Raw genomic sequence first — 72,089 nt, 5'->3', positions numbered from 1 at the left:
ATAGTGAGATTATTCTGTTGGAAGAACAAAACACGATTTGGCATAAAAAAGCGAGTGCTAATGGAAGTTATTCAAGCATGTCATAGCAGAAATTCTCATCACCAACTCTGTAATATAAATAGTGAAATACATATATATGTTTACACAGATTATACAAGGTGTTCTACATTCACATAATGGAAATTGTGACAGCAAGATTGATCTTGACTGCATTGTCAAAAACTCTTCCAATGTGAGCTCAGAAGGCAACTGAATAGAAGAAAAATATAAATTGTTTTTTGGATGTCCTTGTGGTTTTCTAAAGAAAAGACAGATGGCAAAAAATGCAAGAGGTGAACTAATGTATGTTGTGTGTGTTTAGGGGTACTGTGTTTTTGCAAGAAAAAAAAACTGAGCGAGCAGACCATCCTATTTTTGTAGAACAATGATATTCTCGAAGAGTAGTATGCAAGAACATCCTAGAGAGTGCTAAATAAGCAAGACCTATATAAAAGCAAGCTCCCAAAGCTGTGAAGAAAGGTGGTTTTTCATTTACTATCAAAGCTAAATTTTGAAAATGTAAATAAGCAGAAATTATTGGTGGTGACAAACATTTTATACAGTTGGCATTATAAAAAAATAATGACTGTGAGGATCCACATGAACACCATATTATAAACAGCTTTACCTTATTAAGGAATTTACAATATGTAAGCTTCTGTGCATGAAAAGGAGATCTTCTAAATAAAATAAAACATTATCTGACTTAAAGCCGCAAAAAACTCAGAAGCACTTGATCTGCAATGCATGCAGATCAATGAGCTCAACAAGAAATGTACAAAGTGGTGTGCTACATAGCAGTCAAATCAAGCTACAGAACACAATAAGGAACCTTTTAAAATGACTATTTATTGTACACAGGAATTATTTATAGATTACTTATTACGATTAGAGATTTTTCTTTATAGATCTATAATGGAGAACATCTGTAACAGATATTAAAAAGGGCCAAGTTTCTGGAATAGTGATATTTCTAAACTTAAAAAAGTCAGAAAAATTGGGAGAAAAGACATAATTATATATGTATATATAAAAATATTTATATATATATAAATGAAAACTGGTCATGTTTGGAAGGTCATGTCTCCACAGCATAGGATGAATGACTGATAAACTAGTGTAAGAATGCTTCATTCTTGCAGCACACTTGGCTGTAGCAGATGTCCAATTTCTTCATATGAAGGTAAACTTTGAAGTATGTAGGTCACTCCAAAAGTAATGCCTTTTCCTTATTCTGATGGAAACTACAAGAGATACAAAGAGTAAAATAAAATTATTTGATAGAGTACAGTAACAGGTCATGACTTGAACCAGTGATTGAGTAGGTCTGGGAAGCATAGGTGGAAGCAGTTCACCTTTGTACTTCCCTAACCTCATTTAAGAGCTGCGAGCCACAAGAAAAGCACCTCTACTTGGAGACTGCCTCCTTTGGAATGTTTAGTGAGGCCTGATCCTTGGAAAAGGGTAAAAGTTTTCTTTTTTGTTACTGGAGTGTGATGGCTACCTTTGTTAGGTTATCTGAAACTGATTTAAAGCAACTGTCTCTGCTCTCTCCTATCTGTACAGATGGAGAAATTTCTCAGATGCAAAACATTATTTTTTAATATAGTCACCACTGTTAGCCATGTATTTTTGCCAGTGGTGAACAAGAGCCTGCATGACACACTTGTAAAATTCCACATGACCATCCAGAATGTTACTTGTCTTTCACATCACTGTTGCTGCTGCTGAAACCACCTTACTGTGTTCACATCCTCTCTTTGGTCTCCATAAATATTCAGCAAGCATTTATGAATGTCAGTGGGTGGCGTTTTTTCCACATTCACAGAAACACCTTTGCTCCATACACACTTCTATGTCAGATACCATAGTGTAAGACTGCTCCTCTGCTGCCATCTGTCACAAAGTAACAAAATGTAATGGAATGCTGACAGAAGATTCAACTTCTACTGCCATTCAACCAACATCTGCCTCTGACACTGTAGGCCACTTTAATAAAACAGGAGACATTGTTTTCAGAGCATACCTTATATTCAGATTCAAGTCCTGTGTTCATGTCTAATTTAAACGAGTAATCCTCTTTTTTGTAACCTTGGCTAAACCTGCCTTTTTCTCCTCTATACAGTTAATTACAGTAAACTACATAAGTGATGAAATAAAGCTACTAAGTATGATGCAATCAAAGTAAAGAAAATCTTGGAAAAAAAAAATCAGTAAAAATTAGAACTTTGAACACACAGAAAATTGGCAAAAGCAAGAAGGATCTGTCAGGAAAGAATAGTTCAGTAAGAAAGGAGCAAAATGATATCATATGTAACTGCCTGACCACTTCAGATCCCTCTGCAAGGCTTCACATTGCTCTAAAGATTCAGTGGCATCTCCCAGTTTAGTATCATCAGCAAACTGGCTGAGAATGCACTCAATTCCTGCATCTAGATCATTAACAAAAATGTTGAACAGAACTTGCCCTACAATTTAGCCCTGGGGAGCACCACTAGTGATTGGCTGCCAACCAGATGTAGCCTTATTCAATGTAACCTTCTGAGCTCTACCATTAAGCCAGTATATCACCCACCGTACAGTGAACTTGTTCAGTTCACAATTGGACTATTTGTCCAGAAGGAAGCAGTGAGGCATGATATTAAAGGCCTTAGTAAAACCCAGAAAGATTACATACACTGCTCTACCTTCATCCACCAAGTGGGTGACCTTATCATAGAAGAAGATAAAATTATTAAGATGGGAATTTTCTTCCATGAATCCATATTGACCATGCCTGATAATAGCTTTGTTCTTTAAATATCTTTCAGTAGAATCCAGGATAATCTTCTCTATAACTTTTCCAGACACTGAGGTTAGACTAAAAGGTCTGTAGTTTCCTGAGTCTTCTGTCATGCCCCTTTTGTAGATGGATATAATGTTGGCTAGCTTCCAGTCATTAGGGACTTCCCCAGGCCCCCAGAACCTTTGGTAAATTGTTGAAAGGGGTCCAGCTATAACATCCTTCAGTACTTTGAATCCAGAAAGACCCTGTGGACTTATGAGTGTTCAGCAGATGTAACTATTCTTTTACAATTTCAATGACCACAGATAAAAACTCACTGCTCTAATCAAGGTCGTCCAATGCTGAGGATTAGGCAGCTCAAGATCTATTATTCTGTTATTACTATTAAAGACTGAGGCATAAAAAGGCTTTAAGTATCTCAGGCCTCACTTACAGAGATTATTTATTTTATTTTTCTGCCCTAATTCCAGGGGGAGTTCCTTGTTCAGCCAGAGTGGTCTTCTGCACTTCTTGCTTGACTTCTGACACAAGAGAATTGCCTATTCCTATGCTTCTTAAAAGGTGGTTCTCAAAAAATGATAAACTCTCATGGACAAATAAAGCCTCAGGAAGAGATTCCCAGGGGACACTGCTAACTAGATCCCTGAGTAGCTTAAAATTTTCTCTCTTAATGTCTAGAAAAGGAATTCTGCTGATCTTTTTTCTCCTTACACCAAAAATGTTGAACTCAACTGTTTTATGATCACTGTGGCTGGAACAGCCACCTACCATCACCTCTCCTGCAAGATCTTCTCTATTCTCAATCAGCAAATCTAGTTCCTAGTTGTCTCACCCAGTGCTTGTGATAGGAAGTTATCTTTAACATGCTTTAGAAATTTCTCAGGGTTGTTTATTGTGTAAGTATTATATTTGCATTTTATGTCTGGGAAGTTGACATATCATATAAGGATAAGGGCAACTGATCCAGATACTACATCTATTTTCCTACTGAACAGCTCATCTGTATCATTTTACTGGGTGAACAGCTGATAGTAGATACCCATAATGATGTCTGCTTTGCTATCTGTACCCTTAATCCTTACCTGGGGGCTCTGTGCTGCAATATCCCTAATAGCAAAGGCTGTGCAGTTTTTTGTTTGTGGTTGTTGTTGTTGTTGTTGTTGTTTGTTTGTTTGTTTGTTTGTTTAGTATTTGAAAGATATTGGAAGCATAACAAGTAATACTGGGACATAAACCAGATTCCAGACAGATGATGATGGAACTTTGAATAACAATATAGAAAAGGCATAAGTATGCACTAGTCAGAAATCCTGTTTTGTATGTGGAAAGCAGTGAAACTTTGTTAGTGTGTCTGATAATGCCATTGATAAAAATGAAGCACTTTCCAATCCATTAGAGATGGCAAGTAGTAGTAGAGAGCATTTGCTGGAGACTCATTTTTTGTAAATAGGTAGGTTTAGATAACTGTGCTGTCTTCTGATTTTTAAACAGGAGTGGAGCTCCCAGTTTCTTTCCCTGTTTGGAGAAGGACAGAAATTAAACGAGATCTCTTAAAGTTATCCTAAATAGAATGAACTCTGAACACTACTTACTTTCCCAAAGTAAATTAGCTAAAAATATATTTGTATGTGAAGTATCCCCACAATTCCATCATATCCCAAACTTACTATAAGCAAAATCTGTCTTATGATGTAAACTTATTTTCAGTGTTTCTGATCACAAGTATGATAGATAAAGGTAACTGTATGCATAAGATAGTTCCCTTCAACACCATTTTAGCAAAATAGCACTATTCATATCCATAAAGCCCATGTGAAATGAATTAAGAGCTAACTTATTGACAGATCTGAAAAGCAGTTCTCACTGAAGGAGTTTTCGTCTGAATCCTGATAAGAGAAATAATAGGTAGAACAGTATTCAGCATTCATTCTGTTGTTCAAAGTAAATTTACAGTCATTTAAAATTCAGTTAGGAAGCTTGGTGGAGAGCTAGACTAAGATCAAGGAACTATATTTGTACCAAAAGGTAAACTGAGCCTTTCAAAGAAGAATAATAATAATGCAGAATTATATGCAAGGGCAATTCTGAAAGAAATGCTTCTCATTTTATTATGTTGGCTCACGACGTCAGAGGTGGATGTTGGTGGGATGTCAGCAGAGGTTGAACCTTCCCACTAATATTCTGTTGCACATTGTTGCTGTGGGACAGATGACAGTAGAGGAATAGTCTGACACTATGGTGTTTGACATGGCAGTGCATATGGAGCAAAGAGGTGGAACTGTATTCCTCCATGTGGAAAAAATGGCGCCCACTGTCATTCATAAATACTTGCTGAATATTTATGGAAACCAAACAGTGGGTGTGAGCACAGTGAGGTGCTTTCAGCAGTGGCAAGCAATGTGAAATACAAGCCACGTTCCAGATGGTCATGTGGAATTTACAAGTGTGGCATGCAGGCTCTAGTTAATCACATGCACAGCTAATGGTAGTGACTATGTTGAAAAACAGTGTTTTGTAGCTGAGACATTTTTCTATCAAGTAGTGTTACTGTACTCTTTGTATCTGTTGCCATTTCCATGGAAATAAATAAGAGAGATACATACATAGTAACAACTCAGGTAACAAGGTTAGATTCTAGTACTGCAGAATTGATCAAATGGAGAGAAAACAAAAGAAGAGTCTCCCTTTTCTATCCTTCTGTAGAATCTGTTTTTGAGGTCCAGCTTTTAAACCCTATGGTAGTTCATAAGATTTCAGGAAGGCAAGATCTATAATTACCTTTCAAGAACCACTCAAGGAAAATCACAGCATGACATACATTTAAAGAAATAGATTTAAAATTCATTATTGCATTGTGTTACTACTTTCATAAGTAGAATATTCATAATTTCTCACATGACTTCCTTTTGTCCAAATTGAAGAGATATGGATATGACAGAGGAACTCCTTGGTGGATGAGGAATTATTCGGGTGGTCTCACTCAAAGTGTTGTGGTTAACAACTCCATATCCAAATTAGGAATCAGTGAAATGTGGTATTCTTCAGGGGTCTACATTGGGACCAATATTATTTAGCATTTTTGTTGGCAATTTGGACAGTGGGATTGAGTATACCCTCAGGATGTTTGTGTATGACACCAAACAGTGCGGAGCAGTCATGCTGGAGGAAAGGGATGCCATCTAGAGGGATCTTGACAGGCTCTAGATGTAGGCTCAGGTGAGCAACATGTGTTTCAGGAAGGCCAAATGCATGAGGATTGGAGCAATCCCAAACATAAATATAGGCTGCGTGACAAGGGAATAGAGAGCAGCCATGCAGAGAAGGACTTAGGAGGTACCAGTGAACAAAAAGCTTGACATGAGCTGGTAATGTGCACTTGCAGCCTAGAAAGTCAACCATATCCTGACCTGCAGAAAAAGAAGTGTTATTAGCAAGTTGAGAGAGGTGTTTCTTTTCTGTTCCAATTTCGTGAGACCTCACCTGAAGTAATGTGTTCAGTTCTGGGACTCCCAGTGTAAGAAAGGCTTGGAATGAACATTTTTTTCATTTCTTGGTGTCTTTATGCCCAAATTTCTTTCTTCTTCAGGGATGTAAAGGTTTGGTTTGTTTTTCCTCCTTTTCCTGAAGGTTTAGTTTCTCTGCTATGTGCTGCAGTATATTGTGTCTGATTGCATCAATCACACTGTGTTTCCTGAAGTAAATATTACATTGTCAAGTTATGTATTATTTATTTCTGAATGGGGCCTTCACATGTGAACACACAGATATGAATTTACAATTTGCTGCATTGCTGGAAGCTTCATTTGCCACAAGGTGTGAAGGGAGAGATGAGTGAATTCATTTTGTTTGATGCTGAACTTATTTGGATATTGATTGAAAAGTTCAAGTTGAACTCCATCATCCACTTTGGTGAGATTATAAAATGTTTACAAAGGCAATATATTTTCCACTGTCTAAATACCCATGAAATGCTCAAAAATAAATTTAAAAAAAAAAAAAAAAAAAAAAAAGCAAATGATGAAGATTATACTTAGGCCTTCAGCTCTCTGCAGTTTGTCTGATACTAATGAGGGATGGGGGAAAGGCTGTGCATTATTCCTTTGATTTTTAAAGTGACTAATTGTAGCATGCTGAAGGCTTAATCAGTTTTTCACACTCCACTGAATCATATCACTGTAGTGATATAAACGATATTTTTGTTCCACAAGTTTGTACACAATTAAATTACGGTATAGATCTTGTTACGTGATTTCAGGTTTGCTTCTAATGACTTCCATGTGTTACTTCTAGTGCCACTGACCTGATAGAAACTAGACCCCAGAAAGTTACTTATCTATGATAGTCAAAGGCTTCCTGGGTTTTGACATAAAGTCTGAGTGCCACATGTGTATGAGTAAAAATCCTGTTTTTGTAAAGAATCATACAAATTTAAGGTTTCATACTTGTTTTTTTTTTTTTTTTTTTTTTTTTTTTTTGGAGGTGGTGGTGGTGGTTTTATTTATTTATTTATTTATTTATTCATTTGATTTAGATGAAGATCTATGTTCTCATCTTCTTGGTGATAAGTTAACACCTGACTGCTAATTTCATTTGTTATTCTTTACAACTAAAAGTAACTAAATGTCAAGATAAGAAGCTTGTCTACTAACTAGATCAGAAATTTCAACGATGTAACCATGGCAGTAGTGACTAATGAATAAGAAGCCACATTTGCAGGTGATAAAAATTTATACTAGCCATAAAATTGCCCACAACAAAGTTGAAATTAATGTCCTTATCATGGTGTTTTTTTTACTCTAGCAGTACTGAAAAAAGAAGGGGTTTTGATGTCTCATTTGACAGTTTTTCTTCTTTCAGTCATCCCCAGAAGTGAGCTGCGACAGTGGATACTTGTGACCTCTGCTCATTGACGCAGACAACTTGTGATAAGCCTGTGATAAGCGAGGGGACTTAGCTGTAGTGATTTATGTGAAATGTACCCTCACTACTGACAGAATCAATGTTACCACAGTGACAGAAGGACTAAAGAATTTTTTTTTTTCAGATCAGTTACTTTCTTTTCTTCATTTTGGTTTCAATACCAACATTTTGAAGTTCAGTTAAAAAAATCAAGTTACAAATATATTGCATAATTCCACCAACAAACTTTGCATGAGTTCTCCTCCCCCCCGCTTTGAATTCTGAAGGTATATTTAATATTTACTGTCATTTGTGATATATTATTTTTTTGTAGAATATGTTTAGAGTTGCCTATGAACCATTCAGTGAGTTCTTTTTATTTGCTGTACTTGTGTCTACGATCAGTTAATTAACGTTGGCATTGATTTAGCAAGCAGGCAACAGATATGTTAAAGAAGATTACTGCTAATGACTTATAAATAATTCCTGTCAGAGTTATAGCCACTGCTATGAATGACCAGTGACTATCAAATTATATACAAATTGTGAATCTGATTACTGAGAGCATAAGTATTCAGAACAAATTAAGCATAGTCCTTTAAGTCCTTTAAGTTACACAAATACTGCTTTTGCTTAACCACACAACTTCCTAGAAGTGAAAAGTTAGTCGATCCGGTTTCAAATAACTTAATAACATATTTACTTGAGCATAAATCTAGAAAAGTGATGTATTATATTATCTTGAGATTAGGGACAATGGATTATGTTCTCGTGATATGTTTTATGTGACAGACACAGATATTTGTCTGCGTTTACTCTAGACTTATTTTATGTCTGGAGTCTCCATTATTTCCTTTGTGTACTAGTCTGACAATCATAAAAAGGGATTTCAGATTTTACTTGCAGATCTTTTATTAGAAACCTTTCCTATATGCTTGACTTAGTAGCTATCAAGTTCAACAGCAACACTCTCACAGGTTTTAGGTTAACCTAAAAGATTTTTATAGGTTTGAAAGTCACAGATGAGCTGTAATATGAATGAGCTATAAAAACCTCAGAAACTTACTATTAAAAATTCTGACTTGGTAATTTGACAATTTTAGTTGTGCAAGCAATTCACTGCTGATGATTAGAAGTTGACTGGGTGGAGTATGTTCGTATTTCCAGAAAACTATATTTGGTATGTCTGCTAAAACATTTAGGATTTTTTTTTTCTCTTTTTAAGTTTTCATTATTTGTTAAATTCAATATAATACATGTTAAATTGTTTAATTACATAAAGTAGATATTCAGCATGATATGAACTTGGAATTACAGGCTAACAATCCGGTATGTAAGTACTGTAGCTCCATTAAAAAAACAAATGTGTACTTGAGGAAAGAAGAGTCAGCAGGAGTCCCTGCTGAAGAACTGTAAACTGGAAAAGTATTCCTCAAGGGAGAATTTCAAACATTATTTCGAACCGTTGAAGAAAACATTATTCAGTTTCAACCTTCACAGTAAAAAATTAAGCATTTGACATCTACATATTAGTGAGATACTTGATTTTCTGTTCTTCATGAGCAAAATAATAATAAAAAAACCTAAACTTCAATAGTGACAAACTTGATGTTGCTATTCGAAAATAGGTAAGCACCAAATTCCTCTAACTTGAGCTACTTTACATAGTTGTATTTAAGTCCCATAGCATTGGTATACTGCTTATTTTAGTGATTATTGTACCATTACCTGATCTGATCTTAAAAATATTTACCATACTAAAGGTGCTAATATTTAAAATGATATTTTACAAATACAAAGAAATGGAAAACTGTACAGCTAAGAGTTTATTTATTAGAATGGAGTTTTCCCTGACTCAATCAACTTTCTGCTAATGATTCTTTTTTTAGTGGTATTATTAGAATGCCATGGTGAGCTCAGCTGAATGTATGGCTAGTGCTGGTTAAGAGGTTATTTTTTAAAAACCATCATTAAATAAACATATGTGCACATAAAAATTAAATGGTTTAGTATTATCAACTGATTTTATTATCCCATTCAGAAGATATGAAATTATTTATCAGGACTATAAAGCAGACAGGTAGACAGTAGATATTACTACCATCCTTTAAAACAGTACCTTGGAACTATTACAGTGGTGCCCATTTTACTGAATGCGAAGGGCCAGCTGAGGTCCTTCTGAAAGTATTACATGAAACATCTCATTCAAAACAGTGAATTTCATTCATCAGTAAATCCACTAAAATATTTTAAAAATTACAAAAACTATGGCAGACCTAACAAGTTCAATCACAGCAATGTCACTGCTTTATAATGATATCTGAAACTCATGGTGCATAATTCTAATGAGCTATTAAGAAGAAATGAATCTGTGACAATTTCAACTCTTGTGTCACCCCATAACATTTTTTCTTAATTATCCTTACATGGCATCCCATATGAAATATTATTTATAAGGCAGCTAGCAATAATTACTTTCACAATTGTGATTCCAGTACAATCTAGCAGAAAAGTGGCTAGGAAGCAACTTATTATTACAGGTTATAATTTGAAACGATGTTTAATGAACAAAGAACTTTATTTCAGCTGTATTTTGACATCACTATTAGAAAAAGTGTGCCACCATAATAAACATTGCTTTTATCCTGAATTTGCTACCCTTACACTGGATAGCACTCAATGAAGCAAGATAAACAAGAATAAAACTTAAATTATTGACAAATGTCTGACTGGTGGCAGATCATGACAGTAAAACCACTCGCATTTTTTATTCTGGTATCATGAGAAAAAGCTATTTCCCATCAGTTACATTTTGATCAACATAGTAGACTTCTACTATGAAATAACTGTTTCAGTAGATGAAGAAGAGCAGTAAATACTAATTGGACTATAGCAAGGTTTTTAATGCTGTTTTACAAACCATTCAGACTAATGAAATAGGCTTTAGATAAGTGAAGTGAATTGAGTTAGGTGGATTGAAACTGATGGGCAGAAAGGCCTCTGATCTGTGGCTTATATTGCACCTAGAGGCTAGTTACTAGTAGTACTTAGTTCTTTACATGGTTATAGTATAAAGATTACATTAGTGTAGTGGAAATGCTAAATCATGGCCTGAAGCAGTGATTGAACACCTGGTGGAATGGCAGGGCCAACCTAGGGGGGATCAGGTGCAACTAGCCCAAGGGAGACACTGGGGCTGCTGCAGTTTAATATCTTCATTAACAGCCTGAATGATGAGGAACAGTACATTCTCACAAGTTTACAGAGAATATAAAACTGGGAGGAGTGATGTTTGTGCTGCTATTCAAAGATTCCTTGAAAGGCTGGAGAAATGGGCCGAGGGGAAACTCATTAAGTTAACAAAGGAAAGTGTTAAATCTTTCTCCTGGGAGGAATAATCACTTGCAGCTGGAGAAGCTAGGAGATTATCAACTGGAAATAATTTGGCAGAGAAGGATTATAGGTTCTGGTGGTCAATTTGCTGACCATGAGCAGGCAGCAAGCCTTTAGAGCAAAGAAATCTAACAGCCTGCTGGAGTTTGTTGGGCAAAATGCTGGCACCAGCTTGACTGACTCTCCTCAGCACTAGTGAGGCTTCTCTGGAGTGCTGAGCTCCCCAGCACAAGAGAGATGTGTGTGGGGTAAATTTTATGAGATGCTACAAAGATTGATTAATATGCTGATTCTCTTGTTGTATTAGTTGAGAGTGAGAGAGCTGGGACTACTCAATGTGTATAAATACCTAAGGGTAGAGAGCATGGAATACTGAGCTAGACTCCTCAACCCTTCCCAGTAATGTCTAGTGAAAGGGTAAGAGACAATGGTCACAAAATGAAATGCAATTGAAATATCATTCTAGCCTAAAGCAAAAAAAAAATAAATACTGCAACAGTCCAACTAGAAAAGCTTGTCCAGAAGGGTTGTAGATTCTCTATGTGTGAAGATATTAAAAACTTAACTGCACACAGTCCTGAGCAGCCTATTGTATCTGACCGTGATCTGCATGGGGATTTTGGGACAATCTCCAGAAGTGCCTCCTAGGCTATAGAGCCAAGCCATTCCGTGATTCTGTGAATTTCTAAATCTGAATTTAATACATCCCTTTACACTGAAAAAATACTGAAGACCAAAGATTTCTAGGTGATTAGAACACCTTTAAGCTTGTTATCATCTGAAACAGTCATTAAAACAATCTCTGTGGTTACGCAAGTAGCTGATATCTGGAATACCTTGGATATCTGGAAATTATTAATAGCCCAATATAATGTCTGTCTTAATGAAAAAAGGGACCACTGGCCAAGGACAAGATTTTTAGGCTACATCTTTGAAAGTTCTTTACAAATGATTATAGTATGAAGATTACATTAATGTAGTAGAAATGCTAAGTCATGGCCTTGAAGCAGTGATTGAACACCTGGTGGAAAGGAGGGCCAAGCCAGAGGAGATCAGGTGCAAGCAATTCTCTTGAGTGAAAGGAATAGGTGGAACCATTCCTTCCCAGACCTCATTTAAGAGTTGGCAGTGGAAGTGAGAGTATCTCTTGCCAGAGATCCCTGTCTACCTTCCAGTGGCCTTCCAAAGGTAAGCAGCTTTTTTTCTTCATTTCTGTATCTATGGCTGGCTGTGTTTGGGTTAGTTCTCATTTGCTGTGTTAAGGGCTTTGCCACCCTGCTATTATCCTATTATAACATTAAAATTAGCAAAGAATGGCTTGGAAATCTGTTTTTGGATGGGAATGGGGATCTTGTCCTTTCTGATGGTGTGAATACAAATGTGTAGAAACCATTGAATCATGCAATCACAGAATTGACTTGGTCTGGAGGAGACCTCAAATATCATCTAGTTCCAACTCCCCTGCTTGAACAAGAGATGGGGCAACTAAACCTTCTCTAGTCAAACTTGTTTCTATCCCTCACTACCCTCTGAGTAAAAGATTTCCTCCTAATATCTAATCTACATCTTTTCTCTTTTAATTTAAAATCATTTTCTCTTGTCCTGTACCTATCTGCCTGTGGAAGAAGTCATTCTTCCTCCTGTTTATAATCTCCATTTAAGTACTGAAAAGCTGCAATGAAGTCTCTCCGGAACCTTCTCTTTTCCAAGCTGAAGAAGCCTGTTTTTCTCAACTTTTCTTCACAGGTGCTCTAGCCCTTTAATCATCTTTGTGGCCTTCTCTGTATTTGCTTTGTCAGCTCCACCTCTTTCTTGTGCTGGGTGCCTATTGGGAGTTATTGTTACCCAGTGATTGAGCACCTGATGCTAGTCCTGGCAGCACAGGTGAAAGCAATTCCCTGGGACTACACCACCCTAACCTCGTTTAGTGGCTGGCAACTGCAAGGGAAGCAGCTCTACTGGGAGGTCACCTCCTTTGGGCTGTTTGGTGAGCCCTGATCCTTGGAAAGGAATAACTAAGTCTTCCTGTATTACTAGATTGTGACTGTTACCTTTTTTGGGTAATCTAAAACTGTTCAAAGCAACTATGTCTGTTACTTCCTCTCCTTACAGGGCCCCAAGCCTGAAAGTAATATGCCACATGAGGCCCCACAAGGACAGAGTAAATGGTCCCTGACTATTTGCTCTCTGCTGGCTGCCTTACTTCTTATGCAGCCTAGGATGTAGTTAGCTTTCTGGGCTTCAAGAGCATACCACAAGTTGCATCAAGCTTTTAATCCACTGGGATCCTCAAGTACTTCTCCACAGGGTTACTTTCAAGAGTTCTTTCAGTCTGTATACAAATCTGGAATTGCTTTTCTGCAAATTGGTCTTTTTCTGAATCCAATTAGCAAACCTTTCCCCATAGGTTCTTTGATTTTGGGGATCCTTCCCCTTCTCACCTTTACTGTTTCTGCAATGTATTCAGTCAGTGTGGGAAAGTTTATTTAGATATTTGCCCTAAGCCATGTTCAGAGGAGAATAATTTTCCAAGAAAATCCTCATTGTGGCCAGGTGATCACAAGCAAGATCAATGTTGGGAACACTGAGGTAACCTGGACATCTCTTATAATACTGATTTTATTCAATGTAGTATTTGCCTGGTATTTTTCAGAAAGCTGGTGGTGTTTTTTTTTTTTTTTTTTTTTTTTTTTTTTTTTTTTTTTTTTTTTTTTTTTTTTTTTTTTTTAGAAAGCTGCAGGCTCTCCCTTGCAAATTCTCTGGACACCAGGTAGATGCAGTTTAGCACTGAGCTTGCTCTAGGCTAATAAGTCCTGGAGAGAGGCAGAACACAACAGCCCAGGGAGTTCTTGTCTGGGTTTGATAACATGGAAAATGTAGTTGTGTATCTCCTTGTTTGCTTTGTGCCATGGCCTATACTCTCAAAAAGAGCCTAACTGTGCTAAATTCTAAAGGTTGCTAATGCTAATAGAGCTGAACTGCACTTGCATATTGGTGTAAAATATCCTCAGGGTTAGCAAATATTTGGTCTTTGACTGCATGGGGAAGAATTGTTAAGTCGATTGGCATAAACTATTTTGACAGTATGCTCAAGTCATCCGAAAGAAGCTAGACAGAAAAAGATGTCTGAAATGCAAAAGCTGTTTCACTCTGATGCTTCCAGTAGCCACTGGTATGCCCAAAAACCTGCTAAAGGGTACAGAAGCTAACAAAGGCAAAAGCATGTTCCTGGGAGATGTTGCAGTGCTGCTCTGGAGTGAAGTTGTGGCATAAAGAAAACCCAGAAAAAGGGAGAAATCCCTCTAGAGCTTGTCATCAGAAAGGAACACAAAAGCTGGTGGGCTGGGTTTTCTTAAAGAGACTAACAATAAGGAGTATTTAACTGGGCTGAAGAGAGAGACAAGATCTGTCTCATTGTCATAAAAGTTACGAATAATTCATGTCTATAGTACTTCCCACAACTATAGCATTCCAGTAAATGGAAAATGAGATTTCTCCTTATTCATCCTGCATGAGTTCTGCTATTGTCTATTTTGTTGTTTGTTATCTGGTAACTGTCATCTGGGAAGTTTTATATATACATACTGCGTTTAGATTTTTCCACTGTTCTCAGTTCTGCATTTTCTTTCTTGCTTGCTGTCAATGGTTTACGGGCTGGTTTGGCCCAGCATCTGCAATGCTTCCCCACAATACAACACAATCCATCTGTGAACAGGGCATATTTCTTTTCATTTTCTGGTAGTTCATTGTATGGTGGGGCCTCTTTAGCACATGATACTACTTTTACTGGTGATGTTCCAAATTTTTTTACCTTCAGGCCAGTCCATGATCACCTCTAGGATTCCTGGACGGCTGAGGTTCCCTTGCTGAGTAATCAACGCAATCCACTTACTCTAAGTGGCATCAGTAGCATGATGGGTGGAGGGACCTTTTCCCTTGAACATCCAGTTCAATACTGGCAGTCGAAACACAGCTCCTCGACTGGAGCTGTGTTTCAGTACTGACTACTTCGGAAGCAGCCTGAACCCCTTCATAAGTAGCCAAGGTCCCCTTTTCAGTCAGAGTGTAGTGCTCTTCAGACCCTCTTATGCCCAACTCCAAAATCCCAGGGGTCAGCCTTGGGTCTCTCCTGAGGCTCCTTGCTACAAACTCCAAGTGGGACCTTTCTCTCCAGCAGCAGTTAATACCTTCCAAATGTGGAAGTACAGCTTGATTGTTGCACTGAGCTGTTTAGAATTTTATGTATGTAAAATAGTGTAGTTTTTTTTGTTTCATGTTCCAGTTCCTAGGAAATACAGAGAGTGTTTTACTTGTATTAATGATGATTTAGTGTATTATATTGGTATCTATCCTTCATAAATCCTGTATCCTGTATTCTTCATCAAAAAACAAGATGCTGTAAAGATCTTCTAATTATTTAAGGAAGTTGATTATGTTTCTTATGCAAAGAGATGTTGGCGTGCTATTTTTCCTTTGTGCATATATGAGTAAAAATTTTCCACAGCATATTTCCCCTGAATTGTGTTTTAAAAAAAAGTTTTAGTAACAGTTTTTCTAGATCTAAAAGTCATTCAGGATCTTGGATATCTTATATCTTTTCCAGCTTTCTTCTTTTCTTTTATTCTCAGTAATTTATTGCTTTTAAACTGAATCATTAAGTGCCTCTGGAATCCTTTTCATGCTCTTGTCTTCTGGCAGTAATTTCTTATCAAGTCTTCAGACATGTAATTCCATGAAATACATTCTTTTTCATAGTATGCTAATTCATGTTTAAGAATGGTACCCTGCAACCTATTTCATAGTTCCTCAGAAGCATTTTCTACTGACACAATCAACTTATTTTTCATCACCTAGCAACTTCCAAATCCATAAAACTGAAGTGAATCTCTGCAACAGATATTTTATTAATTTTCAGCTCATTGCTGTAGAAATTTTATATTGTCCTCAGCTGAAATTAGGGAGCTATGTTTTGACTTCAAATAATATATTTATTGGTGAAGATTTCATTCCACTAAGGTTATGATGCATCAAATGAATTTGTTTGCTGTTCATCAAGCAGCTAAGGTATTCACTGAAAGTTCAGAATATCTGTGTCTCTCATCAGATTTCGCTGATAGCATATTTGGATTCATTCAGAACCAACAAAAAAAATGAGACTGTATTTATTCTTAATCGTGCTACACATTAAAAGGAAATGAATTCATAATGTAAGAATTCAGGTTGTATATAAATGAAAGATGAAGAATAAGAACTCAAACTGAATGAAAATTCCTTTGTAACACAGCACCTGCCTTATGAAGAGTGTTTCATGGAATTCTATTTAAAAGCAGTATTTATAAACTAGACGCAAAAGGTTATGAAACAGGTTACAGAATTAAGTCTTTCAGATACATATATTGAATCCCAATTATATTTATCACAGGGAAATGACTTTTTAATCGAGGTTGCGATTCCATTTTCATTCAGAAGTACTCTGATTTGTAGATAATTTACACTTTGATAATTACATGGTTGTCAGATAATCTATGTAAGGGCTATTTTGATATTGCCATACTGATCTTTTGCAGTAGAATTTGGAAAAAAAAAAAATTACAGCATTCAATTTCCATTAATACATGCATGTGGAAGGAGCAGGCACTTGTGAACTGGGGGGAGTCACTAGAACGATACTCCAGAAGGAAGAATTCTTAAGACATAGAAGTCACTCCAGGAGACACTAGTTTTATACCCTCATTAGTCTGAAGTAGTTCAAAGCCACATCTCTTATTTAGCCCAGCCTAAAGTCTAATGGGCAAATTAAGAATTTCTTTTATCGGCCTGTTGAGAAAATGGTGCTGGGATGCAAAAATACTTCTTACTGTGCCGTATCTAAGGGACAGTGAAGCTTTTTTCATTTTCTGTTATTGAATCCCTCCATAAAAACCAAAACAAACAAACAAGAAAAAACAACAAAGGGAGAAAGAAAGTTGGAGAGGGTCAGAGTCTTGAAGAAAGATAGGAATCAGTAGAAAATGACAAGGCTGTGTATGTGTATTTGTTGGTAATTTAAGGGTTTTGTTACTTTTTCTTAAATATTGTTTTGAAGCTCCTGTTCTTTAATCAGCTTACCTGTGGGGGCTTTTTTAAGAGCAAGATTTTTGGGGCTGAAATATTCTGACTTGAAAGATGTGGTTAACATATGATCATAGCTCCCTCAGGCTGTCCATCCTCTCCTCATCCCACATCCCTGGTCTGCTGGCACACTTCTTGTGGTTCCTCTGTAGCTCAGCTGTACAAAAAAAAAAGTCTCAGCTTTAACAAAAACCAACCAAAAGGTTGCTGTTGACAGTGTTTATGCTAACCTGGAGCATTCTGACAGGAGCAGATATGGCAGTGACTACATTACAGGCACTGACCAAATGAGGTGCTTTCATTGAGAGCATGGGGGTGGTGGGAGGGGTGATATAGAGCACTGCTGCAGCTGACCCAGAAGATTCCAGAAGGGCATGCCTAGTTGCCAGCAATTACTTCATTTTTTCAGTTTCAAAGGTGCTTCTAATAATTTTTCTCAGGCAGCCTTAATAGTGACTTCTGTCATCAATCAAAATACTTGCCAATTTTTGTGCTATCTGAAATACTGAGAAAGAGACAGCATTTTTGAAAGGTCATTTCCACAGTAGGGATAGAATGAAGATTACAAGTTCAAAGAGGCTGGCTTGGTCTGTTTCCATACAGTGTTAATCAATGCTTCAGAATGCATTACTTTTTATGTTAAAGATAAAAAGCGCTGGTTTGTTTAGTGCTTGGATGTAGTAGGATTTCTACACAATCCATCATCTTCTTCTTTTTTCATTCATTCAACAGAATTAAGAAGTTTTAGTCACTAACAACAGTTTTATTATAGCCAAGGAATGCATTTTGTGAAGGCAACGAAAGCACCCATCTCCAATCATAAAATTGAAGATGACTTGATTCTTCATCTATTTGTTTTTGTTTGCTTGTTTTTTCATATTCCCAGCCTGACAGTTAGCGGTGATAGGATTACACAAAGACAAGCAAGGAGAGTAAATTAGCTGTGAAGCTGTGTCTGTGTACTTCATGTTTTTTTTTCTATCAGATTAATATATGCGCTGTCATGCGTCTGTGGTTTCTCAGTTCAGCCATTTTGCCCTACTGAGATTGTTGCATCATTCAAAAAAGGAGAAATGGACAGGTTGCATAGGTGAACCAATATATGCAGTTCATAAGTAGCTTATACTATATAAAGCTCAAACTGCAGAACCAGTAAGCTGCCTGAGGAATTTTGAGACGGTGTCATAGCGTGGTGACAACAGATGTGGGTTTTCTGAAATTTGTAAGCTTCTGAACAAGGTAGAAATCTTCTTCCTGGTGACTTGTAATTTTTACTTATATTTGATACATTTCAAAAATCTTGGCTCCATCCAGGAAGCTTGTGGAATGAACTGCCCTTGTAAATTAGCCTGGCAGCTACAATAGGTAAGTTCATCAAAAGCTATTTTCTCTAGTAAATTCTGACCTGGTAGTGTGAGATACTATTAAAAAGAAATACAGCTATTTGATGGCTAAAACAATTCAAATAGTACTCAGCATAGAGTAAATCAGATTGACCAGTTTTATGAAATCACTGAGTCGCCTGAATAGCTACTATTCTCTGAAATTGAATATTCAGTTTCAAGAAAAGGTTTATCAATTTTATGACATACTTAGTGCAATTTTTTTATATTCAGGCTTATGCAGGCATTACACAGAGGGCAGGATACAGAAGAAAATAAGGCAAGGACAGACAGACTTTAAGACTCCAAGTTTTGTTTCAAATGTGCAGAAGTAATTATGTGGCAGAGATTGTGAGTCTGTGGAATAGGCATTTCCTATTATTTACATGCTGATTGTGCTGTTTTCTCTTGAAGTAAATTTGAAAAAGACCCTCTAAAATGGAACTTTAAAAAAGGAGATCTTCATAATGGGAAAAGTGTATGCCTATTCAAGCATCTTCATAGGAATACAACACAAAAAGCATCTTGAATGCTTTCATGGTAAGAAAGCTTTGAAAAGAAGGCAGAATCAGGATGTTACCCAAATACTTTTGTTGTCAGTGATGCCTTGATTTGATTCTACCAACATGTAAATTAATTTCGTTAATAACTTTCCACTTAAAATAATTCCTTCTTTAAGTATTTTTAGCTTGTCTGACCTTCACAGTCTGTATTAATCTAAAACATGAAACTTTCTATCCAACAATTTTTTTATTTGAGATACAAGACAGACATGGATATACTGGAGGTATTCCAGTGAAAGTTCCTAAAGATATTTAAGGGACAAGACTCTACTGTCACATGAGAATAAGCTGGAAAGCTGACATGCCTGGAAACAGCTATGGGCAGCCTGCTCTACTGAGCCTCCTCTGAAAGGAAGTTTGGGCTAGTCCCTCATAAGGGACTTCCAACCTCAGCCATCACATTGTTTTTATGATAACTTATCCAAGAATATATATTTCTAGATTCTCAGTGGAGCAGAAAACACAGTTATATATGCTTTATTATCATTTTGCATTTGGTTAGAGAATAGAGAATTAGCTTTGAACAAAGCAATTGGGCTGTCTAAAAACCACAGGGTTGTGACAGTAATCCAGCCAGAACTGTTGAAGTAAATATAAAAGTAACAAAGAATGTTACATCCTGTGGCCTCTGTTTTGCTTTCAGATTCAGAACTCTAAACTAAATTTAATTCTTTGCAAATTGTTATGTCCCTTGGTTTCTGTATATCTATTTCTTGCTAGGACGTAAATGTAGAACCCAAAAGACTGCAAAAATTTTCTCTGCTGCTCTCCATGTTCAAAATAAAATTCATAAAACCTTGCTGAATGTTCATAAAAATAAATCTTTTTCTAATTTAGTGAAAATATCTCTTCAGTTTGAGTAGTAGAACATAGGGTAGCAACATTCTGTTTGGTAATAAGTAGTTACTTGCATCTCCCAAAATTAAAAAGATGATTAAAGTTTAGGTAAACTAAACTTTAATCTCTTCAATGGCTTTGGAATGCAGATGTTTAAAACAGAATTTAATTGAAAAACTTGAAAAATTGAAATGCAATTGTGTAAAAACCATGAAGAGACACTTTATTATGTGAAAGTCATTCTTTTCAGAAAAAATGAAATGATGACTACAATTATAATTGGATTTTTTAGCAGTCATCTTGCTGATTGTGGCCAGGACCATTTTGTAGCTATGCAAACCATGGCAGATGGTCCTTTCTGATTTCATACCATCTCACAAAGTGCAATATAACCTTTTTAATCAATACCTTGTTAATCCTCATTTGTTATGAATCTGCACAAAAATCTGGCAGTGTTTTTGCTTCCACTGAGCAAAGTTTTTAGATGGAGAAAAAGTGCAGAGATTCATTTATTGTTAAAACAGAATTATTTTTAGAACGTACATAGTACATATGTACATAGTAGGACAAAGTACAATATTAGATAGCTGACATGTGATATATATTTCTATTTTCTTTTCTGCTTTCTTGCATGATAAACTTCTGAGGCTGATACGGTGTATGGAAAATTCATTAGTTATTGAAAGTATGCAGCTTTACTGCATACAATTCTTTATTCCTTATTGCAGAACCAATGTGTAAACCGGTCGAACTTCGGGGAGCTTAGAGCATATTTTAATACAATTATTGATAGATATGTGTAGTTGTGGCATGTGAGCTAAGTACTGGATCTGCTTAATTATAAATATTTAAATGTTAGAAGTATTCAAGAGATTCTTCCATTTATTTCTAATTTTCTCAGTAAAAGTTATCTCCAGGCTGTTGTGAGAGACAACTGTGCTTTCTGTAGTGCTTCTTTCTCTTTTCCCAACACGTGTTTTAAATATTTGAACGGATGGTGCATAAGACTCTCAAAATTCATTTCAGGATGGGATTTAATGTGGAATTTTAGGTCTTCATTATTAGGAGGTACAGTCAAGTCTTGCTTAGACTCAGTTGAGATTAGCAGTCCATTTCAATTTAGACAACAGTTCCTTTTTGTAGTGATCAATATGTGATATGGTGACATCAGGTCGAAACTTTCATAGCTCTCCTCTGGTCTGCCTGTCTTCATAAACACTTTGGTGCCTGCTTCATGTATTCTTTACTGCACAAATGCACTCAGGAATCTTGTCCTGGATTTCAAATATTAGACAGGTTTAAACATAAAACCATGCTGTTGAGAGGGACTTACAGGGGAGCAGGGGATAAGAAAGCTTCTATGAACAAGTTGATATATAAACGTAATAATGAGCATTACTATTTGTTTTAGTAAAAAGCAATCGGTGCCATTTTGTATAACCTGTTACTGACTAAAAACATATATTACCTAAGTATTTACAACCTAAATATTTACAAGAGGGAAAAAAAGTGAGGAGGAGTTCTTTGCTGAAGGTAGTGCAAAATTATGACGGTTCTAACTGCTTGCCTGTTATTATGGCTATGTCCAAGAAAGTACTATACATTCCAGTGTTAACGAATCAGAAGAAATGAACAAGCAAGCTCTTCAGTCAGCCATAATATGGTCATGATATTATTAGTATAACTACAGACTAGCCAATATCAGAAGTGCACGATGGTTTAACACCAGCAAGCAGATAAGCTCCATCCTGCTGCTCTCTCACTGCTCATCCTCAAAGGATCAGGAGAAATAAATATGATGAAAAGGGGCTCAAAGTTTCAGATAAGGTTGAGATTGTGAGCAAAACAGACTGAGCATAGGGAGATTAGTATAATTTGTTCCCTATCGCTAACAGACTTGAACAATCAAAACTGTGCAAGGGGACACTCTTCTTGGAGCTGCTCCTGCCAGGGTATCCAAGGGCTGCAGCCTTCAGGTGTCATCCACTGCTGCACCATAGGCTCCTCTGCAGCTGCATGTGGAGACCTGCTCTGCTGGTGCCAGTGGGCTGCAGGGGGGCAGCCTGATCCTCTTTGGGCCTCCTCTTGGCTGCAGGGTGCTGCTGTCCCCCGTCTGCGCTGACCTTAGGGGCTGCAGGGCTGCTTCTCTCTCATTTCTCACTCCTCTCTCACAGTTGCTGTAGGACAGCAGTTCTCCCTCCCTTCAGTCTGCTTTCCCAGAGCACACTCAGTGCAGCTCGTGGCTCAGCTCTGGCAGCAGTAGGTCCCTATTGGAGCAGCTTGAGCTGCCCTGTTCTGCTCACAGAAGCCAACCCAGTACCTTCCTCCAAAGAAATCTTGCCTTGTGAGATCAATACAACTTGCCACTTTCTAAAAATGTTGCTGTATAAAGCAGGGATTTCATACTGAATATGTGTGTGTGCTCCTGCAATGCCTGAAGTGGCAATGGGGAGCCACAGACAGAAGTGTGGAAGAGTGTCTACTTCTCCCAAGGACTTCCTGGGTTTCTAATGCATGCTGAATCCCAGTCAACCACAAAACCCACAACCCAATGCCTGAGGGGTTCCGGGAATGGGGATTAAGAATATAGAGACTTTACTACTACAGAGGGGTCTTAGTGGTTATCCTCCAAATCTTTGAGCAGGTAATGAAGAGCACGTGGTCTTCAGTCAGAAGTGGGACTGTAGAATCTGATTAGGCCGTATTGTTCCTCCAACCTTATCTTGATATTTAACTATGCCTTTTTAGCTATCTAACACTGTCAGACTGCATATCTCCCGTTTTCTTTTCAGGAAATTATTTTGATTGCCTGAAACAGTAATTAGAAGTATGTAAACCTCTGGAATTTGTTAAGGTACTTTATGGAAAAACACAGATGTTTAAAATATCACCGTGAAACATCAAGAGAAACATCATTAATGGCTTATGAAGTATTGGGCTGAATTGGGCTTTGAAAATCCTAGATAGAAATTTTTGGACTTCAAATAATGACTTAGAGTGGAGAACTGAAAGAAGGCAGTAAGGTAATCGCATTTTTGAATTATTTAAAGGCTGGGAAATGAAGCATTAAGTATATTTCAGGAAAGGAATAATGATATCAGTTTGATAAATTGAAAAAAGTAGACTTGTGTCAATTATGAAGTTGAATTAAGATATGTAACAGGTATTTAAATAGAAATAAATAATGAGAAATGGAGAAACAGTAGAAAACAGGATAACTATCTAGCATCTTGAATAACAAATCATTCTTCAAAAAAGGTAGCAAGGAAGCACAAGCAGACTTTAATGGTATTATTAGGAGTATTATGTGTAAAATGAGCAATTAGTATACTTCCCTTTATTTCATACTGTTAATGGCCTGGCTCCAGCATTTTTGTCACACATCAAAAAGAGACCAAAGAAAGTAGGAAGGCTACAACCTTGTAAACAGAGAACGATAAAATGTTAAAGTGAAGCTGATGATAAAAGGTGTGCTTAGATTGGAGAAAAGACAACTAAGGAAAGACAAAATTGCTAGAAAATGACAATAAGGATTTTAGAAGAGAAACAAATTATTTTGACTTTTCAAAGAGGACAAGAACAAAATATGCTTAAAGTGCAACACAAAATATTCTGTTTAAATATTAAGAAAAACAATTGCCAGATGCTTAAAAAAAAAAAAAGAAGTTAGGATAGTCCTGTATATTGCTGTAAAATCCAAATGAGTCTATAGATTCTTAGAAAGAAATGTAAACTAATGTCTGTGAGTATTCTTACCAGAGATAGTGGCTAGGTGTGCCTTAATATAAGATTGCATATTGAATGGGATGGTATATCTTCTTGCTGTAAGAAGAGTAATAATTTAATAAACTAACTTTATAATAAAGTAGGAAGAGAGACACTCTTTCAACAAACAGTTAAGATTACTTAAGAAAATATTTCAGAATGAGACTGGATGAATACTATGAATCTTGATTTGATAAATCTTATATAAGTTCTGCATGGTCTACTCTAGTTACCTTGGTAAAGCAAATATTGTAAAGTTTGTTAACTTCACATAAAAGGTTTAAATTTCCTAGTATGTGAGACAAGTTTGAGCTTAAGTGCAACTTGTAAAAATTTTTTTCAAGTTATTTTAAAAATGGAATCTTATTAACTCGATCATGTGGTCAACCTTAACATAAATTATTTCTAACTTCACATTTAATTTAACAGCTGCTGCTGTTGAAGTGAAATCCCCAGAACAGTTCTCATTGCTCTAGTCTGTTAGCAGAGTCCCTATGCTCAGTCTGTTTTGCCCATGATGGTAAATTGGTGAGTGATCTTCCTGTCTTTATCTCAACTGTTGGGCCCTTTTTCATCATATTCTCTTCTCCTGCTTCTTTGAGGGGAAGCAGTGAGAGAGCAGCATCGTGAGGTCAGACCTTTGTTGGTGAAACCACTGCACAGCTGTATGCATTCAGTAGTAGCACTAGCCTATCTTTTCTGTGGTGGGGGGAAATTAAAAACAAAACAATTCTCTATGTACTGTTCTTGGCCTCTTTCAGGCAGCCCAAAAGCAAAGTAACTGTGGAGTGATTGGAACATTGCGTGTTCCTTCCTGACCGCTGCTGGAAATGTGTAGCCAGTGAAAGAAGCAGCAGCTGGCTCAAGGAAAGGCAGTAATGTTGATGGGGTTACCTGGTGAATCACAGTGCGAGTACCTTCCTTTGTCTAGAGACTACGAACAAGGCCAGGTCAGACCAGCATGTCTTATGGCAAAGATGGCTTTCTTCTCTTCTGGCAGGAGTCTGTGCTATTTTGACATCTTCAGTGCAGTTTTCCCCTCTATCTGAGTGACTGGGAGATTCTCCTGATTCCTCAGTGAAGCCTCTGTATCTTCCCTCCTTTATGACAGTGCTTAACAGTAAAGATTCTTAAGGGAGGTACCTTAGCAATTGTTAAGCAAAGCACACTTTGCATTGTCGTAAGTTTTTTCTTCCACAAATAATTTATTTTGACTTTTTAAAAAATTTTACTGTTAAGACTATGCTAAAAACAGGAAAGCCTCTACCATGCAGTATGAAACTAGAAAAACACTGGCTATTGTGCTGGCAGCTAATTTTTCTGTTCTATGTCTGAATCACCAGCTTGCCAATTAAAGTCTGACTTGTGAGGCAGAATATTTGAGTGAAAGAACGTGCTGTGGAACTCAAGAGCTGCTGGAGGAAAGGGGGAAGCATGGCTCTGTTAAAATATACTTTGTTCAGGTGTCTTTCTTGTTAAATTGAAGTGACAGCTAGTTTGGACTGCTAGTGTGTAAACAGGTTAGGAAGGTAGGAAGGAAAAGAAAGGCATTAAGAGTTGCTCTGACTTGCAGCCTCTTCAAAGAGTAAAATAAAAATCAGATGTCTTCCATCAGTAGATGTGCTCAAAAGGAACTTTAAGCCTTAATGGGCAATATTATTCTTCATACTTTCGCAGAAAAGAATGGACCGAACAGTTGACAGGGATTACCATATGTTTCAAACATGTAAAGAAACTTTACTAGAAGTTTGGCAGGATAACAAGAAGGTTTGAGTATAATACAGTGGGAAAGTTTTTTCACACAAATGCTGCAATGATCATTTTGGAGACGCTATCCTGAGAGCTCCAAATATTAGACAACACAATTAAGGAAAAACAAAACTCAATACAGGTGCTGAAAAGAGTGTTGTTGGGCTTACAGTAGCATACAGAATAATTTTGATTGTATGTCTTGCTATAGTTCTTCTTAGAGATTTATGAACGGCATAGGATTTTTAGATGGTAACTAATATTGTTTCTTTATTTCTAATTATACCAGCAACTGGGTATTTTTCAAATCACAGAATCATAAAATGGCTGAAGCTGGCAGGGACCTTTGGAGGTCATCTTGTCCAATCCTCTGCTCAAAAAGATACATGTAGAACAGGTTACTCAGTGCTGCTTCCAAATGAATATGAATATCTCCAGGAAAGGAGGTTCTATAACATCCCTGGATAGCCTATTCTAGTGCTCTGCCATCTCCACAAGACGTGTTTCCTGATGTTCAGGTGGAACCTCCTGTGTTTTATTTTGTTTATTGTCTTTTGTTCTGGCACTGAGTATCACTGGAAAAGTCTGGCTCTGCTTTCATTGCATTTTCCCTTCAAGTATCAATCTCTGTGTGGCCTCATCAGCGCTGTGCACGGGGAGGCCTCCCCTCCCTTGGCCTACTGGTAACACTTCACCTACTGCGGCTCAGGATCATTAGATTTAGTGGCAAGGGCATATTGATGATGAGCTAGATATAGATCAAACTTGTACTCGGTTTCAGCAGGATTTAGGAACCTAGCTCAGTAAAAAAAGAAAATCCATTCTAAGCTGATTTCAATGCTTATTTTTCCTCCTGTTAGTTAATAAGCATCGACAAACAGCCCAGATTTTTGAGAATTTCTACTCTCTGCCAGAAGGTAATTATCATAACTACTTTGTATCACTTAGAAATGTAGTTCTCTGCATAATAGCTAGAGGTGTTGCTACATGGCCATCATCACCATAACACTCGAAAGGATGTAGCTCAAGACAGTAGGGAATGTACTTATGAATCTTTCTTAGAATATGCACAAAAAGAGCATCAGCATTATTTCAGATTTTGAGCTTGAGTAATGTTTGAGATAGGAGTATCTTTGCAGTGCTGCTTTCTGCCTACAGTTCTGGAAACCAATACTTTCTATTGCTCATCTAAGTTTTCTATTAACTTAAAGAAGTGACCCGTGCCTTTATTTGGTAATGTAAGAAGTCCCTACGTTAGTAAGTATCTAAGAAAATATTTTCTATCACTTGTGTGTGTCAAAGGTAGGCCCATAGGTCAAAGTAAGTTAACTATTAGTTCAGTAATAATACGCTTGAGGAACATTCTTACTAAGGCTTCTAATTAGTTACAGGCAAACTCAGACCTTTCTGCAAGGAAAGTGGTTAAATATTTAGGGTTCTTGAGTGCATGTGGTTGGTTTGTTTGTTTTAATAGGGGTAGATAACAGCTTAAATAGTAATATTTTCTTGCTCCATTTTATCTTCTCTAAAGCATTTTTTTCATCTTACAGTGCACTGTAAAGAAACATGCTTACTGGAATTTCTCCTAGAAATAATATTTCACCTGTCTGTAGCTTTTCTCCTGGAAAGCCTCTTAAGATATTTCTTGCCTTATCTCCAGAGTCTTCTCTTATTTACTTATTTTTCCTCCTGTCTTCTCAAGTGCTGTGTTCAGTTTTTGGCCCCTCACAACAAAAAGGGCATTGAGGCCCTGGAGCATGTCCAGAGAAGGTCAACAAAGCTGGTGAGGAGTCTGAAGCACAAATCTTACTGGGGGGAAGGCTGAGGAAACTGGGATTGCTTAGTATGAAGGATATTCAGGGGAGATCTTATTGCTCTCTACAGCTACTTGATAGGAGGCTGTGGTGAGGTGGGAGTTGATCTCTTTTCCCAGCTAGCAGTGATAAAACAAGAGGGACCGGCCTCAAGTAGTACTAGGGAGATTAAGGTTGGATATTAGGAAAAAATTCTCATGAATGATCAGGCATTGAAACAGGCTGTCGAGGGAAGTGGCTGAGTCACTATCCCTGGAAGTGTTCAAGAAACATTTAGACATTGTACAGGGGGATGTGGTTGAATGGTGAAATACTGGTGGTAAATGGATGCTTGGGCTAGATGATTTTGGACATCTTTTCCAACTTTGGTGATTCTATGAATCTATTGTACATCTCCTCTCAGCAGCTGGACCCTGCTGCTGGCATGTACAGGGGTCTCTGCTCTACTGGCGAGGCAGTGTCTTAGGATGAGGCATCTTCCCTTCAGGAGCAGCCTGTCCTTGCTGCTCCCCAAAAGACAGTTTTTCTTCACCAGTCAAATAATTGCTGCCATAATTTCTGCTCTCTTCAGGGAAGAGAGGATAAGGGCTTTTGAAAGAAGGAATTCATCAAGTAAATTTCTTGGACAATTCAGCACTCTAGTAAATCTGACTTGCTTAATTCCAAGAGCAATGTGTTGTGCACATACGACCCAGAAAGCAGTTTTCAGCAGTTAACTAACAAGTTGTGTCTCTTAAAACCATGGTGACAATTTAATAGAGGAAAATATTTAAATTCTTTTTCTACAATTTAAAAATTGTTCTATCTAGTTTAAGACTAAGTAATAGTAAATTCTGTGTCTGTGACCTGATGCAGTCTTTGACTCTAAAAATTTACTACTTTTAAAACTGTAACCATTTGATTCAGTTTGTGGAGAGACTTGTAGTTCATAGCAGGCACATTCATATGACATAAGCACCAGCTTATGCACTTTTTTTATGTAATGCAACTTACTGGAGAATCTCTGTCTGAATATGTCCTGAGCCATTCCAGAATGTAAGTCAGCAACTGAACTAACTTGTTGACTAATTTGTAGTTGTAGTTCGCCACCCTTCAGACCAGAAGGAGCAGTACTACAAAAGAAGTGGAGAGGCACTGGATCTCTCACTTTTATGACAACTACATTTGTTTTCTTTCTGTCCAGTGACTAGTGGAATTACATTGGAACATAAGACTCCAGTAAAATGTATTCTTGCAAAATTAATTTGAATGACTAACTATAATCGCTTAGTTTTGATTAATTGAGGAAAAAGTGTGCCTACCATATTTGAATGGTATCTCATAAGACTAATCTACCAGGTCAGGTCTGAAATAGACTATTTCAGAATTAGTAAAAAGAAATGGAAAGAAAAGTAACTCTATTCTGGTCAAAATCAGGACACTGGTAAACAATATTTTAATGAAATGAAGTACTCTGTTTGTTTAGAGACCTTGATTTGCAAAAGCTTACTTGTAAATTGGACTTTGGCCATAAGAGTAGTCTTACTGATTTCAATGAAGTATCTTAGTGCACAGACCTAACATACAATTGCAGGCTGAAGAGATACATTTAAAAGTAACATTTCTTTTAAAAAGTTTCAGGTGTTAAAATGTTGCATTCGAAGAGAAAGTTCTATCAAAATTTACCATAGTCTTAAGCTGAGACAGGGGAGGTTTAGGCTAGATATTAGGAGGAAGTTTTTCACACAGAGGGTGGTGACGCATTGGAGCAGGTTGCTCAAGGAGATTGCATCCTTGGATGCATTCAAGGCCAGGCTGGATGTGGCTCTGGGCAGCCTGGTCTGGTGGTTGGTGACCCTGCACGTAGTAGGGGGGTTGAAACTTGATGATCGCTGTGGTCCTTTTCAACCCAGGCCATTTATGATTCCCATTGGGCTTTTTATCTTGATATTAAAAGACTCCAAAATGACAGTTCAGTCAGAAAAACAACTGTATTTTTAAAATCTGTGGAGGATGCATATAGGACCTGATTTATTGCTTCCAAAGAAAACACCAATTTCAAATTTTGTACCTTTAAATTTTCATCTCAGATTAACTTATGCTTATATATGAAGTAGTTACTCTGTAGGTCTAATATGGAAAGCAGAATGGATACCAGTTATAAGAACTCAAGCCAAAAATGTGAAGCAATTTTTCTGAAAGAAAGCAGTAAACAAAGGACAAAACTGGAATGAGAAATGATATTGGTTGCCTGGTGCAATAAGTGGCATTGAATTTGGATGTAAAGTAGTTTGTACTTGGCTCATTTGTTTCATGAATCTTGATGAGGCTTTTCTCTCTTTTAGAACAGTTTCTGTTCTTATTTTCTGAGTTACTAATATCAGGTAATGTCAAATTTATAGCTATATAAGCACCATATTTATATGTATAATACTAACAGCTACTTCTAGGAATGTAATAGATGCCCTACTTAGACCTGAAACTCTAATTATGATACGATATTTCAGTAAACTACAAAAGATCTCTGAATAAAGCATTCTGGGCAACAGTAGAGTTGTTTCATTATTTCCTGCTCCCAGGATCTCCAAGTACACTGATTATATCCTGGAAAAGAAAACAAAGCAGCAAATCGATAACAAACACATGCTTCTCCTCTAAATGCTTTTTTTCTTTTTCAAATAATGTGGTCCGACTGATTTTAAATGAGTTACTCTAGTTTTCGGAATGAGATGATGAGGTAAACTCAGTTTGAGAGAGTAAATTGCTGAAAATAAAGCTGTTGGATCTTCTTCTGCTGCTATTCGTGAAATGTGTTGTACTTCTAAAACATTTAATCGTAAATAAGATGCATTGAATGAGGATCTGGAACAATGTAAAAAAAGTTGCAAAATAATAGCAGGAGTAAGTTTTTCTTCATATCAACAGCTTTACGTTAACTGATGTGAAATAAGCTCTCATGATCTATAATCAGAAGTATTAGATCTGAGGCTGTTTTCAGGTGCTAGGAAAATGCACTGACATTGCTGAAAGTAAACTGTGAAATGCATTGTATGTACTGAGAGACAGGTCTCAAATAACTAAAGAGAAAGCCAAATGGTTTTACTATCAAAATGCTGAAGTGGAATATACAGTAATTTTGTTCAGAAGCAATCCCTACTATCCTTGCTGATGATTCAAGTTGACAGCTGATTTTTCTGTTTTTCCCCGAAGTCTATTAGATTTTTTTTTCTTTAAAAAGGCAAATTCTCCAGGAGGCTTAGAAATAAGACAGTTTCATTGCACTATTTTTATTTTTATTATTATTATTATTATTATTATTATTTTTACTGAGCTTCACTGAAAGAAGTGTTATTTTTTTTAAATTTAGTCTTCAAGTAAAATGGTGTTCTGTTCTCACACCGTCAATCTCCTTTTCTTAAATATTATGTCTTCCTTTAAAAATTTTAAATGAAGGATTATGGAAGAGATGGTCAGATCACATATTATCCCTACTTAGAAAAAGAAAGCAAAATCTTGTCATTGGTTCCAACATGGGAATTGGTACATCCAGAGGCTTTCTGCCTCCTTGTTCCTGCAGGACCTTTGTCTCTTCATGAATCTAGGTGGCATGTAGACTTCTGTTACAAGGAGTGAAAGGGGAGGGGGGAAATTCACCAACATTAGTAGATTTCATTCATATGTAGCAAAAATACTAGGGAGAAAATGCTAATGGACACTTACAGGAAGGTAAATCTAAAAAAAAAAAAAATAACCTGCAAAAACTGAGTTTCTGTAAATGTATGAAGTTGAAGGCTTTCTCAGGATTTGATTTTTCTAAAGAAAATAGCTGAATCATGTCTGTGGTTAGTTTCAGATGCTCATTATCAACCTTCCTGGTCTTTCTGTGTACCAAAACACTGGAAAATAACTTCCAGAGAGGATAGGAAGAAGTGAGGAAGAATAATTCAAGGACAAAGTTAAAAGCAATCACCAAGCAACACGCAGTTGTTAGACTTCTTTGTTGGGTTAGTTTATATAAATCTCCTATATCACATTGCAGAGGATTCCATGACATCGCACGCTTTATCACTATTCTCAATTATATGTTGTAGATAAAACAGCATTTATGCAGGTTAATGTTGAGCATCAATTCATATTTACTCTGCCCCCCTCCCTCCGCTCCTTCCTTTCCATTCTTTTTTTGTCCATTTCTTTTCTTGAAGTGAACTGCAGTATAAAATCTTGTGCTCAAAAGAAATATATTTGAACAAGAATGCTTTGCTATTTTACTACTGCAATATGAGACATCTAGGAAGAAACTCAAGACAGGTGATATGAGACAGTTTTGACATAAGGGATTATTCTGCCCCTTTGCAAATCCTTTGATATCAAAGAATAGCAAGAAATAAGGTGTGAACTTATTACTGTAGATATTAATGTGAATTAGAATTTCTACTGAGACAAGTGAGGTAAAGGAACTTTGTGCATTATGAATGTTTCATTTGTTTTCACATTAGGTGTTTGTGTTGCGCTCACCTGCTGAAATTAATGACTGAAGTAATTTCAATAGAAAGCATTGTCTCCTTAAAGGACTTTCTGCAATTAGAGGGAATGACAGCAGTTTGTCCAATTACAGTGTATAACATCTACCCTGACTTCAGTAAGGCTATTGACAGTGTCTCCCATAATATTCTCATAGGTATACTTGGGAGGTTTGAGATAGACCAGTGGACAGTGAGATGGATTGAGAACTGGCTGCCTGACAGAGATCAGAGCATCACAGTCAATAACACGTAGTCTAGTTATAGGCCTGTAACTAGTAGTGTTACACAGGGGCTGCTGCTGGGTCCGGTCTTAATCATCGGTGGCCTGGATGCAGGGATGGAGTTCACCCTCAGCAAGGTTGCTTATAATACAAAGCTGGCAGGAATAGCTGATGCATGCGAAGGTTGTGTTGTGTTTCCATTCAATGAGACCTGGGCAGAATAAAGAAGTGGGCAAAGTGGAACCTGATGAGTTTCAACAAGGGCAAGTGTAGAGCCATACACCTGGGGAGGAATAACTACATGCATCATTGAAGTTCAGGGGCTGTCCTGCTGGAGAGAAGCTCTGAAGAGAAGGACCTGGGTGTCCTGGTGGACAACAGGCTGACCGTGAGCTAGCAGTATGCCCCTGTGGCCAAGAAGTGCAACAGTATTCTAGGGTGCATTAAAAACAGCGTGACCAGCAGAGCAAAGGAGGTGATCCTTCTCTCTGCTCTGCCCTGGTGAGGATGCATCTGGAGCACTATGTGCAGTTCTGGTCTCCCCAGTTACAGAAAGACAGGGATCTCCTAGAATACAGTGGAGAATCACAGAGATGATAAAGTGCCTGGGACAGCTCCTGTACAAGGAAAGGCTGAGAGACCTGAGGCTGTTAAGACTGGAGAAGACAGAGAGGGTCTTGTCAATAATTATAAATGTATCTAATGGATAGGAGTTGATAGAATGGAGCCAGGCTCTTTTTGGTGGTGCTCAATGCAGGACGGGACAACAGGCACAAACTAGTACACAGGAATTACCATCTGAATGTGAGAGAGAACTCCTTAGAGAATAAAATTCCCAGTGATGCTGTAGAATCTGCTCTGGAGGTACTTAAAAAACACCTGGATGCTTTCCTCTGCAGCCTACTGTAGGGAACCTGCTTTAGCAGAGGTCTCTTCCAACCTCTGTAATTCTGTGATAAGTGTGAGTTACCTGTGTGACTGAATCAATCTGATATTTGCTGTTTACGAATGAAATTTTGAATTGCATACTTTGTGTAGAAATCTGAACCCCAAATATGGTAAATGATCTGCAGGACTTCTGCAAGTCCCTTCTACTTAAACTTTTAATTCAATTCTATGGAATGAATTTTGATTAATTTTTGAAGGTGGCCAATGATCAAGAAATGTAGGAAGCATTACTTTAAGCAGCCACAGCAGATGCCACCTGCTGGCAATTACTGTTTTAATTGACAAGAATGTCATGATTAATGAAGCAAAGAGTATTGTAACATGATACATTACTGTCCTCTAGTATGTCTGAGATGCTGAAGGAAACATCTTTTCTTTGGTTTTGAATGTCCATCTTGAAAGTGATCGTTTATATGCAAATAACAGCGTTATTGCCACACTAGATCAGATCAAATGACCATAGGTGAGGCCTCTGACAGTAAGTAAGGTGGGATTGTGTATACGAATGCATACATCGTTGTTTCCAAGAATACACTCCAGTATCAAATGACTTGAACAATAAATATTTTTTATTTAGTGGCTATATAACAGAGATATTACACAGGCATACAGAAATGTGAAGGCGTGTAATGTATAGCGGGATCTAAAACTTGCATTGTTTCTGTCTTTATGAAAGCTTTGAAGCCACAGCTGTGTTTATCTAAATGAGCGACAACCTCTTTAATGGACTAATTAATGATAGAGTGGAGTGGGGCAATGACAAAAATAGAACTTTAATTTAGGCAGTGTCATGGTTTTTTGCCAGGTTCTTTATCAAGGTTGTTATTTTCCCCTTTTTCAGTGGAACAGCATCAATCCTCAGCCCAAGAGATTATAGTGAGGCAGGTGGTGGCAGATTTATATCACATGTCTCTGCAGTTTCTCTTATTCAACCTTCTTGTGTTGTACAACCTGAGGTATTGTTTCAAAATATCCTCAACTTATATGTTGCTATTTGTGCTAATGGAATGTAAAGCATATTGCAAACTACATCACATTCTTCATAACTGCAATGCAGTTTCTTCTAAAAATGCAAATCAAGGTTTCTTTTTTGTTTTGTAGTGAGTAGAATGTGGTCAGAATTAGGGACTGTATGCAGTAAAAAAGCAGAATGTATTTTTGGACTGGATATTTAGAGTAATGCAGTGCTAATAAGAAAAACACTTTGAATTATTCTGGGACCAATGCTATAGTTGTTTTAAAGTGTTTTCTGAATATACAATGGTACAGTGACTTGACGTTTTCTGTAAGCAATACATGGAAGATTTTTTTTTTCTAAAAAAGTAGATTTAGTCATCTGTCCACTTTATACTAGCCCTCAATTGTGTTTAGGTATTTAGTCTTTATCATGGTAGTTAGCTGCCTATGCCCCATTTCTATAGGCATCTGGCAGAGGCAGTGCACAGCTTCTGCCTATCAGTTTTTCCATGGTGTAAACTTGAGAAAGAAGAGAACATCTCAGTTTTTACAGAGCCTGCCTATTTGCAGTGAATTACTGAATCAGCATTTTCCTAGTCCTGTCAAATTAAGCTTAATAATGAGTTAGTGCAGCAAATCTGATTCTGAGGTTCAGATCTTGTTCAAATATTGAGAATAGTATAAAAACAGTTTAGTTCCTCTGAATATTCTTGTGTTGCCGTACTTCTGTTGCTTCTAGCAGCTTATGTTTGATGTTGTTACATCAGTATTGAGAAATAAGAATGTTATGTATAAAGAACTTCACAACCAATTTACATATACAGTCCCACTGAGCAACATGTCATTACTGAATTCTCATAAAAATACATGCTGAGCTATTTACAGGATCAACCAAAGTAATTAGCTATATCTGTTGTAATTAGGAGTCAGTCAGTATGTCATCTGAGATAATTATATTGCAATGCAGATAATTTTCTTGAATACCAAATACTACGCAGAATTTTGCCTACTAGCAGGAAAGTGCTTCTCCAGATTAAAATTTCAGTGGCATCTAGAAAACTAATAACAGACATTGCAGCGATTGAAAAAATAATGTGAAATTAATTTTAATGCAATGTTTTTGTGTTAGTCACATGATTATAGTAATTCCCCCTTTGTTTGATGTTTTTGAAGCTTTTACTATAGAAAAGTAGCCTAGTTCTTTAAAGAATAATCAAATTCTTCTCTTGGTAGCACTTTATTGAAGTCAACGAAGGTGCTGCATGATTGACTATTTTAAAATCTTTCAGGTATGTAATACTGTATATAGTATGTTTATTGAAGGACAGAGAAAAATAACAGAATTTCCCCTTGGAAATGAAGTTTATGTAGCAATAAGCATCTAAAACAACTCATGGTTTCTTTCTGGAACACTTACTCAGTGTTTATGTATAATCTAAGTTTTATTAGATCTCTCTTTTTGTAAAAGATTTTTTTCTTTAAACACAAATTAGATAAATAATTATCAAAGTCACAAGTATCTAATTTCAAGATTGCCACGCTTGCACTCAGGCCCATCCCAGTAGAAGGGCTGGGACTTGTAGAGAGAGAAGAGTTTGAGCTGCAGTGGGAATGCAGCTGTAAATGGGCTGCACAAGGACAGTGTGGGCTGGAAAAGGAATTTTCCCCTATGAAATTTCTCATCTAGAGAGTCCCTTGTGGTCTTTGACTCATGCTCAGCTAGCTAGAGGGTTCTATCCAGAAATAGTCCTACCTTAATTTATTTGAGCTGTCATGTCTCTGGCTGATGGATGCAGCTTAAATTTAAATATGGTTTATTTTCATGGAGGCTTTCCCAGGTATTCTTAATTCAGAGTTCCTGTTTTTGGGACCAAAGGACTCTATTTTCCTGCCATCATTCAATGTCTTAAATTAAGCAAGCCAGTTTTTGCCTGGTGAAGACAGACATCTGTGGTCTGAATTCAACGTCAAAAGCAATTCAGCAGGGTGCGTCACAATGGTAGAACAAGACGACCACTGTTTGTAGCAATAGTCAGGTATTTCTGCAGGGAGCTTATGGTGTACACTGGAAACTTCCATGGTCTACTATTCAAACACAGTGATTCCATGAATTCCTACTTCTCTCCGAAGAACCAATGTAAAAATTATGCAATTTTGTGCATTCCCCAATGTTGGATGAAGAGCTCTGAGATCAGGTGCCTAACAAAGGAGGAGGCAGAAATTTGCACTTCTTGTTTGGATGGTTGTGCTATGGCTGGCACATAGTGACACGTAAAAGGGAAACACTGGTTCTGAACTGGCCTCCAATTAAGAAAATGTGAATTTGAATCCCAGCTTCTATATACAAAACTGGTAGTATAACTATCTAGCTGTGGCAAGATGCAAACAAGAAAGAATATGAGAGCCAAAGGGATAGGAGTCAGAAAACAGAATGAACATTCCTGCCTTTTTTGTCAGAGCTTTGAATAAGGAAGTATATGAATTTTTGTTCTCTATTCATTTGATTTTGCCTAATTTTATCCAGTTTCAATATGATTTCATATGTCCTCCCTGGGTAGTTTGGTAACCGTGACACTTCTGTATGGTATAAGAATTTGGATCCAAAGCCATACAAACTTTGGATACCAAAAAGTTCTCCTTTAAGGCTACTGTGGAAAAGGTGAGAACCTTCTCTGTCTTGTTAGCCATGCTTTGATGGAAAAAGAAAAAAATTATATTGTTTCTTATGAGGAATTAGTATTTGAGTATGTTCCTGCAAAAGATGGAATTGCAAAAGTAAGCTACTGCTGAGCACATGTAAATCTACAAGTGCCAACTGAGTATAACGCTGTCTGTAATATGCGGTTGGATTTCAGTAGAGAAGAACTTTCTAAATGTTAAAGGTCAAACTGAGGTCAGAACTGAGAACCACACAAAGCGTGTAATCATGAGCATCTGTCTCATAGAATGGGAATTTTCTGTTGTTACTTTAACATATGTATAGGCGTGTATCTCATAGACTTGCTTTTAACTCTTAAACACACCACTGTGAGAGCATGGGGAAACTGAACTATGCTCAAAAAGCACAGCAGATTATAAATTATGTAGTAGCCTGATGATATTGTCTTGTTAATTTACTTTATGAATAAGCTGTTAAGAGCTTGGTTTAAAGAGAGCTGATAACGCTATTTGGGGAAAAATCCCAGCGTATATGAAATTTCTTATATAAAACTTACTACTGAGTCTGACAGATGGTTCACAGCTATTTGGCATCCAAGGCAGCTCTGAAAGTAATGCCTTCTGTTTTATCATGTCAGCCCTTGACATCAGAGGTAGATGTCGGTGGTATGGTAGAGGAGGTTGAATCTTCTCACCAGTATTCTGTTACGTGTTGTTGCTGTGACAGATGGCAGCAGAGGGGTGGTCTGACACAATGGTGTCTGACGTGGAAGTGCGTATGAAGCCAAGGTGTGAAACTCTATTTCTCCATGTGAAAATAATGGTGCCCATTGATATTCATCAGTGCTTGCTGAACGTTTAAGGAGACTGCACAGTGGATGTGAGCATGGTGAGGTGGTGGGTGCTGTACTTCAGCAATGGTGACAGTGGGTCACCCTTGATGGTGAAGATTTGGACAAGTACGGCATGCAGGGTCTTGTTCATCATTGGTGAAAATGCACAGCTAATAGTGATGACTATTTTGAAAAGCATTGTTCTGTAATATTCTCTATCAAATAGTGTTATTGTGCTTTTGCATCTTTTATGGTTCCAGTGGAATTAAATAGGAAGCATTTTTTTTGGAGCTACAAAAGTGTATCCTGAAATGCTGACAGATATATTCCTTCCATTAGCCTTGATTTTGTCTTTGTAGCATCCCAGCAGACAGGCAGTTAAATCACAGCCTACCAGAGAGTAGACTGACCTTTACCACATTATTTGTGCTTAAATGAGCCTTGGAGGAATTCACAAATGGCCTTGTCTGGATTTCTTTTGGGCTCAATTTGTGAAAAACACAAAGAATATTCATTCTTGTTTATGATTCTTTCTAAGAACTGTGCCATATACCTGTATTGTTTTCATTCCATTACCTTTAAAGCGTGATGCTTGATACTGATTGTCTCCACTCTGTTTGTAAGTGCATTTGCTAGATCTCATCTCCGATGCTTAATGCTGCTATCTGTCGTCTTACATTTTTTTTATATTACTCAATTAATGTTTGTGCTTTAAAACCCTCATGGCCCATGTGATGACTCAGAATTTTACTGAGCTTGTGCTGCACATGTGACAGAGAAGCTGGGAATATGACTATAAAGGCCCATTAAGGTCACTTGCTCTGTAGGCTACCATTCCTCATCCCACAGCAGTGGGACTCATTTAATGAGATGTGGAAAAATTGTTGCGCTGATGTAGGCAGTGTAATTGTCGATCTTATGAAATATGGTGATGGTGAAATAGTAGCTAAGCTGGCATAATTCCAGTTCTCATATATTCACACCACAAACATTTACAGTGCTTGCCTGCTATTTTCACTTCTGCCTGCACTATGCTCAGAGTTAGAAAGTGGGTCTGAAATTGATTCCTGTCAAATTGTAATGTTTTGAGAAAAAAGGAATCGTATTAACCTGAAATACTTATATTCGCTATTTACTGTGATTTACTGAATAATGCTTACTATTGAATCTACTGAATATTCATAGAAACAAAGTCTTCAGATATATTATAAAAATTCTAAGACAACAGTTTTCATTTCCCTTCTTTTTAGCACAAAATATGAACCTTACAGTGATATACATTTGTTACAATAATAATGACAGAAAAGTTTAAAAAAAAAAAAAAAATCTGAGGTCACATATTGCAACGGGCAGAGAGGGAAGCAACTTGTACAGTTCCTGTCCAACGTCTTGATGCAATTTTTCTCCTCTTGAAGTAAAAGTATTTGTTATGCTTTTCCCAGTGAGTGGTTTAATTTAAGATAGCACTGGAACCTATTTCTCTATTAATTTGACTTGTAATCTGTTGACATTGATGATATTGATTCATGAGGGTTTTTTTTTCAGATGTGTAATTTTGTGGAGCTGATTGGAGCTTTTTTAATCTTAAAAATGAATATTCACATCTGGGTTTGGAAACGGTCTTTTTGCTTTTAATATCGTCTGGGCAAATCTAACTCATTTAGAGGGCTAGGTTTCAGATATTATTCATGAAGGCAATAGCTAGAAATTGGCCTGGAATATGAAAGTCATTATTCAGTTTTACAGGCTCAGGAACCAAAGAGATTTTGCCATAGAATATTAAAATAGCATCTCGGTGTTTTGACTTTAACCTCTCTAAATTTCAGTATGACCTGCATGTCTAATTCATTTATCCTGTTTGCAACCCCCAGTCTCTATTAGTTATGTTAATGGTTTAGGAATGAAAACAATATTTCTTCAAGAAATGCATTTTCTGTTTACTGCTAACCTAAATGGTTTAAAATCTTCAGTCAAGTCAGCTGAATCATGTTATCAAAACCATGGAAAAATGCTTTAGATGAATAAGAAGCTGTTTTGTTTTGTCTTGTATGTTTTGTTTTATATGCGTTGGTCACTGGAATCACTCCTTGAAAGTAATGCAAGAGGTGGATCTGTGATACTGTCACTGAGTGAGAGACCAAGATAAACACATTTTTATCAAGTTTTAGAGGAAGAAGAGGGGGGAATACTGTTTGACTCAGTTCCTCAATTCTGAATTGTTATTTCGTTTCTTCTGGGAGAATGACATCCCACCTATTCAAAAATGGTCTCATATGAGTATCCCGTAATTTAAAAAACAAACAAACAAAAAAACCCACAACAGATTGTTTTCTGGTTTTCTCCTCATATGAGATTGCATTATTTAACCTAGTGTAACACAAGGCTAATTTTAAATCTTCCTTCTCTACTTTTCAGATTTGGATTGAGTGTTAATTACATTAAGAATGCAATGTGTGTGTGTGTGTGTGTGTGTGTTTTTATATATATATATATATATATACACATATATATATATATATATAATATTTTTATATATATTAAATATCTGTTTATAAATATATATAAATATCTTGTGTATATATATATTTATACTTGATATAAATATCAAGTATGTGTGTGTTTGTTTTCCTATTTTGTCATTTCAACCTTGGAAGTTTTGCACTGTGAGTTCTTTTTACATACATATCTATTCACATAATAAGCATTCAAACTGTGTTAATAGTGTGGGAAACGTCAGATATAGGGAGATTAAAATGGTAAGAAAGCAGATCTTTAAGGTGGTGAATTGCTTTATTACTGCAATCTCTTATGAACGTATGTGTCTAAATTATATGGATAAAATTGTTGAAAGATTCTCAAAAGCTCAATACCAAAAAATTGTTTTTAGCTAAATTGTCATAAAAAAAAAAAATTTGGAATTTTTTTAACATTTTCAAATACAATACAACAAGGATGTGTTATTCAATATATAAGTAGATGCCTTGTGTTTTTTTTCTATAGGCTTCCATTTAATATGTACCGTGATACTGTAGTATGAGAGTCCCACATATATGTCAAGAGACTTTTTGATATTTGGTCTCTAAAGAGGATCTTACAACATTTGTCACCTAAATGGGTGCTTCTGTGAGGCATGAACTGATCAGTAAGTCAACTCAGGTTATAACAGTGATGACTGGGATGAGAAAAAGGTGAGACAGAGGATCCCACCAGGATTGGTGACCTGAGTTGTCAGAGAGAGGGATGTACTGCATAAAGGTCGATCCCTGAAAACATCTTAATTTAGAAGGGCGGGGATTGGAATAGTGGGGCTTGGATAATTGCATGTCACGGTTTCATGCATCTTAGTTTAGTCCCAGACTGATGTTATAGGCACAGCAGAGAAATGGTAAGCAGCTAGAATCCAAGGATAGTACAAGGTGATGCCACTATCAATAAACCATTTGAGGAAAAATACAGTTTATTTAAATATCATTCTATAAACTGCCCCCCACTTAAAAAAAATAAAGTAGATACATCTTGCACAACATACTGGCCCACTGCCTAGACTACTAAAGCAGGAAGAAAGATGTCTTTGTTTCTTACACCATTAGTTCTAGCAGTAAATCTGAAGGATGTTTTTTAATTAGAAGTAATAAATTTTAAACAGATATTGGGAAAACATTTAAGTCTTTTATTATGCATGTGCAGGAAGTTGCCTTTTTTTGTCCATAACTATAAGTCTTGCCGCTTGCAGCATGGTGACAACCTAGGTAGGGCTCTGCAGTACATTTTACTGCATGGAATTGTAACATTTCATAAGCAAAAAATAATGGGCCTCTTTGCAAGAAGTAGACTTGGAGTGAAAAGTGGTATTCTCTGAAGGAACAGTGTATGTGTGTCTCTGTACACACCCATGTACAAGTGCTATTGTTTTTAAGTAGTCCATTTCTGTCCTGCAAAGTAAGCTGAGTACATTTTAGTTCATTGTGAATTTCTGAGCTTAATGGAGAAACTCTGTTCAGGAAGTCATTTCCCACTAAAAATAGTAATAAGTATAACTTCCTCCATGATCAGTGGAAGTCTAACATGACTAAGTTCTTGACATTTGTATACTAGATAATAATGTTAACATTGCTATTTTGGAAACAAACAAAAAATAACAACAATCCAACATAATTCTGCTGGACTCTTTAATCACTAGGTTTACCTCTTTTATCTTGTCTACAAGAACTTAAGGAAAAGGAACTTGAAATTCTTTATTAGGCTACCTGCTATCAAATTCATCCAAACTCTATACTCTTAAGAGGTTACAGCCAGGCAAAAAATAGTGTTGCCACTAAAGTATTTCAGATAAATATCAGGCTTTCTCTTCTAGTACAAAATGTATTGGCACAGGTATTACTTTCTTTTCATTGTCTCACATCAGCCATCAGCTGTATTCACTTAGCACTTCACATACTTTCAAACAGCTTATCTCTTCACCTCCTAGTGTGAGCATGTTACGTGGAATGAAGTCAGTCACCTACGTGTAAAAGGAAAATATGATAATCTTTTCATTAATTTAATTCCACTTGGATCACCACCAGAACATCTCTGACCAGAATTTAGCCTGTTGTACTTGGCTGTCAAGGGCACTGTGTGTTTCAGGAGAAGCTATTACAATTGAAAAGCAGCACATCAAAAACCTTTTAGTTTTGGTGGAATTTTACCAGTTGTTAGCACTAATTTTCATGTATTAGAAGCCAGTTGAAATTACTGATATAAGAAGTGATAATTTTCTTGATGTGAAACCAATAGGACATTTTAAATGTAATACTAAGGTAGAGAATAATTTACTTAGTCTCTGTTGTAGAAGAACATGCTAAAAGTAAAACAAACAAAAAAACTAATTTGGCAGAGTGGCAAATGCTTATGAATTGCGAGAAGGGAATGTAAACAATTAATTACTACAAATTACTATCAGATTTCAGGATGAAGTTAAATGAATGGAGAAAATGACATCACTGCAAAGGCCTGAGGCAAACTTTCAAAATAGTCCCTTTCCTTTCTGGTGTCCTTGGCCAGGTATTTTTTTGCATCTTCTCAGTTTGATAGTACTTATTCTGAATTTTGAAGTGAAACAGCAATTTAAACACACCCATGGCCTGACCTGTTGGTATATCTTTGTCTATCCAGATCTGAAGGAATCAGGATCAAGTAGTAGCTTGTACAGGGTGTTATTATACACCAATCTAACCTGATCTTATTTAACTATCACCTCACCTTGCCCTAGCACAAGAACAGTACTTTACATGTGTTTCTTTTCCAACTTCAAACTGTTCCTTGTCTAATCTTACATGCAGTGTTCTCCAAATTCAATTTTGTTACTAATGCACAAATGTTATCCTTCCACAGTGGTACTGATGGTTCTGCTGAGCATCTTTATTAACAGTGACAACATCAGGCCACAGAAAAGCAGCAAGATCCCCACTGGACACGGCAGATGTCAATGTATTGCCTATCTTGCGTGCAGCTTCTGATTTGCAGGCATTCTGCAGATATGTCCCACTCATACTGTGGGACTTGAATTTTCACTGCCAAAAAACTTATTTTTTCCTCAGTGACTCTCTCAAGGATCAAAGCTTCTTCTCAATATTACATTTTCCTTCCCCAAATATTGACATATGTTGTTTAAACTACAGTACAATATTATGGGTGTGGCAATTTTAATATATATCTTTTTCAAATTCTATATACACTAAATCTTATTAACCCAAATCAAGTTTATACAAAAGCATACACACAAACTGTACACAGAAGATGGAAACAAGTATTTGTGTATAAATTATCCATAAGTAAAAAGGCTTAAATTATTTTCTAGGTCGTTTGAGGCAAGAAGGAATATTTTTATTTATTTGGTGACTCTCCTGGGTTGTCTTCAAATGTGATTTGCCAATCAGTATTTCTGCTTATGTGACATGTATCTCTCAGTTGTGCTTCTGTTGGCTAAGCAGTAGATTAATACCTGAACCCTTTCCATCCTATTTTTGAGCCATATCTTTCCTTTTCAGGAAGGAGGAATGAATAAAGTTCAAATGCATATTTATTTAACTTATTTCTAGGCAGAAGGATCAGCGTAGTAGTCCAGGTCATGTGGTGCACCTTTGCAAGATGCAGCTATGATTGGCTGCCTCGGAACTCTCTCAGCCGAAGATAAACTTGACTTATGAATTTTAAGGGTATAAGCCAGGGTCTGCAGTCTGACATCAGATGACCAACGTACAATCTTCAGTGTTTATCCCTAGCAGTTGCAGCTTCTTCTGTACGTGCACAAAAGACACTGTAGTAGAGTTCTTTCCCTGAATTCTCACTGTTCAAAAAACTAATAAGAAAACATGACAATGTCATGGGATAGAATCTTCCAATCTACACTTCAAAACTAAGTTCTAGAGCTACTACTGGCAGGACAGATAAACTCTTTTTGCCTTAGTTTCCCTGTACAGATAACAACAGGTACCTTTCTCACTGGGGAACTTTAATTAATCAACAACTGTGCATTGCTATATAGAGCAGAGCAATCTGGCATGAGCAGTTTATTCAATGAATTTACCCTGCTTGCAGATAATCCTTGAGCAGATGGTGTTATTATCAGCCACAGAGGAAAAGAACCAGCCTGAACACTGCTCTGTTTTATTTCACTTACAGAATCTTCAGACCCAAGGAAGGAAGTATTTCTCAAAAATGAGGAACCTTACCTTTTCAGCTGTCTGAGAACCACCTTCAAAAGACAGTGCCCATGGGACTGCTGGAGCTCTTCCTATCCCCAGGGAGACAGGTGGAGGAGGCTTCCATATGATGTTCGACTGTTCAAGGTCCACTGGGATCTGTCCACACTTCAGAAAAGATTTTATCTTAACCAGAAAGCCTTTTTAAAATGTCTTGTCTCAGCTGAAGCCTTCAGATAATGGACAGACTTTCTTTGACATCAGGAAACAAAACATCATTTTGAAGGATAACACAGAGTCAAGTCAGAATGAGTTTTACTTCAAAAAATATTCAAGAATTCTATCAATCAAGGTAACAATTACAAACCACATAAATTCACTGCTTGCTATTCAAGAGAAAAACTGCTTGTTATCATTGAGTCTAACTTAGGTATTTCAAAGCAGTGTTCCTCATTGTTACTTTTCTTTATTTTTTAATTTTTATTCCCCTGGAGACTAACTTAAGGTGTACGTGAATTTTCAAAAAGGAATTTTATAACTCATAATGTTTCAGCATTCTAGCCTTCTAAACAATGAGCACAAGGCTATATGGTATAGCTTAGTTTATATTTAATATTTATTTAGATATTAACAAATGCAATTTTTAGCCTTGCAAGTTAACAGTCATCTAACGTTTGACAGCTAGTGGTTGGTGTGATTACATAGGCTGTCAAAGACAACCTCTGTTCTGATACAGAAAACATATAACTTGATTGCTCAAAACTAGATAACGTGAAGAATTTTGCTGTAGGACCATGCCTTCAGTTTATGAAGTCAGAAATTGCATTACATTTCCTTGTCTCTATTACTTCTGTCTAGAGCAAACCATCTAACCCTTAAAGTACCTAAATCCCACAGAAGTCATAGGTATCGCAGTCTGATTGTGAGAGTTTTAACGTCCTTGGGAGGCACAGTTGGTATCTGCTTGTGCTTGAATGTGCAGCGGTGACGGAGACAATGATGCACTTTAGTGCCATCTCCTATTTAAGTCAGTTTAGATGAATTAAATTGTTTGTATTTAAAAGTTATTTGTAGAATTCATGATGAACTGCTTGGAACTAAGTGCTTCTTGTAAGTGCTGAATCTAAAAACACCTGAGAAACTTAGAAAGGACACCTGTGTTAATACCTTAATCTGAAATTTCATCACTTTTCTAATGTAATGAAATGGTGCCAAACATAATGGGCACAAAGTTGGAAATTGGTTTAACAGGAAATTTGACACAATTGGAATTGATTTGTTTTTGAATGTCACTTGTGCAGCATGCGGAGCAAGGGGCGATGGACACCGCGCTGGATGTACGGAGGTGAGCTCTCTACACCTACACTTCCTGCATCTATTCTATGATCTATCTTATGACTTTTTCAGACAGGTATATATAGACCTTCAGAAAGCCATGGTCCATTGTGCAGGTAAGTTGGGTACACTGAAAATTTACAGCATTTATGAGGAATAGATTACTTGAAAGGAAAGTAACACGAAGTTTAAATGCCTGTAAAAATCATGTCAGTTCCCTTTAGTAGGTTTGGTATAACTGTAAGATACTGTACAACTGTACCACTACTTTAAAACCTACAGGAAGTCTCAAGTCATTTCAGTTGTCAAATTCATATATATATATTTTTTTCTTGTGTGTTCTTGTTTATTTCTTTTTGCTGGGCACTCATCATATTCCAAACTTTATCTTTCTCATTTGGATGTTGTACAATCAATGAATATACAGATGTTAGAGCATGTATATAGAGTTTGGCTACATAGTTATTACACTAAAGCAGCAAAGATAGGACACTTACCCATATCCTGGGCTCACTTATGAGACTCCAGCGGAGTGAATCTCCAGAAGAGATACTTCCCCACTGGTAGTCAGCTCTTAAATGGGTCTAGGAGAGGTGGAGCAAAGATCCACTCCTTCCAGTAGCACAGGTGAATTGCCTTCACCTGTGCTCCTGTGGCTGACTCATTGCTCACCTCAGGTGATCAATCAGGGGTTCAGGCTGTGATTCAGCAGTTCCCATTACAGATGTATTAAGAAGCGCTACCTATCAGATACTACAAGTTAAATTGGTGGAAGATTAAGCAGTTTGCGTATGAGCAAGCACTGAGTATCTAAAAGTACGCACAAATATTACGAAAGCAGACTGAGGAGGTGTACGTGCCAGCAAAGGAGACTTGGAGCCATGCTTTGGCTTTATGTTTAATTGCATACATGCAAAGCAGAATTTCTCTTCATATCCAACACAAGAGCAATATTATCCCTGTGTGAACCTCTGGGTAACATTTATAGTTTGCTCATTGGATCACTTAGATAAAGAACTCTGTCACTTTGTCACATCGGCATTAACTTGAGCCACAAGAATTGAGCTAGATGACTAAGGATGCCCATTAACTTTTGAGCCAAACAGCAATACAGTCACTCCCGCTTCCCCAGAGGAAAATGCCAAAATCCTCATTGATTTCAGTGGGGATAGGGGTTTCCCCGAGCAGACATTTCTGCACTGCAGAGGGATTGTGCCAGACTGTCTGCACTAAGGAGTCTCCATACGTTCTCTGTTCCCTTCACATGAAAGCAAGCAAGCAATGTGGGAAAGTATTATCTGTTCACGTAACGAGTGAAAGAAGGTGCACATCTAGACTCAAAAAGTGAAGACAAATCACGAAAGACATAATGTGTCTAAACAAGAAAAAGGACAGAGAGCAGGAAGACCCATGTCCTGTGTTTAACAGGCGCTTCGTGTTCCTTCCTCTCTAAGCAGAGAGACTTTTAGACATGCTGTACCATCTGAAGTCCTTCACTTCTTCCTTCCAACACTGTGTCAGTTTTGGTTGTAAAGGCCCACCACACAATCACCCTTTTCAATGTAACTTATGATTATTGTCTCCAATTCTTTCTGTACATTAATAGATGAATGCTTCCATAAAGAAACAAATTGTGCAGCCCTGGCAGCTCAGTGCTGTGGAGATCATGGAGGAAGGAATTGAAGAAAACAGAGAAAACGTGAATAGTTTTAGACTCAAAGGCCTTAATTAACAATGTATGAAAGGGACATTAACTCAAATATTAAAAATAATCTACTTATATACAAATCTTTGGTGATTGCCATTAATTTGCAAAGAACGCATAAGCTTTCAGAAAGGCTTGCGTTATCCTGTAAGGTAGTAGCAGAATCGTGGGCAAGAAAACGAACCTGAGAGAAGTACAGTCCCTTCTTGAGATGCTGCAATAGCATTCTCACATCATAGCACACGTAAAAAAAAAAAAAAAATGAACATCACATTAAAAAAAGACTCAGAAGACTGCAAATATTACTGTAAGTTACCATAAGAGAAAGTAAAACTTCATTTGTTTGTTCATCTCACCATTCTTTAAAACAACCTGAAAGACAACAGCAGAATTACAGACTGTCCCAAGTTGGGAGAGACTTGTAAAGTTCATTGAGGCCACCTCCGGACTCCATACAGCATCTGACAAAAAAGAAAATAAAGAACAGAAATCAGAAAAATCATGTCAATATGAAAACCACATTAATTAAGTTGTATGATAGCATTTGGAAATGAGAATGAGTTCAATTACATCAACCACAGAACAAAGAAGGAGGAGAAAGAAGAATTTTGTACTTAAAAAAAAAACAACACTGAAGACAAGCAAAGTGCCTTATCTTCTTTGTCATTTAGGATTTGAATCTCCTAAAATTTAATTTACATCCTGTCTGATTTATATTCCGGAATAGTTGCTAATCAGACAAAGCTGTTCCACTTTCTATGAGAGCTGAGAATAGGGCCTGGGCGTCCCCAGTGGATATCAAACTATAGATTCATTTTCATTTTCTGTCTGACACTCTAAATATTTGAACAACTTGAGCAGGAGTGGCAGAGGGATGCACCCTAGAATACTAATTGCCTTTGAACATTCATTACAAATTGGTCAGTTGTTTGGGAATTCATTTAGAAAGCATGAAAGGTGGATGTTTAAGTTATTCATTAATAAGGATGGTGAGAAAGGAAGCTGGCTTCCACATTGAAGAGGTTTTTTTGCTTGTCTAAAAACCTAAAGTTATACCTAAGTGCGGAACTTAGTGAATATAACCTAAAGAAGAATTTAGGAACATGCAAACTGCAAGAAAGGGCAGTCTGTATAAGAAAGAATAATTAAATTGTATGTAGATCCTGATCTTTGTGAAGGAACATTTTAAATGTAGTCGTGTATGCATACACAAACATTCTGTAATTTAGGTGCGCTAAGTACACTTTCATTCAGAAAACGAAGTCCATCTCACATAGAAGCAAAGGCTAGAATTAAATAAGAAGAAAAACAAAAACTTGATATTGACAAAAGGGAAAAATTTTAAGTTACTCAAATAATACAGGTCTTAAGTTGGCATTACTCTGTACAGTCTTGCAACTCTTTGGTAGCTACATCCATTTTTGAAGATGCCAACATTAGATTCTTAGTCCTAAGGTCTTTTTGCAGTGCTCAGTGCAGATGAGCTGTGCTGTTTGCACTCTAATCCGACCAAAAAATTGTTCTAAATTTTCATTTCATTATAATCAGGCATTCAAAAAGCTCCAGCTGCTAGACAATGTAAGAGAGCATGGTATTCATAAAGCTGCAATTCTGTATTTGCGGTCTTGAAGAATTGAAAACCTGACTCAGGAGTGTCAAAACAGGAAACTGGAGGGATTTCTTTCTGTCACTGTGCCATATGTGCATGATTTCACATTTAGGAAAAGATCAGCTTCAAGACAATCCCCCTTCTGGAATGTGATTTTTCTAGTGCTTCTAATTTTTGTGTATGAGAGAAGATGGGAAGAAAATCAAAGTGTTTAAAAGACAAAGGAAAATAAAATGAAAACTTACTTAGCAGCAATAACCACAAACAAAAAGGTTATTTTTAAATCTGCAGGACTAAACAATCACTCCCACGATATAATGAAATCCAGAAAATATATCAAAAACCTAGAGAAGGAATTAGCTGTGAATGCAGTGAAAGTTGAAGAAGATGCCTTGAACATCTTAGCAAGTAGTTTCAAGTCAGGAGAAAGTTACTTTACTTAACGGAGGAAACATGCAATTATTTTCAGTTCTCTCCTTCCATTGGATTAAACAATAACAACAAAATTGCCATGGACTGTATTAAGTTGTTAGTGAATGACAAACTTCACTTACCTTAGATTTATTGACTCAGATCCCATATCCTTCTCTTTCTCCATAAAACTGGCAGGCCTACTCTGACAGTAGGCTGTGTTAGGCATTTGCATTATTATGCAGTTGCCTCTTTAAAGTTTTGTTTTCTTGCTGTTGGGAAAAATATTCATGCAAAGTCTTGCATCAGAGATAAGGCTGATTTTCCCTGCATCCAGGTTCACTGTTCACTACACACAGCATCATAGAAAATCAGCTGCTGGTGTATGTAATTACAGTCATGCACAATAGATATGCCACGACAACAATTTTGCTTGTTTCTTTACCATGTTAATATGGGAGTCATTGGCAGTCAAGCAGAAGACATTTGTCTTGAATTGAAATGAAAAGAGGTCATCTAGTAAAATCCATGTACAAGAATTTAACAAAAGACTACTAAAAAAAAAAGTCTTTTAAGAAAAAATAACACTCATTAATTCAGAATTTCTCTCACAAAGATGAAAGGATATTGCCAAGTAAGATTGAAACACTGTTTAGCAATGAAACTTTACGTTTCTTAATATAATACTTTTAGGTACATAAAAAGCTTCGTAATAGATAAAAAACAACAATACTATTTATTATTACCTTCTCACAAAAATTAAAAAAAAAAAAAAAAATTTCTTCAAGCAAAATACATTTAGTTGAGTGAACTGATTTTTTTAGTTAAACACTGTCCATTTTGGACAAGTAAAGACTGGTAGTTTCCTATCTTGGCTAAGTATTCACAAACCAGACTTTTGTAACAGGATGATCTGTCTTCCAAGAACTAGAACAGCAGTCTTCTCTATATGGGATAAATAACGGCTCCTCACATTCATTCACACTTGCTATTTTCAGTCAGAAATTCGGACTTTTCCCAACATCTTTAAATTTCAGTCAGAAGTACTACTGACAGATGTTGGATACATCACACAATTTCAGACCGCCTGGATTGTTAGTTACTGTTTGACAACTTCTAAGCCAAAACGTTCATCTGCTGATGGTATTCAGATATGCATGTACAGGTTTTTCTGTCAACAACACACTAACTCAAATCCTTATTTTTTGTTTCTCACAAAGATCTTTGTGCTTTGTGGGAGTTTTCCTAACTTCGGCTGTCTACTTGCTACCAAAGGATGTTGAGATGCACGAATCCAACTGCCATTACCTGATAGTTTCAGGGTCGTATTTTTTTTCTCCCCACTTGTTTGTCATTTTTTAATGTAAAGACTTGTAAACTTAGTGCTGTTTTGTCCTCATTGCATAATCATAACAGCTCTTCTCTTGAGCAGTGAAAAATGCAATTTTATCTCCTCTCTCCTCTCCTCTGGCACAAATGTACACAGATGTGCACACGCAAAACTATTTTGTTAAGGCTTACAACTGCCCGCATTGACACTTTTGGCAGAAGTGCATGCTAACAAACAGTCTGATAAGCAATGACTTGTGATTGCAGCAGTGGCATGTAAGGCAGTGACAGCTCTGAAGTCTGAAGTACTAATTGAAAATATGCATTCAAAAGATCCAAACTTCCAAAAAAAGTGACAGTTGCTGTGTTGACAGCAATTGATACAGTGCTACGCTTATCATCAGAACAGGCTAAACAGCAGGATTTCCAGTTCATTAGACTTTTTTTTTTTTTTTTCCAAGCTCTCCAGTAAATAACTCTTTCTGTCAGTTGGCAACATGGAATATTTGCCCACTTCACTGCTAATAGCAAAAGCAAAAAACACTTAAACGTTTCCTGGACCTTGCCGCAGGCTGTGTCAGCAGACCGAGACAATCAACCTCCTTCAGACCCCAACTATCCAAGTAACACTGTTGACAGAGCTTATTGATAGCAACGAGTGGGCCAAAAATCCACCAAAGAACTACATCTTGCTCCTCGCCTTACTCTATTCAAGTATACATCATGTCCTCACCTTCTTCTCCCTTTGCATTTCCCCAGTACAGCTTTGTCCAAAGTAGAAATCGCATACTGTTGCTGAAGCTACGCACTACTGCAAGCATCTAGGAAAGTATCTAGGGACTATCTGGTGTCTATCTGAACCATCAAGCTTCAATTTTAGATCCTCTGGTTTCTTACAAACTACTCACATGCCACAGTTCTGGCACCCAGGCATGACAAAGTACCAAATATCAAGATTTTTTCTCACCTCTTTTTTCCTCTGGGTCACCTTTCTCATCAGAGGGTCTGTCATGTGCAGGCCGTGGAGATGGATCTGCCACTTGCGTCACTCTTCTGATGTCAGAAACCTTCCTAGTTTGCACCCTGCATTGGCAGCAGAGCTTTTCATACTATGCGTTAGGCTCAACAACAGGGCTTGCTCTTCCTAATTTCCATTGGGTTTCAGTGTTTAAGCCCTGAAAAAAAAAAAAAAAAAAAAAAAAAAAAAAGGAGCTGAAAAAAATCATGGGTGGATGCTGCATTAAGTGTGAAATCAGCTGTCGTGCTGGAGATGACTGGAAGGCCATCTTTTAAACCCAACTAGAAGTTGCTCGGAAGGTTTGCCAGACTCTCCATGTAAGATACGCTTTCTCAGTTGCTTCAGTTTTTCTTTTCACTTATGTATCTTCATCTGACTTCTGGTAAAAATGTGATTTCTTATTCCCAATGCAGCTCTGAGCTGCTCATCAGTCAGCAGTAATTGTCAGCACTAGAATTTGCACACATATAGCAATAGGAGAGAATGGAAGTTACAAGACCTATTTCTTTCCATCAAAAACCACTGTCAGTGCATCATTTGCACACCTTGGCTGGATTCTCACGGCCTGGAAAGGCTGTGTCACAGCTGTCATTAGCATGTTGGAGAACAAGCAGTGCTCACGTAAGCATTCTGACAAGCGGCCTCTTCTGCAAACACCAATCAATTGCCTTCCCTGTTGTAATTCAGATTCCTCCAGCCTTGGCAGCAGATACGTAATCCTGTAGATGAGGAATACAAATGGCTGCATAAGATGTAGTGTAATAAAAGAAAATAATAGTCAGTGTAAGAAGCATTCTCAGGTACTCTCTGCAGTCACACTGGGGAAGCTAACTGAACAGACAGAAGGTCCCCTACCGTCTTTCACATGTGATAATGCAAATCAAATATGAGGCGTGCATCAATTTATCTTTTGAGAAAAACGAGGAAAGAAAGGTGTTAGTAATATTTCACCATAAACTCTCCAAAATCAAGAATCACCAAAGCTAAGATGCATTCTCAATATCCAACAGACAGCCACATTTATGTATTTTAAGTGTTTAGTCTCAAGATTATTTCAATATTTGTATGAACTTATTGCACCGTATATTTCGTTCAAAATACTACCTAAACTGTCTACAAGAACGGCATTAAATACAGGATCTGAAATCTGCCTTCATGCATTTCATGCTTCTGAATTATTGTCTCACCTTATTGTAGTAAATATGCACAAGAAGATGTCAAGAAATAATATACGGAGGCTAAGGAAACAAAACAGCGCCTACAGAGATGTTCAGTGCAATGGATTAAATGATCCAGAACAAGGCTGGCATATAGAATTTAACTCTGAAATAAGAACATTCTATATATTATTCCCTCTGTCAAAATACTGTATTTCTCAAAGGAATCACAGCTCAAATTTAGAGATGAAAAAGAAGAGATGCTTCAATCCATTAAATTGTTGTTATTATGAAATTGAGGCATTATTATGAAAATGTTTGTAGTAGGTAGAGCTAATGCTCTGTCCTTTGAAATTCTTTAATGTGGCTTTGAATGTAAAAGTCTGTGATCTGTACTAACTTGAATCCTTCTTTTTGAAAATAATTTTATAGGGGTCTCGGTATTCCCTCAATAAATGGGAATTTTAGAGGCATAGACAGTGTGCAAAATAGTTTGTCACGCTAAGAAAATAACCGGTGCCAGGATGCATAAGGACAGTGGACATGACCACCTCTGCTCTCAAAGAATTTGCATAGTTGCACAGTTTTGCTTGGGATAGGGAGTATTTTTCCAAATAAGCAGACGTGGTTCAAGAATTAACACAAGGCCAGGATTATCATCCAATTTCAAATTGAGGCAGTTATCCCTCTCTGAAGGCTGCAAGTGTAAAAGCATAGACAAGAGCACTGCCAGACAATGAACCCCAATAAATATGCTAAAACAGGCATAAATATATGTACAAATAAAACAATTTTCTATGTTGTATCCAATTGCTAGAAAATTATGTCAAACGCTAAAGCCAATAATATTATTCTCAAGCACATTTTGTTGGGCACTGTCAAGTATCTACAGTCATCTTCATGATCATAAGATGATGATATAAATGCCTCTTCCCCGCACAGTATACGTCACACTGTAGTATTATTCTACTAATTATTGAATTTATTAAAAATCAAGGGGTTCCTTCAGCATGGTTCAGGCATCTCCTCTGGCATATCAATGACACATCCACTCAACCTGGAATAGTAGACCTTCTTATTGATTATGGCAATTTACGAGTATTTAAAACAAAAATTGTAAACCTGTTCCTTTACCAGTGCAAACACTGCATGTGTGTGCTACAGTTTTTGTTGTGTCCTGCCATTCTAATATTATCCAAGATGGGAAAAATGATGGAAAACAAGGGGAAGTTTAAAGCACAAGGTAACAACACTTCCAGTAGTTGCAGGCTGCGAGCAGATCATCACAGAATAGTTACAGAATCACCAAGGCTGGAAAAGACCTGCAAGATCATCCAGTCCAACCACGCACCTATTACCAATAGTTCTCACTAAGCCATATCCCTCAACACAAAATCCAAACATTCCTTGAACACCTCCAGGGTCGGTGACTCCACCACCACCCTGGGCAGCCCATTCCAGTACCTGACCATTCTTTCAGAAAAGTAGTATTTCCTAACGTCCAGCCTAAATCTCCGTTGGCTCAGCTTGAAGCCACTCCCTCTAGCTCTATCACCAGTTACATGAGAGAAGAGGCTGACCCCCAGCTTACTGCAACCTCCCTACAGGTAGTTATAGAGAGCAATAAGGTCACCCCTGAGCCTCCTCTTCTATGTTATATTCTTCTCTGAAATGTTCTTCATTCTCAGAAAAATGAAATCCCATCTCCAGAATATGAAAGCTATGTAAGAAGCTATTCTTTGTCATTTCCGTATGAATCAAAAGTCACCAAAATGTGCAGTGCCAATCAGCAGGACTATTTACATATTTGAATGTAAATTTGCTGAACAGAATAAGCCTGTAACAGGAAAAGATTAAATCACATATTCTGATAGTATTCATTATGAGAGTTGGATTGAAAACGTATATGTGCACATAGCAACGTATGTTACACACAGCTCACACTGAAATAGGGTTGCCTCCTTCTCCTTAGATTGTTAACACCATCAAATATTTGCATGTGAATTAAACATATTCCAATAACTATTCAATATGGTTCAAAATATCACTACCGCTTAGATGCATTAGTATTAACATCTGTATGCTAACAGCATAAAATTTTAGTTGGTTCCTCATGACCCATAGCAATGCAAGCTGTTTCCTTCGCCAGTGAAAAACACTTTCAATTTTTGTCATTTGATGAAGTCCCACAAACTAAAACAACACACGTTTGTTCTCTGCATTGAAGAGGCTTCAGATTACTATATTCAGATCTCAAAAGCATAGCGTTTGCTTTTAGCCACAGGAAGAGTCTCAGGCTACGCTGCAGATGTCCTTAGAAAATTCTGGGTAACAATACTGTCTCTGTCTGTAACTTCTAAGCCAAACTTCGTTCTCATTTACATGCATACGTGCACTTGCAAAGAAAAGCACACCAATGTTTTCACAACTCAGTTTGTACATACCATTGTTTCCCAACAGATAAAATTTTCACTGGTTAAAATGAAGTATTATTGCCCGCAAGCTGAAGGTAGGAATTCAACCTATGAATCAAACGGTCATTTTTCTTCTTTTTGATAGTACGTTTACTAGGCAGTTCCAAGATGTAATATCAACTTTATGGCAGATACCACACAAATAATTTCAGCTGAATAATAGTAACTTCCTCCTAATTTTCAAGTCGGTTTAAACAATAAACAATATAATTAACTATATGCATATGTATACACACACACACACACAGATACACACACACAAGGAATAGCCATTTATGCCAGATTCAATGCAATGCACTGAAATCTACAACGCATTGCTGAAAACAAAGCTGCTGTCTGATGCATATGAATGCAGGATAAGCGTGTAGATAATTTCATACCTACCTTACCAGAAACCATGCATAACCTCATCCTTTCATGGAGACATGAAGAAATGGGGCTGATACAAGGAAATCACTTGCTATTCTGGAGATCTCATTTGCAGTCACGTTTTCAAATATATTTGCCCCCCCAAATAGGCCTTGATGGAGGTTACTATTCATGTATTCATATACCTTTTAAGATTAATATGCACACACAGGTGTGCTGAAAGTGCAGCACAGAGGCCCATGGGCATGTTAAAGTCATAAGCATTTACCTGCTCAAATACGCACGCAAACCTGCTCCTACAGGATATTTCAAATGGAATGCATATATAAGACAAGTAGATACTTACAGGTTTCTTCAACTTGAACAAATCCACATACTAGTTTCTGATCTTAATTTTTGGCGTTATTTAAATAACATATCAGACATTAGGTCCACAGGGTTAATTGAACAAGTTCTAATGAAAATGCCTATAACTTTTTTGCTTTTTGACACCATAAGCAACGGACAACCGTAAAATGTAGGTAGCATATTTATGAAGTATAGAACTAGTGAAAAGTTTTCTTGATAAATCAGTTTTCCTCTGAAAAATACACATTTGACTAAATTATGTTTTGCAGAAACATATTGTTTCCAGAGCAGTTCAACAAAATTGTCAAAACTTAATTTCAATTAGGTTGAAAATTTCATTTTTTACCACAGATAGATAAAATATTTTTAAGTGAGTTAACATGGATTTCTATATCCACCTGTGTAGCCCTAATATCTCAAGAGAACTTATTCTTCTTAAATTGAGTTCAGGCTGCTCCAGGAGTGCACTGACAACGACTTTCTAGTTCAGGACAGATCCACCAGAGGTGCAACTTCGCTGGACCTGGTGCTGATCAACATGGAAGAGTTTATTATAGAAGTTAATATCAGAGGCAGCCTGGGCTGCAGCACCCTGGATGAGTTTGTGTTCTTAAGGAATGTGGGCCTGGCAAATATTGGAGGCAGGACCTTGAAATTCAGGAGACCATCCTTCAGGTCAGTTAAGGAATTGCTGGATCAGATCCCCTGGGAAACCAGAGTGAATAAGAGAGGACCCGCTGGGCAAACTGAGGGGGAATAAAGGAAAAACATAAGCACTGGAAGTAGATACAGGTGGCCTGGAAAGAATGTAGGGATGCTGTTTGGATGTGCAGCAATGGGATCAGGAAAGCTAAGATAAGGGATGTGAAAAACAAGGCTTTCTTTAGCTATATTAGGCAGAAGAGAAATGCAAAGGAGAGTATATTTCCACTGATAACTGAAAAGGGAGAGCTGACCTCAAACATGGAGAACCTCAGTTAATCAACACGTTGGGCTTGTTTAGCTTGGAGAAAGAAGATCCTGGGGACACCTCATTGTGGCCTACTAGAACTCAAAGGAAGCTTACAAGCAGGAGTGGGATTGACTTTTCACACGGTCTCACAGCGATAGGACAAGTGGGAATGGCTTTAAACTAACAGAGGGGAGATTTTGGTTAGATGTTAGAAGTAATTCATTGCTAAGGGAGCGATGAAGCCCTGGCAGTGCTGTCCAGAGCTGTGGGTGCCCCATCTCTGGAGGAGCCTGAGGGTAGGTTGGATAGGAACTGGGCAGCCTGAGCTGGTGGGGGGCAGCCCTGCCCACAGCTGCCGTTAGAACGGAATGATCTTTAGGGACCCTTCCAATCAAAGCCATTTTGTGATTCTACAATTCTGCGATCATCATTAAACTAAATGCTCTACTTTTAAGAATTATTGGTAACGGAGACCGTAATACTTGCATCAGAATTTAGGAAGTTTCTGCAGCGTAGACTTTTCATCCTGACACATTTTATAAGTGGATTTATCTATAATAAATCTATGAAACAAATGCATGCAGAAACACATTTCTGAATTTATTACTTCATTTAGTTAAGCTTCAGTAAGGTTGCCGAGGTAAAGCTAATATCAGGACATGGCATATTGTACAGGCTTTCCAGATTTTTCTAAGCAATAAAAATAAATCATAGAAATGTTTCTTGCTGTGTTGTGAAGGCTTATGGGTAATTACCAGTGTGGCCATTCTCACAAACTTCAGTGTTTTAGGATTACTTCTATATTTCATATTTCTGTACTAACAGGCAGCAGCAATAAAAATGTGGAATCCAAAGAAAAATATAACAGTCCATAAAAAGAAATTGACATTATCAGTATTATTTGTGAAGCAGTCATACTTACGTGGAATTTTTCAAGTCTAAACTTGCTTTGGCTCTTTTTTATGTTGTAGTTGTTGTTGTTTTTTGCTTTGTTCTGTTTTCATTTCTAAACATTATAGAGATCCAGCCTTCCAGATCTACAACCTTCAGAGATCTTGTCACAGGACTGTGAATTTGGATCCAAACTACACGAAGAAAGATATAAATCCTATGTAGAAACCTCATTCCTACAACAATCCAGCAAAAAATTGAGACGGCTCTCTCTGTCTTGACCAAGCACCCATAAAGGAGAAGACTCTTTCTTTCTACATACCCATACAGAATCCTTTAATTTTTACCCTATTACCCCCCCCTTTTAAGAAAAAATAAAGACTTTTCAAACTTTCATAAGATGTCAAATTATGAAATCTTGCACTTCAATACAATGATAAATCAATCCAAGTTTTAAATATTGTCTGAAAATTTTTGAGCTGAAGACTTAAGCTCACTGTTAGAGGTTATCTTCATTTCTAATGCTATACTTATTTCAAGATGAACCAATAAGTTTTTCTGTTTGTATGCTGCTAAACACTCATCATAATATGTGGTTGTACTTTTAAGATCAAGAAGATTAGAACTATTTAAGGATACCCTATTTATCTTGCTGTCCTTGGAGACGAAGTTATCAGAAGTTATGGATGTCTGCAAATTATCAAAAGAAAAATGTATGTAATGAGAATTACAGCAAAGACATGTAATGAGTAAGGAAAAGCAATTTAAATTCAATAGAAAAAAAAATTAGATTCCATAATGAAAGATGCTGTCATATTATATGATGATACTTTATAATAAAATGACAATATATTTTCATTACAGGAGTGATCTGGACTGGGAAGAAATGGAAAATGCTTAAGGAAAATACTGTATGAATGTGATGACTCACCAAGTTTCTTTTTGGATAAAGATATAAGCCAAACCTTTATGTAAAAACTGGCAGTTCTCTATTATTCTTTCAGAAGCGACATTAGATTTTAAAATTGATAAACTTACTCTTAGTTTCTCCAGTCCTTTTTCAAAAACTAGGAGGATTATAAGGAATCGCCTATTATGTTTGCTTATTGGTTTTTCAGACTCTATTGCTTGTCTATTTCTAAAAGCACAGATGATTAGGAAAACAAGCTATGTGCATTGTTTGTATGCTATCTCAGCACAAAATACTGCTTTTGTGGAGTACTTATTTTTGAGCATAATGTTTGTCTCTCTCTCTCTCTCACACACACACACACCACTAACCTCCCAAAAGTTGCATTAAGTTGAGAATGGGAAAACAGAAAACTAATAGCAAATTCTCTGGGCATGCTGGTAACAGGTTGAAGGTTGGACCAGATGATCTTACAGGTTCTTTTCTAGCCTTAAATGATTCTATGAATGAGTATTTATAAAAGGCTTACTCCTACTACGAGCAAAGGGCACACGAGGCCTGTGTTACATACGGGGCTCAAATCCAAATGCAAACATCCTCTTGTAAACAGGAAATGTTGTCACTCAGTTTGAGCCACATTATCCTAGCATAAACTCACTGTCCACAATAACTTAATGATATAGGCAAAATATATATTTTTTTTTAATAGCTCCATTTCTTTTTGAAGAAATTGGTCTTAAAAAGCTTAAATAAATGTTTAAATAAATGTCTTAATAGTGCAAGCAAGGATCAAAGAAGTTATACATTTTACCTCATAGCATCCATGCTGTAGCTATTATGGACAAGAAGAAAAGCCTGGCCCTTTGGAGAGAAGCCTGTGTATTATGTGTTTTTAAGGGCAACGCTCACTGAAGAAAATCCCAGAGGCAAGTCATAGCAATACCTTGAAGTCTAGCTAACTTCAGATTATATTATCACTCTTCTCTTAGCTCAAGCTGATGAAAACCACACAAATATTTATCTGTATGCAGAGAATACAGTTCTTTATGCTAATTATATTAGAAAAGTTTGCGTGTGAGCAGGCTAAGGAGAAACCTAAGAACCTTGCAGGCTTCTCAGCTGAGATGGTGTTCCAGATGAAGTTACAGAAAAGTTTGGAGTTAGAAGGGGGGAAAATGTGAAACAGGTACAAATATATATTTCAGATCCCCAGGGACACGCTCATTAGTGTTTATGTAGGGCCTCGTGATTCAGTGAGAAAACAATTCTTTCAGAACGTGGCTGTATTTACCTGTTCCCCTCTATCTTCCCTCAGGGCAATAGATAAATTAATTCTAAAGAAAAAGAGGAACGACAACTATTGCTAAATAATGACTTAATCTTATTCGTAATTCCATTTTAAATCTTCATCACATTAATTGATATTCTGGATGTGTTCTCTGAAAGTAATGCCTCTTATTTTACTATGCTGACTGACGGTGTCAGAGGAAAACGTTGGTGGGATGGCCATACAGGCTGAATCATCCTACCCGTATTCCATTACATTTTGTTGCTGTGCAACAGATAGAAGTAGAGGGGCAGTATGACAGAATACTGTCTAACACTGAAGCGTGTATGGAACCAAGGGATGCAACTGAAATCCCACATAAAGGAAAAAATGGCCCCGACCAACACTTCCTGACCACTTAGGGAAACCAGAGAACAAACAATAGATGTGAGCACAGTGAGCGGTACACTTCACCAGAGGTGACAGTGACATGAAAGGTGAGCCACATTCTGGATGGCCATACAGATTTCCATGAGCACAGCACGTGGGCTCTTGTTCACCACAGGCAAAAATGCACAGCTAATGGTAGTGACTGTATTTTGTAGCTAAGAACTTGTTCTAATAGTGTCATTGTGGTCTTTCTATCTGTTGTAGTTTCCAGAAATAAATACAAAGAATTACTTTTAGAGTGACTTACACAGAATGCTAACAATACTGACAAGAAAAAATATCTATATTCTGTGGTCTTCCTAAGACAACAGGGTTTGCTAATAACTTTGCAATGTGAAACGTCATGGTCCATGTCATGCAGGAGGTACTCTGATTCAGGAAAAAAAATATAAATAAAATAAAATCAGCATAAGCCTGCAGCCTTAAAAAACAAGGTTTTATAAATAAACAAACAACAAAATAGTTTATTACCTTTCTCAGCAATTTGCAAATGAAAACTGCAGTTTGATCACAGATGTTGCGGGCACTGTTGAGGTACCAACCTGCTGAATTCACAGATTAAAGTGGTTTTGATCGCTAAGCAAAGTAGTCTGCAGATAAATAATTGGAGCCCTACCTCAAAGTTTAAGCAGAAGAACTAAAAGACATGGTCTGGGCTTTACTGCCTGCTGTGTTTCCTATTCATTTAAGGAACAAGAAGTGTAATTTGCTTCAGTATTTGTCTTTTTCAGTTACTGCTTTTTTATTTCACTGAAGCATAACTATGAAACTAAAATATGTGTTTAGTAACCTGATATAAAAAAAAAAAAAAGAAAAAAAAAAATCAATCATGCTGCGATTATTTGTACGTTGTCAACAGGTTTACGGGCAGGTTCAGCCCAGTTCCGTGACTAACGGGGCGGAGGGATTTCACAAAATCCGCACCTCCGGAAGAAACGGAAAAGGGGACCCCAAAATAATTAAATTAAAAACAGCAGCAACGATCTGAGGAGAAACAAACTAACTTACTAAATACAGTATCAGAATGCAAGATAACACACCATAATACAATATAATTAGAATTGAAACTAATAAATCAAATATAGTTAGAGAGAGAGAATGTCTGAAAGGTGGATAGGACATACCACAACACTGAGGTGAGATGCGCAGTCCAGTTGAGCAGCAGGGAGACGGGAGGAGAGCTGACAACGAGCATCAGGTCACCTTGCCAGGAGTTATATCTCCTTTCTATGACCGCAAAGTCCCCTGGGGAATGTAGTTCATCTTCTTTTCCAGGCAGGTACCCAGAACTTGAGCATTGACAGTTAAACTCCCAGCGCCCCACATGATGTTATGATGTGGAATATCGAAAACCAAAAATCACAAAATCATGACACCAGGTATATATATCTAACAATTGTAAAACAAGTAGTTAATTGTGATTAATTTCTTGTGTAGTTTGAACACATTAAGTTAAAGTAAATTCTAAAGTTTGTCTCAGGATTTTATGCTGATAAACTACCTTAAAGTTCTGCAACTCAATCACATTTGTTGTTCAAACAAACAATGGTATTTAGCTCACAATTATAAATTACATTGTACACTGTTGCATTGTTATCCCAGATTTCCTGTGTGACAAGAATTAATGTAAGTCATTTAAAAGCTATTCTTTGTATAAAATATCAGAGAGGGACCCCTAAAGTAGTACCTTAATTTGAGTATTAAGTTACATTCAATGCAGGAGACCCATAAGTATCTAAAATAACATAATTTCATCTCTCTCCAATGTTATATTCTTATATATTAAGATGAAAGCCTTGAGAGGCATCTAAAATGAACAGCTGGGTAACTTTTAGACTTTTTTTTTGCTAATGGTATATGGAGCATCAGGAGGGAAATGAGGAAAGATCTTGCTCCCTATATTTTAATAAAGATATTAAAGTTTTTCCCAGTGTAAAAGTGAACAGTCATCTACTTTTAGAAAGTCAACTTCCTGCAATAAAATAAATTCACATTATTAAAATATTTTGGAATTTCTTTATTAAAAAGAAGATAAATCTGTTAATTTTTACAACACTTTACGTCATGAGATGACAGCTACCAATACCAATAAACTTTGCAGATATTGACTTGAGAAATTATGGATGTGGACATAGACGGCTGGTTGGTTTTCAGTGTAATCACATCAGCTAATCTAAAACCATATGTTGAACCATAAAAAGCTCACCTGACTTCATACATTACTAATCCGTGCTGTGTTACTAAAGGTTTTGTTTTGCTTCTTGCAGAGAAAGGGCTCTGAACCGCTGAATGTAATTTATGAAGATGAAGCATCTTTTAAATTTCACCTCATGATCTAGAGCTGGTGATGAGAAAGAAATATGGAGGCTCCACAATTCTTGAGAACCTATAAAACACTGTTCCTACTTTAACATTTATCAATTTTTACCTACTACTACAAGGCTTCAAGCAATCAATTATTACCCAGTTCAGTGAGAGACATAGAGCTGTACCAGATAAATCAGAAATCAATTTTACTGTCTTGTGGCTGATTTCTAAATATGTTTCTCCTTACCACACCTAAAAACAAATGAAGCTAGACTATAATTATTGTTATAGTAATTATTCATTACGGACACAGCAGAATTTCCTAATTACTTCAAAGGAAGTTAAAAACTCAAAATCAGATAACTTTTTTTGTTGCGATCTAAATGTACTGTTCTTTTATTATCATCTCCTAAATAAACAGAAAAATCTTTTATTTTTTCTTTCCCAGAGTATTGTAATGAATCTAAGAGATATTTCTCATAGTAAAGAGTCTCATGGCTGTTATTATGTCACCATTTTGGACTTCTCTCACCATACAGAAAATATTTTTCCAGCATAAGGCTGTAGTATTCTGTTTGTGAACCATGGCAGTTACAATCGTAATTATCAGCATTTTAATGGAATACAGAATGAAACCTTACATGAAATTCAAAGCAAATGCTGAGTGCTGAGCTTTTTAAGAGACAGCAAAATGAAAATACAGACTTGCTTCCATGCCAGCCTCTTCCTGTGGATTTTTGTACCTGAGACTGACTCTGCCTGACATCAGCTGAAATGCTGTGAGCAAATTTGGAGCTTATATAACTTTTAAGACATGTTATTTTTATTCCTTCCCTGTAATTAATGTGGAACAGCGGTGAACAAGTTTTAGTGAAATTTTTCACTCCAGAATCACAGAAAGACACAGAAAGGACCTCTGGGAGTCATCTGGTCCAACCCCTCTTCAATTTAGATTTGATCACCCACACACAGACAGCTTCTGAGTGCTGATTGAAGAGAAGGGTGGAGACTCCACAGCCTCTCTAGACAGCCTCATCCAGGCCTCAGTCACCATCACATTCTGAAATCTGGCCTTCTATTTTATTGTTATTATTTTTAAACACCCTCACTTCAGCTATTTGTACGCACTGATGAGATTCACCCTATGAACATTTTCTTGTCCAGTTCAGACCCAGCTCCAGAACAATTGACAACTCAGTTTCTTCATTAGCCTTGCCTCACCAGTGCTGAGGAGCTAGCAAGAACCTCCTCCCTTAATCTGTTGGCAGTGCTCCTTCCAGTGCAGCCCAGGATGCCTTCTTTTTAATTGCAAGAGTGCATGCCACCTGATGGTCAACTTGATCCCAACAAGGACACTGACAACCTTTTCTGCCAAGCTGCTTTCCAGCTAGGTGCACTCATTCTTGCAGATTTTTCCACCTTCGGTACAGAACTTCACAGTTCTTCTTGTTGAACTGCATGTGGGTCCTGTCAACCCACCTCTCTAGTCTGTTGAGATCCCTTTGTACAATAGCACAACCCTCTGGGCAAACCTGTCATGGCTCTCATTTTTTTGGGTCATCTGCAGACTTGAGAGGGTACACAGCTCAACTATCTGTACAAGTGAAGTTTTGGACAGTCTTGTCCCATAAGCTACACCACTAATTGCTGGCCTCTAACTATAACTCATGACACCGATTGCCACCTTCCTGGTCATTCAGACAGCTTTCAGTCCACCTCGCAGTCTGCTCATCCAGTCTGTAACTCCTCAGCTTCTTTATAATTGTACAGGATACAATGTCAAAAGCTAGGTAGAAAATGCATAAGCCCCTCTCATCTAACAAGCCAGTCCTTTCATTGTTAATGGTTACAAAGGAATAGCTCCTATGTAAGCTGCGTAAACAAAAATTAAATGTAGAATATATTCAATCTTTCACAGCATTTTCCACAGCTTTTATGAATGTTGAAATCAAAATGTCCAAGAAATAGATATCACCCCATACGATATTTCTCCTTTGCCTAAAATTTTAGTAATATTAATTTAAATAGTATAAACACCAAATTTCACAAAGCCTGGGAAAGTAATAGATCTCTTTAAAAGCCTGTGAAATACCACCTATTTTTGATAGTTTTCCTTTTAATTCTTCTTGTTTCTGATCAGCTGAGTCTGAATACTTTCTAAAGGGCAACAATGCTTCCAGGTATAATGACAGCAAAGGACATCAGTGGCAAAGACCCTTTACAACAGCTTGAAACATTTTCCATGGGAATGAGTCTCAGGTTCAAAGCCACAGGGCTCTGAACCAGCTTCTTATATAAACTAGGACATGCTCTAATATTTAAGTCTGTCATATTAGGAGATTCATTTCTACTACAGGGTCATTATCTACTCCAGTAATCTCATAAAGCACATGTTGTTTACCTGCAAATATTCTTACGGTGCTTTCCAGTGAGGACAATGCTGCATTTACCTTTTTCACAAGCTGAGCCATTTGCCTATCAGCAATAATTCATCTGTATGTTCTTTCTACTCAGCTTACGCATAAAAAAAAAAAAAAGCTCCTCTGGTCTGACTTGTACAGCTGCGTTTTGACACTTTGCCATCATATTCCAAAATAAGTTTATTTTTCTTTGTACAATTTGACTTATGGAAACTTTATTAAATAACTAAAATGAGACAGAGTAAAGGCCTATTTATTTCTACTCTTCCGCATGCACAGAGAAATGGCTTAAAGAGCTTTATATTCTCTGTTCTTTATTGGAGTTCATTAAAGTTTAAATTAAATGCTAGGGATTTGTATTTTCATATATAAAATTTATTTTTCCTCCTAGAGAGGTGCATATACTCTATCAAATATCACACCATATGAAAAATAACATCTTTCAGCAAGCATAAAACCCACAGTGCCGATGGCTATAGCTGTGTTGTAGTTAGACTACATTATTGCCTACTGCTACCTGAACGGAGCCACTAATGCTCAGTTTCAGTGTAAGTAAAGCTGACAACACCTGTGACCACATTTTCCAGCCTGATTACTTTTGTGAAGGGACTGCATCCTCGAGTACAGAACATAATGTGGAGATATACAAATATATTTGTGCAAGATTGATAATTTTACACAAGGTTTAATATCGTTCTGAAATCTTCATTTGTGGGGGAAGCTCTTGTAAGAGTTTCATGTTTTTTCCTCTTTTGAGTGGTTTACATAGTACACATGCTGATTCTAGACTTTACTAAAAGGCATAACACTGAGTTAAAAGGAAAAGCTTACACAATTAAAGTTGGAAGCGAAGCATATGAAAGTAAAATACTAAGCAGTTTGCTAATTCAATTTTTAAATCCCTCCACTCACTACAAATCTACTACATGTGTGCAGATGTTATCACACACTCCTTTACAGACATAAACCAACACAGGTCAGAGTATGCTCACTTAAAGAGTAGATCCTCTACCTCTAGATTTTATCTGCCTTACACTAATTGTGTTATCCCACACCTTCATTTTACACAATTAAAGAAATTTCTGTCATTGCCATGATGACCATGAGTTATAAGTACTCATTTATTTTGCAATATGTGCACAAAGACTGTGAACTAACATTTTACACAAGCAACAAAACATCAGGACACCAAGTCTAGAAAAGAAAGCTGTTTTGTTTCATTTCTTCAGTTTCCACAAAGCTGCATTTCCTTTATGGTTTACAAGCAACCTGGGACCTTAACAACCCCTTCAGACTTTTTCTGACATTAAACTGACACTGCATTAACAGTGACAATGTTGATTTCTGCAATTCAGACTTTTACTAGAATTACATTAAGAAAAGGTGGCAAACATTGAGAGGCAAAATGCTGTAATTGCAGTGCACCTACAAGCTCTGCACATTTACAAAGGGAGACTGAGACTAAAGTGCTTGGAACTTCCCAAAACCCAGACACCTAGGTCTGAAATTAAAGAAAAGCAGCTCTGTTGAGAGCAGTAGCATGCTTCAATTATCTTAGGACATTGAAAAAAATGCTAAGCAGAAGGAAGTGTATTTTCCAAGAAGCTTTGCCCTAAAGATAAAAGGTAACAGTGGTGGTGTTATTTTTTGTTCCATTAAGAAGCTCTACGTTGAGCTACTTGCAGAATCAACAGCTCCAACAAGAAAGTGAAACTGGAAGCATCTTAATTTGATTGAGAGGGATGCTTCTGGTTTTGAGACACTTTGACACTGTATGAAGGATGCCAGAATTTAGGCAGCTTCTAGAGTTTCCCTGACAGTTTATTGGTCAGATGCACCCTTTATGATCTTACATATCTTTGTAGTAATAAGTACTACACCATCAGCAGAATACCTTTCCAACACAAGACAGTGAGACCAACCTAACATGCAATCTAAAGAGAAGAGCTAAGCAGAAGCAGGGAGACGCTGGATATAGCAGATAGTTTTCAACTGATATGCAGCAGAGTGCTTTAAGGTCAGTGCAATTGAAAGTGTTTTGATTCACATTAAATATATACATCATTTTGGATGTAAATTATTAAAATACATTTAAAAAAGAGAAAACGCACATATTATCTGCTTGCAATTACTGTGCAATTGTGCCAACAGACCTACACCATCTTAATCTTGTTACATTAAATCAACTGAAAGATAGCACATGAAGTCATCTGTCTCCTTTGCAAATCCTACTTTCACACTTCCACCATTCTGCAACTTGAACTAGAACATCTGCAGCGTGTACTTCCCAAAGCACAAGGTATTTTCTTTTCTTTCTTCATTATCAATTCATTTTTACTCCAACAGCCTTTGAAACAACAAGCTTTTCATCATGAATCTCTACTTTCTCAAGTGATAGTGGCACACCCCCTGTTACACTAGGGCTTTTCTGATACACAACAGTGCATGGCCTTGATTTATGACAGTGAAACCATGGTACTGATAGGAAATAAGAATGTGCAAGAATACTGACAGACTACAGAGAAACTTGTAAATTTCAGATATATCTGGGGGTTGATGGAAACTAAATCATTTACCTATCTAGTTTTGTACGAGCCTTTCTATTCCATGTGTTCAAACATCTCTATACCAAGAAATACCTGTATTTTTTGGTTGCTTTTATTCTCCATCATCAAAGAGCCTTTGAAAAGAAGTTTTTCTTCAGCCTATGGTGTTCATAGCGAATAAAACAGAAGAGAGGTTTTGTTACACTAACCAGCTAAACTGTTAGTAAATTAAAACACTTTGAAAGCAAAAAAAAAAACAACAAAAAACCAAGAAAGAGGTCCATGCTGGAAGAGTACAGTGATAAAATATTCCTATGGTATCAACATCTCAGTAAGAAAGAGCCACAAATTTTGTACCTACAGCAGCCCTTCCAGTAATATTCAGGCTTACTAAAGGTTTGAGAATGGTCAATTCGTTGACCAGTAAGAAAATCTAAGCAATTTTTTTGCATAAGGCTAGTAATAAAATTGATGACAAATATAAGCTCTTAAAAGATACACACTCTAAATTTTAGTTTATTGGTTTTAAGCAGAATAGGAAAAAGAAATTGGTGTTCTTTTGCTATAAAAAAAATCAGTATTGCAGCAACGTGTTGCATAGAAACACCAGTGCACTGACAGCACCGGAACGAGAACTTCAGGTGTTGTTTTCTGTTCTGTGAACAGCCCCATATAATCACAGAAAGAATTAACCAGTTGTCCAAGGTATCTTGGTAGCTACAGGAGAATTCAGGCTATCCTCCACAACGTAAAGAAAGGACTAAATTAGATTAGTGAATCCAGAAGTTAAACGTCTTACACTCAGAAAATTTGGCTCATCTGTGCATACAACTTGTGTCTGAGGAATAACCAACAGCTCTGACCCCTTAGACACTTGTTAAAATACCTTGGTTCTTCCTAACGTATATCCCTTAAAAACAAACAAACTTTACAACAGTGCCACAATGTAAAACTTTCCAAACGCGTGACCTCAGAAGTGTTTTCACATAAAACACGAACAGCAATGTAAAGCTGACTTATACCAAAACTCAAATGCCTGAACAAATTATCCTGAATAAAAACCACATACAAAACTCCAAACATGCACTACCAGAATCAGTCTACAGTATGCAGAAATAAAATACAGACAGAGAGGCTTACTTAAACTGATTTCTTCCATCTCAGAGCTCCACTGTTTTGGTTTTTCTTTCCTGAGCAGCTCTTCCAGAGACTCAGTAAATATATTTTTAGTAGAACTGGTTAAAGAATATGTTTGCTAATAGATGAAAACCACAGAAGACCATGGAGTTACATGGAGTTAACTTACCATACTGCAGCTTCCTATGCTCCTCTAGTAACCTGCCACTGGGACAGATACACATGATTGTGCCACGTTAGTTCTTTATTTTTCTTCTCTTTCTCATCAATAACTTCAGCCAAGCACCTTCCTCTCTACATAACGCTGTGCACTGCTCTACCATGTAAGAAGTGCAAGAATCACAGAAGACAGAAACTGGAAATCAGTTTGCAAGGTGGCCCCCTCAGGTTGAGAGGAATAACATGAATCTTGCACAGCTCAAGAGAGAACAGCAGGCTGGGGAGCTCCACAGCACAGCATGAGAACGGAGCTTGAACTTCCTTTTAAAATATGTTTTCATTTTAAACATTGTCTTGCTCCAACTTATAGGAGGGAGAGGAGGTTCTTTTAATATATGTATACCCGGCATGAGATTAAGAAACAACAGTTCAAATGTTGGTCTGACCAAAGGTTTTAGCAACCCTTGCCCAGGACTTGCTTGGACTTGTTCATCTGTGTCTCCAGCAAGCTTTGAGACACTGATACAAAAGAATAATCTCTTACAAACATACTTTACAAACAGACATTAAAGAAGAAACATTGAGAACCAAAAGACCTTTGGGCTGAGGAAAAAGGCTAGGTAGAGGGTCTTAACAGATTTAGTTACATTCAGCTCAAAGAACAATTCAGAGATGATATATGATCTTACACACAGTTATCATGCTGAGAGGGTCTGTTACAGAAGAACCAGCATCTTGAATTCTCAAACAATTTCAGAAGAGACATTACAAACTGGAAGCAAGGATGGTTAACCACTGGCAGCAAATAAAAGAATCTGCTTCACATTTAAACACTTGATAAGAACAAGGTACCTCGTCTGAAAGCCTAGACACTATGTAAATAGACTAATCTGTGCTCAATACAAAAATAAGTGGATGAAATCTATGCTACTCTACAAGGAGACAAGATTGCCTGACTTCATAGACTCTATGCTTAGTTTCTATTTCATGTTCTTAAAGGAATTTGAGATTAATGGCAATGGTGTAAGTGCCTGTTTACATGCCTGCGATATTCAGCAAATTCAGAGCATTTCAAGTAGGATTTAATGGAACTTTGGTACTTGGAAGAAAAGCAACTGAGAAAAGGGCTAAACCCACAAAGCAGATGGAAAGAAAAAACAGGATGGAGTCCAGGGCTTAAAAAGGATCTAAGAAGGAAATATTCATCAGTTTCTTTTTGCTTAACAATATGCTCAGAGACCTCTAGAGAGATGGAAAAACCTTAGCTAGCCACGCAGGGTATTTTAGTGCTTATTTTGTTATAAATGTCAATAGATCAATCTATTCTTTAAAGTGATCTAGCATTAAATAGTAAAGCAACCAAGCAAACTGTAGAATTATCACAGCCTCTGGTCAAAAAACAAATGGACAAAATAGGCACACTATTAATAGCATCAATCAATCAGTCTTCATTACACTTGTTTGTCCTGATTTGCTTTCAGTACATTTTATCCATTCTAAATTAGCTGCTCAGTTTTCCAAATGTCAGTGTGGTCTCACTCCAAGGGAGCAGCTGCCTGAGGTGGAGGCTACTACCGAGCTTGGTGTTTTGCAGAACAATTAATAAGGCTTTCCCAGAACAGACCTCATGCTAAGGCAGCTGAAGAACAGCAGGTTAAACTGACTCTTACTGACAACTCCAGTTAGAGACTTTTTTGTGCCTGCCTCTGAGCACAGTGCCAGTCTTCCCAAATGTATGAAAGATGTTATTTTATGGTGGTTTGTCATAGTAGTCATAATTCATTTTGAAGACTTCTAGAACGAGATAAACATTTTCAATTCCTCACACCATGTTTTTGAGCTGCGCTTAATTAACTGAAATACTTAATTAACTGAAAATACTGAAAATATACACAATTAAAACCAGTGTCAGTGACAAAGCGGGAAGTGCCTTAATGACATTCCCTTTACACAAATAGACACAACTGAGACTAGGATTTGAGGCTGAATCCTACTATGAAGTTTTAGCTTTTGTACTGAATTCAGGCATCCTGTTCCTATACGCAGTCTCAATAAAAGCCTGGGCTACTTGTATGTTTTAAGGCTACCACAGGTGAAGCAGATGTGCATACCATCCTTCCCTTCTGCTGTACTGCTGTCAGATTACAGATGAACAATTCCACAGAAGCCAAAAATAAAACTAAGATGTGAAAAATAACTACAATTGCAAAATTTCACTGAATCTCAGGATTAATTTATATGTTTTTCTATGATTTCATAGAAAGTCTCTCATCATTTTTCTTATATTAGATTTATGTTCAAGAGTAAGTGTAACAGCTACAGGCAACAGCAACTATTATGGCATTTTCTGCATGCCCTGTGTTTAGTACAGCCATGTCACAGAGGAATGAAAGACTCAGTCATGCTCCTTTAACCTGCGAGATGTTTGCAAGATCACTATCACTTAAGGTCTTCTTGCTCAAAATTCACAATTTTACAAATTAAAGTTTTAAAAATATCAAGTTTAATTCAAATTTAAGTATATATATATATATATTTTTTTTTTTTTAATTCAGTCAGTCCATCTATGTCTTAACTATGAGTTACTTCATCCTCTACATTTCTCTTCTGATGGCAACTGCAATAGGAATGGGAGTTTTAGTAGCATAAAAACTTAGCAGAGAGAGGGATGGCAGATTTGGGACAAATGAAAGTGATATTAGTGAGTTACATTGTACAGTTCCCATAAAGTAGTGAAATACCACTGTATGAGAGACACTTCAATGGCATCAGAATATGAGTTTAACTTTTTTTTTTAAAAACAAAGTACAGAAAAAGTTCTTCAACAGTTAAACTTACACTGTGGTTCTGAATCTGTTCGTCAGAACGAGATGTATTTTGGGCCTACATCTATAAAATTAAATAATCTGGGAAAAAGCTGAAAGGTATTTTTACAATGCCGACTTGCTCAGTGAACAAAAGAAAAATCAAGTTAAAAATCAATGATGCTTCCTACTCTCCTAAAAGATAACATGCAGGCAATATACTATTGTATAAAATGGTACTGTCAACTGAATGTGGGGCTCTAATGGCTTTCAGTCCTTGTCATATATCACACACCTTTGGAGTTAACAAAGCAGAACCAAGATCCTAAAATATAGTGTTAAAAATCCTTCT

At 36.9% G+C, this 72,089-nt stretch overlaps 2 long non-coding RNA genes across 3 annotated transcripts; one reads left to right on the top strand and one right to left on the bottom strand.

Moving 5' to 3' along the window:
• Positions 1-12,272: 12,272 nt before the first annotated feature.
• On the top strand, positions 12,273-42,934 carry LOC125689625 (uncharacterized). The gene is made up of 3 exons (XR_007375368.1): positions 12,273-12,304; positions 42,399-42,499; positions 42,830-42,934. It is a non-coding gene; the product is annotated as an uncharacterized LOC125689625 (long non-coding RNA).
• Positions 42,935-43,686: 752 nt separating this feature from the next.
• Positions 43,687-63,836, bottom strand: LOC125689624 (uncharacterized). Of its 2 annotated transcripts, none has more exons than XR_007375366.1 (7): positions 61,489-63,836; positions 52,092-52,265; positions 51,496-51,703; positions 49,343-49,471; positions 47,536-47,640; positions 44,170-44,307; positions 43,687-43,796 (listed from the first exon to the last, which is right to left on the bottom strand). It is a non-coding gene; the product is annotated as an uncharacterized LOC125689624 (long non-coding RNA). The 2 variants fall into 2 exon arrangements; XR_007375367.1 differs by lacking the exon at positions 61,489-63,836 and adding an exon at positions 57,769-57,919.
• Between the last annotated feature and the right edge of the window lie 8,253 nt (positions 63,837-72,089).

Source organism: Lagopus muta, chromosome 2, assembly GCF_023343835.1.
Source record: "Lagopus muta isolate bLagMut1 chromosome 2, bLagMut1 primary, whole genome shotgun sequence".
NCBI classification, from domain to species: domain Eukaryota; kingdom Metazoa; phylum Chordata; class Aves; order Galliformes; family Phasianidae; genus Lagopus; species Lagopus muta.
Note: the sequence above shows the minus strand (reverse complement) of the source record. Positions and strands in the feature narration are given on the sequence as shown.